This window comes from Haliotis rufescens, unplaced genomic scaffold (assembly GCF_023055435.1).
Source record: "Haliotis rufescens isolate VD_foot unplaced genomic scaffold, xgHalRufe1.0.p SCAF_5, whole genome shotgun sequence".
Classification (NCBI taxonomy): domain Eukaryota; kingdom Metazoa; phylum Mollusca; class Gastropoda; order Lepetellida; family Haliotidae; genus Haliotis; species Haliotis rufescens.
The window spans coordinates 11,684,276-11,746,917 of NW_025964223.1; the positions used below are offsets into that span (position 1 = coordinate 11,684,276).

Here is a 62,642-nt window from a genome sequence, read left to right on the forward strand (position 1 = left end):
GGGTTAAAATGAAAAGTCAGAATCTGGTATGTCAGCCATTGGCAGCAACACAGGCCATGCAACGTCTTCTCATTGATCAGCAAATAGTGTTCTGGGGGATAGCATCCCACTCTTGACGTAGTGTATCTTCAAGTTCTCTCAGGTTCTGTACTTGCGGATGACGTGAGAAGCGTTGACTAAGGTAATCCCATAGATGTTCAATTGGCGATAGATCGGGTGACAGGGCTGGCCATGGAAGCAGAGGCACATAATTGTTTGCTAGGTACTGTGTTGAAACACGTGCTGTGTGCGCTTTTGCATTATCTTGCTGGAAGGTGTGCATATCCTGGTGCTGATGAAAGAATGGGATGACGTGATTTGCTAATGTGTTATTCCTGTAGTAAAGGGCATTAACTCTTCCACGACAAACATGGAGCTCTGTTCGATGGTTATGACTGATGCCGCCCCACACCATGACACTCTCTCTCTCTCTCTCCCCCCCCCCCCCCCCCCCCCCCCCCCCCCATCTGTTTGTACAACGCAGTCATTGTGGTAACGTTCTCCACGTCGACGCGACACTCGCAGTCGACTGTCAGCATTCCGAAATGAAAACGGGACTCACCAGAGAACAGCACACCATGCCAATGCCACAATCTCCAATGACGATGCCTTTCGGCCCAACGCAGATGTTCATTTCGATGTCGAACAGTGAGTATGGGTCCAACATATGGACGTCGAGCACGTAGCCCAGCTGAGCGGAGACGTCAACGTATGGTGTCAGCGCTGATCAAATCCTGTCGGCCTTGTACGGTTGCTGTAGTCCTGGTTGCCGGAAGTGTACGATCACGAAGATGCCGACGAACAATATGGCGATCCTGACGTGGTGTAGTTACACGACGTTGACCCGGACGTGGTCGATCTCTGGTGGTTCCTGTCTACTGGTATCTGCTCAGTAGCCTGAGGACTGTTGAATGATGGCATTGAAACCGTTGTGCAACAACTCTATTTGACGTACCAACCTGAAGCATACCCAAGGCACGTTCACATTCCTCTGCTGTTAATCTTGGCATTTCTTGTGTCAGTACCCTTTACGTCTGCAGCAACAAGTGATGTGGCTTTTAAAGTCTGTCTTTTATAGCCCTATTCTGCATGCTTCCCGTGAAACAAAACACGTTTTCCATGATGTGCATGCAATTTGTTGCGTTTTGGCGATGTCGCTCAAAAAAAAATTAGGAATGTGTTTTGGCGAGCTGTTCTTCTTCATGCTTCGTCCAGAACGTCGTATATTACTCATTCACTTATATATTTTCATATGACTTTAGCCCGGATAAAAATACATCCATTTTCATGGTGGTGCGTTTTCAATGCTGTTCAGTATATTTGAAAAATACATGGTCACAGCAACTAGCGATAAAATAGTGCATGATCGGTTCAGCAATCCAATGCAATTTTGGCAAAACCAGTTAAACTTTGCCATATGGTGTGCCACAACAGGATGTGGTGTATCTCTTTTGCCCCCGGATTTGAACTAAATAAGTCTGTTTTATCATTTCACGTGTACTATCAGATTAGACATATAGTTAAAGAAATTAGCGCCCCATTACCGCAGGATAGAGCATGGAATTCCACAAATAATCCATACAATAGGTTCGCGTATGAGCGTATTTCTTGGGAATTTAATGTTTTTACGAGTAAAGATTGGCGTCTGAGTGGAGTTAACCATGGTCTAGGTGTTCTGTACGCTGGTGCATACTCTGTTAAAGAAGTCAGTGATGATTTACTGAAAAGAGGTTGGCTTCTTCCGAGCTTTGCTCTCTTGAGTAACGTGTGGAGAGACGATCGTATGAACTTTAAGGGTGGTGTTACTTTCACCGTCCAAAAGTTAATGCTTTGAATGAATTTCTTAATGATAAAACAGAAAATATATTTACTAACTCAGGATTTGAAAGAGTTAATGAATCAATAAGAACTTATGTTCGGGCAATTCTTGGTGCACAATCGCAAACACGAACGTGCTCGATGCACAAAATCAGTTTGTCGCAAACGTACAGGATGCTATTAATTCACCAGTTGACATACCATCTTCTATAAGACGTTATGAAGATGTATTACAGTACACTCAATCCAAAGTAGACTACGTTTATGGGGCAGGACTATACATGTCTCTGAGTAATATTGAACATAAGATCGGTCAAGTGATCGGTAATAATAATAAAATTGTTATTGCTACCGATCAACAAAAAACAGGTATAAATTCAGATATTAACACCGAATTCATAACGCAAACAAACACAGGGGAAACAGGAATAGTAACACCACAGTCACCACATGTTTCACAGTCATCTACTAACGCACAACCACAAGTGCCGCCACATATTGCCGCTGAAACATCGATGAAAAAACAGTGCTCATAGTAGGTAGAGTTGCGGCTGGTTTACTCATGATTTGGATAAATAGTCTTTAACGGATAAGTACAACAGCCTGACAATTGCTACGATCAGTGCCCACAAGTTTTGACTAAGCCAAGTAGCGGTCTTAGCTAATAGATTCAAGAGCCAGGAAACAATACTCCCTATTATACCTCGAAGTGCAGATGCGGCTTTCCCAGTGCTTCTCCTAATGCCTTTAAATGCTTTTTTATCCACTTTTTTAACACCATTTTTATCAGTGGGTGGTGTAGATGGTGTGGGTTAACGCAAGAGTCAAAGTCGATATGATAAATCCCAATGTGGTTAAAATACTGGCAGTGGTTATCCCCTGCTCTCTGAACAATGTTTTAATTTTATTGGCCAGTATAGTATCATCGTTGAGGACTTGATTGATGGTTTCTTGAATTCGACTGATTTGTGAACGAAGTGCCTTTAAAATTACTCGAAGCCACTTCAAGGCGGGCTGATCTTTCGTCTTCTTAGTTACGTAATCTTTCAGCAATGCGGTGTCTACTGAATTCATCGCCCGCCTATTCAACTGGCCGACTATCATTTACAATTAGTTTGACTTCTGCCGACACTGCCAGGGAGCTAGTTCAGAACATAGGTTGTGCGATTGTTAAGAAAATCGCGATTAAAATTAACGTAAATGAGGTTTTGAGTATTGATGAAAGCGATGTATACTTCTGTTACATGGATCTCTGGAGAACTGCTAAAGAACGGGAAAACTAACAGTACCAAGGTATTTGTAATCAGAACACATTGAGAATGCGTGTTGGTGCTTCTACTGGTGATAATACCATCGTAGAAGATGAGGCTGTTGCTGATGCATTAGCTAACTGATTCTATATTCCGCTGATCAAACAACTTGTAAACAAGAAACGTTTACGCTCTTTGAAATCTTCGAAGAATCGAGCATGCTCACGTGAGTGAGTTCGTGTGTGTACGTATGACGTGCGGGCGTGTTGAACTTGTTGAGTAACACTGTCCACAACGTGCTTGATCTCATTATCAGTAAACATTTACGAAATATGATCACGGAACCTACACGTCACCACGACGACCGTGATGGATCCTGCAAACATTTACGAAATATGATCACGGAACCTGCACGGAACACATGACGACCGTGATGGATCCTGTAAACATTTACGAAATATGATCACGGAACCTACACATCACACACGACGACCGTGATAGATCCAGTTAACATTTACGAAATATGATCGCAGAACCTACACGTCACACACGACGACCGTGATGGATCCTGTAAACATTTACGAAATATGATCACGGAACCTACACGTCACACAAGACGACCGTGATAGATCCAGTTAACATTTACGAAATATGATCACGGAACCTAAACCTCACACACGACGACCGTGATGGATCCTGTAAACATTTACGAAATTTGATCACGGAACCTGCACGGAACACATGACGACCGTGATAGATCCAGGAAATATTTACGAAATATGATCACGGAACCTACACCTCACACACGACGACCGTGATGGATCCTGTAAACATTTACGAAATATGATCACGGAACCTGCACGTAACACATGACGACCGTGATGGATCCTGTAAACATTTACGAAATATGATCACGGAACCTACACATCACACACGACGACCGTGATAGATCCAGGAAATATTTACGAAATGTGATCGCGGAACCTACACCTCACACAGGACGACCGTGATGGATCCTGTAAACATTTACGAAATATGATCACAGACCTGCACGTAACACATGACGACCGTGATGGATCCTGTAAACATTTACGAAATATGATCACGGAACCTACACGTCACACACGACGACCGTGATAGATCCTGTTAACATTTACGAAATATGATCACGGAATCTACACGTCGCACACGACGACCATGATAGATCCTGTAAACATTTATGAAATATGATCATGGAACCTACACGTCACACACGACGACCGTGATAGATCCTGTAAACATTTACGAAATATGATCACGGAACCTTCACGTTACACACGACGACCGTGATGGATCCTGTAAACATTTAGGAAATATGATCACGGAACCTTCACGTTACACACGACGACCGTGATGGATCCTGACTTAATTTGTCTTAATTGCAACTGTACACTTGCATGTTTTAACAATTTTGCACTTAATATTTCTGATCACAGAGTGTTCGCCACAATGAACATTTTTCAAAACACGAACAATTCATATAAAAGACAGTTTTGGCTTTGCAAACATGGTGATTTTAATAAAAGTAACTTTCTCATTTCGCAAATTAAGTGGAATAGTCAATTTGCTGTATGTAAAGATGTTAATTACATGTACATGTGTGGTGTGTTCATTCGAATATTTAATGACTAACCTAATACAACATGAAAAACTGTAAGCGTTCGACCGACTGACAATGCCTGGATTAATAATGAACTCCGACGTCAATATCGATCACGAGACATGCACGGCAGTATTGATGACATAACGAATAATTAAAAAACATAACAATAGCAATAGCATAGAAACTATTATTGAGATACTTATAATAGATGGAGAAATGACAACTTATTTTAACCCGCGTTACATCGATGCTAGTTCGAAAGACCTTTAAGCGTTTACTGATACTGACAAGGCTAAAGTTCTTAATGATTATTTTGTTCTTTAAATAATGTTGCAGCTATTGAGCATCCTTTACCACCCTTTGAACAGCGTTGTGAATCCTTCCTTACAAAAGCAAGAATTTAGTGATTTTATCAAATCGCTACCATCTAATAGTGGTCCTGATAACATTTACCCACGATTGTTAAAGACAACAGCAGATACAATTGCAATAGCATTTCCATTTGACTGGAAATTAGCTCATGTTATGTCGTTGTATAAGAAAGGAGAGAAAATCCTTTCCTTCGATTTATGGACCAATAAGCTTATTATCCATACTTGTGAAGTTATTTAAGGCTTGTTTCGAATTATTTACACAACTATTTTCAAAGAAATCCGCTTTTATATAAAGATCAAATCTGGATTTGTTCCAGGTCACGCTCCTGTCTCACAAGTACTTGAAATACATAATAACATTGTTTTATCTGTTGACAAGCACAAATTGTATCGTATGATATTCTGTCATACGATACAGCGTTTGATAGGGTTTGACATACAGGCTTCCTATATAAAATTGCAAAATTGGGTATTAATGGAAAATTCTTTACATGGTCACATTATTACATTTCTAGACAAAAAAAGTGTTTGTAAAAATTGTAACCTATTCTCATTGAAATACCCCAAGGTTCAGTTATTAGGTTCCTTTTTATTCCATGTATACACACATGATTTGTCTTAACAATTCAACTCGTTTATTTGCTGATGAGACGTCTGTTGGTGCATAGTCAGTTTGAATATATCTGAACATAATTGTCATGATTTTTTTCTGAATCATGTATTATAGTCACATGCACCAACACTTTGTAAGGATTACCCATGGCGACACACATTCACAGTACATGTGGGGCAGAGGCAATTCAAACGCAGAGTAAATGGTTGAAGTGTTTTAACTGTGACACAGGAACGATCAACCTCAATGTAATTGCCAATGTCAATGAGTCGCCGTTGTCATGCTTGTGTCACTGTTCATGGTGGTCATACCCGATACTGACTTGTGAACTGACATGGCGACACTGAGTATAACCAGAGACCTATAATATGGTCTCTGATATAACATACATTTAATCCCATCAGTAAGAAATCCGCCACACATTCACAGTACACGTGGGACAGAGGCAAGTTGAAGTGTTGTAACTGTGAAACAGGAACTATGTTGACGATCAACCTCATTAATGTAATTGCCAATGTCAATGAGTCGCCGTTGTCAGGCTTGTGTCACTGCTAATGGTTGTCATACCCGATACTGACTTGTGAACTGACAGCTGACCAACACGACTTTCAGCCTGACATAGCGTTTATAGAGGACATATGTTGACATTTTAATGATAAATTCATATTTCATGGCTGTCAATATATTGTTCTGCAGCAAAATCGTTCTTTGATTTCATTTAATTATTATTTCCCATGATCGTCAGTGATGCACGGGAACTTTTGTCCACAAGTATATAATGCAGGGCACTAATTCAAAAGGAAAATCATATATATCATATATCATACTATATTCTATGCATGTTTCTTATTCTTTGTGTAAAGTATAATAGCTACATTACAAAATACATAACATGTAACACAACACAAACTGAAACATGGTTATTTCATTGAAGTATACATTTAACCGAGAAACACCAGTGTTCTTTCAGTAAAGATGGATATCTTTACCTTGACAAATTTGCTCATGATGAAACTGTTGATGAATTAAGGAAGAGAATATATGGATGTCAACTTCTTTATTATGAGGAACACAACGTTTCGGAGTATATGCTTACTCCTTCATCAGGTTATGTTCTCTTCCTTATGCGTATCCCTTCTATATGCCTTCCAAGGACCTTGTTAATCAATTGTTCAGTTACTGATCTACTCTTCTGAGCTGGGTAAAATGTATTAAATGTTTGCACTCAAATGTTTTACATATTCAATGACAAGGAGAGGAGGGATCATGTCAAGATGTTAATGTATTGATTAAACTGGTGACCTATCGGAAACATGTCCATAGTGGTATTTGTCCTAACCAGGCCCGCAGCACTATAGTGAGTGTGTTGGTTCTGCAGTTTTCCAGTTATATTACGGCGTCCTAGCGCTATAAGATTAATGAGGTTACACAAGGATTCATATAAAAAGGTATGGGTTTGTATGAAAATAGACCAAAGTGGTCTATGGTGAAAAGCATCTTGCGCTTATAAACTATTTAAATGCATACGTCTGGTACTTAAATGTGTACATGTACATAACTTTTTGAGGCATATGAATATTTGTAAAGTTACAAATTTATAAATGTTTCACTGCCAAATGAAAACCGTTGTAAATGTTGAAATTTTGGACCCTGCAATGTAGGACAATCGAAAGAAGGCTAATATCAAGTATTTACTGGGCCATTTACTTTGGAATTGATGCTTAGAAATTTCTGAAAATCTGGTCAAAGCGTTCATGATAATGGTGCTTATACATATGATAATATACGATGTACGATGGTCATATGTTTCGAAGGGGTAGCTTCATATGAAATAAAGTCTGAAAGTCTGCTCTTGCATACCTATTCATGCTCGTCACTGTATTGTAATATCTCGAAAAAGGCAGGAGATGAGCACAAGACCGTAGAGAAGGCAAGCAAAGCAAAGACCATAGTGCCGATAAGGATTGTGCAGGAATGGTGTCTGATTAAAGTAGTTTTACAACAAGACATACTTCGCAAATATTCTGTTGGTTGTGTATGGCTTAACGTTTCTCCATACACGTAACATCAAAAAGTGCGCAAGGCAGTAAGAAGTGTCAAGACTCGAAAACTGAGTAGAGGATCAAGACATTAGAGATTCGTAATGCTTGTACACATTTTGTAGAATAAAGGATACGACGCTTAATAGGAACATTCATTCGAATTCAAACCAAGATTGTGTTCTTAATGTATCAATCTTTAAGTGGCCGAGAAGAAGACTGACTGGTTGAAGGTAAGAAACACTTGAAAGGGACATCCTTTTACGGTTAAAGGTAACAGAAACTAACATCTTTATGCTATATCTTAAAGAATGCGCCCTTTGTAGTCTCCGAAGAAGGATCCGGCTCCAGTGTACCTTATAATTAAACGTCGTGAAATGTAAACGCCTCGGGCTTGAACTGCGGGAATATTGCTCGATATTAAGGGAACTTTTTCTGTTGAGAAGATGAAGTCATCCGTCTTGTTATACAGCCGTGGGGATATTTTTTCACACTAAATCTTTATGCATAGACCTAAACATGAAACAGTTTAGGTGGTTTCACTGGTCTCTTTTAGTTCTAGCTCAAGTGTGTAAATCAGTGGAAGGGATTTGGATGTTTGACCGTTATTGGTCGATACCTGAAGCTTAAGTTAAACTTCTAAGTTGAAAAGTCAGAGTGTTTGATCAAATATTTTCTCGCTGCGATCCATCCAAAAGACGCAGAACCAAACTATCGACTCAATCCGTGCATAGACTGACAGTCAACAACATTCTACAGCAATCTATTTATTACTTCAGTATCAATTTAAAACATCTTTATTATCACCTTTGATTAGTTGGCCAATTGATCAATGATTACAAACACCTAATCGCCACAGGTTCAGAACAACTTCAGATTCCTCACCATCACGTTGGTTTGTTTAACATCCTGTGCTATACATTACTTTATATTGTATTAAGACATACTGTCACTGTCACTGGCCTATATTTAAGGGGATATAATTAATCTAATGATGATAGTTGTTGTAACCAAGCTTCTTATTCCTGATTTTGAAGGTTGATTGGCTCAATGACACACAGATTTGCCATATAATCAACAACATAACGTGTGCGTGCGTGCGTGCGTGCGTGCGTGCGTGCGTGCGTGCGTGTCTGTGTGTCTTATGTTATTTCTCAAGTTGTACTGTTTAGATTGTACTAAAACAAGTTGTACTGTTTAGATTGCTGTTACATGAAAGTGCACTGGAGCGGATATATTTGTCAATATATGACTAAATCACTATGGCCTGAAACAATTCCCTGGAGGTCAAGCCTGTTTCAAAGCAGTCCTAAAAACATATGTCTTCAGATGAAGCTCCTTATATTTTCTAATTATGTCCACTTCATTTATATTCTGTCTCACACACACACACACACACACACACACACACACACACACACACACACATATATATATATATATAAAACACCATGGCATTTATTGGGCCCACGTGAAGAGCAACATCCCCGTGGTGAGTGCTAGGTAACGCTAATAGCTCTTCCCCCGTGTCGACCTGGGGTAGAATGTGTCCTCAGCACCCCATTGCTTCTCGTATGAGGCAACAAAAATTGGGCAACCTGTTTGCCGTGGCTGAGCCCCTGTGTCGGTGGAGGAAGGGAGTCTGGTGGTTGAGGGCACTGGAGCCAGGAACCGGTGTTCCTTTTGCCCAACACACCACTTCGACCCTAACTTCACCCCCAGGTGGTAGACTTGGCCCGATTCTATCAGTCGGCTGGTCATGCCAAGCCCTGTGCATAAAATTGTGTACGCACACACGTGTTTTTTATAAATGTATTATTTAGACTTGGCCGTGTATAACATGCTTGACTTCTCAACCTATCACTGTAACAATTTGCCCAGGGTCTTATGCCAGAAGGTAGTGGCTCATGGGCCAATGTTATGTTGACCTCCAAATCAGTATCTATCCAATTTCTTGTCATGGGCCGAACCAGCCTGGCATTTTATTTGGTATACAAATATTGCTATTTGCGTCATATTTGCTGGAGTATAATACCCCTGTATCCTTCGTGTTTGCATCCTGGATATCCGGTGCACCAAAACACCGTTCTTTGTAACACTCCTTGGTGGGTGGGGAGCAGGGGTGCTGAATTACTTTCTTTCACCATGTCTCACCAATACCCTTGTTCAAATCGTTCGAAACGTCGACATGTTGATCAAGAAGAAGAATTATCTCGTGGATTGGATTCCTGGGCCCGATTTGTTGTGATCGAGGCAGCTGATAGACAACCTTTAAAGCTTAATCCATTCCCCATTTCCAAAGCTGTTTCTGGAATTTGTGGAGAAGTGGAAAATGTGACACGTCTCCGTAGCAGCTCTTTTCTTGTTGAGTGTTCACGGAGATAGCAATCTCTCAATCTTTTGTCATTAACCACATTTGCAAATATTAAGGTTGCTGTGTCCGCGCACAAAACCTTGAATTCTTGCCGAGGCATTGTTCGAGACAGAGCTCATTGCCTGTCCAACATGTCAGAGAAAGAAATTACAGACGAATTACAATCTCAAGGCGAAAGAGCAGTTACGCGTTTTACCATGAAATCTATGAGACGGAGACATAATCCTGTCCAACACTTATTTGCTAACTTTTACACTGTCAGCCCTTCCTAAGTCAATTAAAGCTGGTTATCTCAACATCGGAGTTGAGGTATATGTCCCCAGTCAACTCCGGTGTTTCAAGTGCCAAAAGTTTGGACATGGCTCTAGATCTTGTGATCACTCAGTAGTTTGTCAGCGCTGTGATGCCAGTCACGACAACACCGACTGCAAAGCAGAAATATAATGTTCGAACTGCAAAGAACAACATCTGGCTTCATCCAGGCTATGCCTAGAATGGCTAAAACAATCCAAAATCCTGAAGCTCAAGCATGAGCGAAATATCTCCTTTTACGATGCCAAAGAAGCTGATCGAAAATCAGAGTCCGCAAAGTCCACTTACCGGAACCTTTTCTGCTGCTGTCGCTACCTCCGCTCCTCCAACTCCTCCCAAGAGCATCCATTTCTGTTCAGACAGAATTGACATGGATCACATCAGATCAACCTGTCAGCATATCATCTGTGATTACTTCCAATTCGTCTTCAACTCAAACCTATGACTGATAAACCTAATACTGTTGAACCAGCTACTAAAACGCCAGAGGCTGTAGAACCTGCGCCTACTGAATTCAACGTTACTCTGACCAGAACAGAACGGGACAAAAACTGAATAGAAAACAAACAACCAGAAATTCCGCATCTTCAGAGGTACCTATCCATAACTCCTCTGATGCTCTTGACATGAATGTAACCCCATCGTCACAGAGCAGTAGTAGGAGTCCTTCCTCCTCATGTGTACGTGAGCGTTCACTGATTGAGCCACCATGACACAATCATCCAACATAATTCAATGGAATTGTAGAGGATTTAGGAATCATTTTAACACATATTTCCATCCTGCAACAGGAACTTATTCAGCATTAGATCTGTCACTCAAAGATTCTAATTTATTAAACGAATTTGACTGGTCTGTCAATGATGACCTATGTGGAAGTGATCATTTCCCCACAATACTAAAATCTATTCTCCCAACTGATGAGCCACCTTCAACAAGGTGGAATTTTAATAGAGCAAACTGGCCCTTGTTTCAAACTCGTTGTTTTGAAACACTGAAACCCGAAACGTACCAAAACATTCCAGACCCTATTCACATGTTCTCAGAAAAACTGAAACACATAGCTGATGAAACAATTCCTAAGTCCTCTGTGAACCCGCACATTCGCAAACCATGGTTTAGCGATGATTGTAAAAGCAGAAAAGTTTTTTTCCGCCGACACCCTACAGTCCATAATTTAAATATTGTAAAAATAAATAGTGCAAAGGCTTGACGAACTTTTAAACAAAATAAACGTCAGTCTTGGAGAAATAATTTATCCAGAATCAATTTACGCACACCTATATCAAAGGTGTGGAATATTATTCAAAGAATTAAAGTCAAGGGTTCTAAATCCAGCATTAAACATCTCAAAGATGGTAATGATACATTAACAGATAAATTTGACATTGCAAATAAATTAGGTGAAACTTTAGCAAAGCATTCTTCATCATCCAACTATGTCCCCTAAATTTTGGAAATTTCAGCAACAACAGGAAAAGAAAAAGGTTTATTTTAATTCTGATAATGGTGAAGACTATAATGAAGTATTTTCACTACATGAGCTCAATACCGCCCTTGGGCAAGCTCATGATACTGCAACTGGAGCTGATAAAGTTCAGCAGCAGCTTTTCAAACGCTTGCCTGAATCATGTCTCCAGACGCTTTTAACTATATATGATGACATTTGGACATCAGGGAGTTTTCCTCCTTCGTGGCACGATGCGATTGTAGTCCCTATACCAAAACCGGGACGGGATCATACAGATCCATCAAATTACCGTCCGATATCTCTCACTAACTGCGTTTGCAAAACTATGGAACGTATGGTGAATAATCGATTAGTTTGGTATTTGAAAACCAATCATCTCATTACATATATAACCCGTGAAGATCCGGGGTAGAATAGGTCTTCAGCAACCCATGCTTGCCGTAAAAGGTGACTATGATTGTCGTAAAAGGCGACTAACGGGATCGGTTGGTCAGGCTCGCTGACTTGGTTGATGCATGTCATCGATCCCAATTGCGTGGATCGATGCTCATGATATTAATCACTGGATTGTCTGGTCCAGATTCGATTATTTACAGACCGCCGTCATATAGCTGGAATATTACTGAGTGCGGCGTTAAACAACAAACCAAACCATAACAGATATACAATGTGGTTTCCGGAAAAATAAAAGTACCATTGATCATCTTGAGCGTTTGGAATCGTTCATAAAAAATTCCATTGTAAATAAACAACATGCTGTATCCATCTTGTTCGATTTAGACAAAGCTTATGATACAACTTGGAAGCATGTCATTTGAAAAGATCTTCATTATTTTGGATTGCGAGGTCGTTTGCCTCAGTTTATATCCAGTTTTTTAACCAACAGACAATTTGAAGTCCTTGTGAGTTCAACCCCGTCTGGCCATTACAATCAGGATGAGGGTGTTCCACAAGGCAGTATTTTGTCTGTCACATTATTCAGCATTAAAATTAACAGTCTCTCCAAGGTATTGAATGACTTAATTGATGGGTCACTCTTTGTAGATGACTTCAACATATCTTGTCGCGGCAAAAACATGCCCACAATAGAAAGGCAACTGCAGCTTTGCCTAAATAAAATCCAAAAGTGGTCGCTTGAAAATTGTTTTAGATTTTCTAAAGCAAAGACAAATTGTATCCATTTTTGTAGACGTTATAGACCGCATCAAGACCCGGAACTGTTGTTAAACGGTGCCCCCATCAAGGTTGTGGAGAAGACCAAGTTCTTGGGTCTTATTTTTGTTCGACACTTGATTTTAACTGTTTGGCTAATCCTTCTGATCATCGCCAGTGGCCGGAGGGATACTGTAAATCCCGCTGGGGTACCATGTAGGCAGCAGAAGTACCGTAAGTCTCCATTGTCCCTAGTATGGTGGCCTAACTTTGGTTGCTGGCGATCTACAGACCGTTTTTATATTGTGTCGTCTGTTATAATCTGATTATTTTATTGTTCTAAAACTAGTTTTACAATTATCATCTGTGATATATAGCTTGTCTCGATATGGCTGAAATAGTGCCGATGTGACTTTAAATATTAACTCACTCACTCACTCAGATCACATTGGTCGATCATCCTCAGTTTAGTTACATCAATTTCGAAGAGGAAAGAATATTGCCGGCATCAAATGCCAAACGGCTGTGTTAACCGAACCTGTCCAGTCACTGTAAGACTCCCTCAAAATGGTGAGATTGTTTGAGGCCAGGCAATGCCGCATAACGAGTGTTTGACTAATCGTAGGGGTATGACCAAATAGATCAAATAATTTCAAACACATCCCTCTTGTCTTTCTTGGTTGTTTGCGCCGTGAGAATACACCGCGAACCTGTTCTGTTGATTGTCATGTTACACCTAGCCCTTGATTTTTCTTATTCATCTATAACCATACATCTTTGTATTTCTGTAATCATCTGTTATTTTTAATATCTCTTTTTTTAGAGTAAATACGGGTTATCGCGAAAGCGAAACTTCATTCAAGATGGCGGCGCTAAGCGAGTGATCGCGTTCTATGTCGCCAGAGAAACGTGTTCACTGGTAAGTAATGTTCTGTTTAGTTGTATATGTGACGTGAGTGGTGTAGGTTCCTTGGGAAGGGACGTTACACGTAATTCTGATTGCGAGTGCTCCTGTTTAGACCCAGTGACCAGTCCCTGCTATCCTGTGTTATGCCCCTGCATAGACCAAGTGACTGAACCAGCCTCACTACTCGACATATGTGTGTAGACTCAGCAACGATTCCCCACACTCGCATTGTTTATTCATGACACTCTCAAGGGCCACGGGTGCATAGTTCAACATCTTAACAAGGCATGCGTGTTTCTTTGAACTAACAATCCATGATTATGTACAATGCAATATTTTGTAAAAAGGTAACATTTGATGTTGACATGACATGCAGAACAAACTCATATTTGGATACCATGTAAACTTCTTTACACTATATTTGTTTCTTAATTGAAGATAGAGTTTCCACACATACATAAACTAATACTCATTTTCTAAGCATTAAGAAGGTTACAAGATGTACAGGTATTGTTGGACGTTTGTAATGTGCCTTTTGATCAGAATAACCTCCTCTGAATTGAGCGACACTAGGATCATTATATTGTAACAAATATTAGATTTACTTCGAGTATAACTTGTTGTTTTAAGACAGAATAGGTATTTGTATATTTGCTATTTCTTTGTTTTTGCTGAAAACAACTTCACCTGTTTGGAGTAATTATGGCATATATATTAAGACAGTTCCAACACCCTGATACAGCCATGCATGTCCGAGGCCTAAATAGAAAAGAGTATTTGTTGCCCATTTTTTATATTGCTTGAGTGAATTGTATTTTGATCGAGATAGAAAAGGCTTTTACTGGGTAATGTGTTGATGGAAGAGTCGTTAGCTTTCTAAAATATAACTTATACAGCTCTTAAGCATCTGCCACATTTCCCAAGTACACTACCATTTGATATATAGGCTCAAACCCGAATTACGCGTTATATTCATAAAGATTTTTTTTATGATCCATAAAGTACAATTTTTGTTGTAAACAAAATATTCATTTAAAGGCAGATTTTTTGCAGCATGGATATCAAAACCTTTTTAACTTCAACAGATGTATTTCCAGTTATTTATTGCCACTCAAAGTCCTAGTGAACAATATTCCAAGGTAATAATTATAAGATAAAACTACCTTTCTATGTATGCATATACGGGATTTTATTTTAATAACAAGAACTTTGGTGAATACATAAGGCCATTTGGAAAGTGGTCAAATGTAACTGATGTTATATTTGGGATAACACTTTCTCCATAGAGTACAGATTCTCGTACTTTTTTGGGTTTAGTCCCGTCCGGGTCACAAGTGACCTCCAAGGGACCCATATTTCGCCAGTATTTCGTCCCTGTCATCCTACCCTAGCTACATGTGTGTGTGTGTGTGTGTGTGTGTGTGTGTGTGTGTGTGTGTGTGTGTGTGTGTGTGTGTGTGTGTGTGTGTGTGTGTGTGTGTGTGTGTGTGTGTGTGTGTGTGTGTGTGTGTGTGTGTGTGTGTGTGTGTGTGTGTGTGTGTGTGTGTGTGTGGAGCTATTAGCGTTACCTAGCACTCACCACGGGGAGGTTGGTCTTCACGAGGGCCCAATGTGAGATATTAAATAAATCCCATGGTGTGTGCGTGCGTGCGTGCGTGCAACCAGTAGCTCGTCCCTGTCATCCTACCCTACATGTGTAGGGTGGTTGAGGGTGACGGAGCCGGCAATAGTGCTCCTTAGTCCAACACACCACTTCGACCCTAACTTTGCCTAGACGGGCGGTAGAAAGGGCCCGTTTGGTACTTAAAAATATATTTATTCAAAATGTCTATTCTTAATGTATGAATCTATAAACTTGCTGAGAGCCCTTTGCCCAGAAGGCGGTGGCTCATGGGCCAATCTGGTGATGCTGACCTCCGAATTCTGCACGTCTCCAATTAATTGTCATTTGACGAACCAGCCTGATCCTTAATTCGGTAGATAGTTATAGCTTTTCGCGTCAAACTTGCTGGAGTATACCACCCCTTTATCCCCGGTCTGTGCAGCTTGGAGATCCGCTGCAGCATAACACTGTCCTTGTAGACTCCATGGTGGGTGGTGAAATGGGGTGCAGAATTATTTCCCTTTCGACATGGCTTCCCAACACACTGGTTAAAAAAGACGACACATAGAGACTGACGAAAATACTACGCCTACTCGATCCGACTATTGGCCACGTTTCTTGGTTATAGAAGATTTAGACAAAGAACCAAACAAACTCAATCCATTTGCAATCTCCAAAGGTATCATTGGTATCTGCGGAGAGGTTACAAATGTCACAAAGCTTCGTTTTGGGTCTCTCCTTGTAGAATGTCCGCGGAGACCTCAATCTGTCAATCTTCTCGAAGTAAAAGGGTTTGTCAATATCCAGGTTGTTGTCTCAGTGCACAAGACACTGAACTCGTGTAAGGGCATTGTCCGTGACAGAGCTCGCTGCCTGTCCGGCATGTCCGAAGACGATTTAGCCAAGGAACTTGAACAACAGTCGGTCACAGCTGTCAGACGGTTTACTTTCAAGAAGGATGGTGTGGTCCAACCAACCAACACCTACCTCTTCACTTTCGCCCGAACGTCTATCCCTCAATCTATCAAAGCTAATTACTGTAACATCGGAGTGGAGGTGTATATCCCCTTTCAACTCCGGTATTACACCTGCCAAGCGTTTGGACATGGATGCAAGTCCTGCCATGCCTCCGCTGTTTGTTACCGCTGCGGTGACAATCACGAGGCCACTGACTGCAGGAAGGATGTGAAGTGTTCAAACTGCGGTGGGAACCATATGGCTTCTTCAAAATCCTGCCCTGTGTGGAAACGCGAGTCCCAAATCATGAGGATTAAGACCGAACAAAATGTCTCGTACTACGAAGCCAAGAAGAGGGTTGAAGGGCTCACTACAAACACTTCCACCATCTCTCGTCCTCCTGTCACTACTGCCTCTATCGACTGTCAGACTGGTCTGACATGGGTCAAGTCTGTTCAGCCACTTTCAACTGCTTCAATCCAAAAACCAGCTCTGCCACCTTCATCTGTAACACCCCCAAAACCAAAAATCGTCAAACATGTTGAGTCTCAGACTCCAAAAATAACACCTGAACCAGAACCATTTAAACTAACAAACAGGGAAAAGAAATTATTGAAAAAGAAGCAGCTGAGAGAACACCAAAGGCCACCTCTCCTTTAGAGGTCCCAGTAGAGGTCCATAACTCCTTTGGTCCTCTGGACATGGAGGTTACTCCATCTCCACATGATACCGATAGGAGTACCACAAAGTCTTCCTCACGTTCGCGTGACATTTCTCCCGTGGAAGCACCACCTTGAATCCACAAAACATAATACAATGGAATTGCAGAGGTCTTGAGAAGAATTTTAATGAAATACATCTTTTAATCCAAGATTTTAAACCGTCAGCTTTTTGTCTCCGAGAAACATATCTAAAAAAACACAGATCTATTTGATATCCGTCAGTACAGTTCTTACCACTTGTTTTCCCCTCCTGGTGATAAAGCTACAGGAGGTTCTTCTATCCTGGTGAAGCAGGCCATTATCCATAGCCCTGTTCCACTCAATACTATTGAGTATCTCAAGGCAAAGTGCCTGAAGGCTCTCGAGTTGTTAATAGTCGTTTTAAATTCCGAGTGGGGAGGCCATCAGACCACCCTCCTTCACTTGTACAGATCGTTAATACGCTCCAAACTAGACTATGGTTCTATTGTCTATACTGGAGCCTTAACAAGCAATTTAGAAAAATTGGACACCGTACACCATCAAGGCCTAAGACTCTGTCTTGGAGCTTTTAGTGTCTCTCCCGTGGACAGTTTGTATGTGGAGGCAGTTGAACCTTCACTCGAACTGCGCCGCATTAAACTTTCACTGTAATATATCACTAAATTGCACTACTGTAAGTCCCGATGATTCCCAGCGAGGTGGCCTAGCTTTGGTTACTGGTGGCCTATAGCCCGTGTTTCAAAACTGTATATATAATATTGTTATGCTCAAATATGTTTTATGAATTGTTTCTAAATATAGTCTGCTCAAATATGTTTAACAACTTGTTTTTAAACAAACTTTGCATTAATGACTAAATTGTAAATATATTAACTTGGTCTCGTCGCTATATGGCTGAGATAATGCCGATGCCGACGTTAAATTTTCACTCACTCACTCACTCACTCACTCACTCACTATGTTGGTGTGTATACAACCAGTAGCTCGTCCCTTTCATCCTACCCTACGTGTGTCTGTGTGTCTGTCTGTCTGTCTGTCTGTCTGTCTGTCTGTCATCCTACGGTACATCTGGGAGCAGTCAATGTCATCCACTGGCTTCTCTCTGTCATAGACCCCAATGACTGACTGAGCTGTCTCTGCCATCCTACCCTGCACATGTGCGTAGATCCACTGGCTTGTGTCTGTCATGCTATTTTATATGCACCCTTCTCTGCATTTGTGTGTAGACCCTGTGTCTGACCCCTAACACCCTACTCTACATCTGTGAGTAAACCACTCATCATACTAAACATATTTGTATAGAATCAGTAACTGACTCTGTGTAGACATAGTAACTAGTACCAATCATCCTGCCCTACATCTCTGTGTAGACATAGTGACCAGTACGCATTATCCTGCTCTACATCTGTGTGTAGACATAGTAACCAGTACCTGTCATCCTGCTCTACATCTCTGTGTAGACATAGTGACCAGTACGCATTATCCTGCTCTACATCTGTGTGTAGACATAGAAACCAGTACCCGTCATCCTCCTCTACATCTCTGTGTAGACATAGTGACCAGTACGCATTATCCTGCTCTACATCTGTGTGTAGACATAGTAACTAGTACCAATCATCCTGCCCTACATCTCTGTGTAGACATAGTGACCAGTACCCGTCATCCTGCTCTGCATCTGTGTGTAGACATAGCAACTAGTACCAATCATCCTGCCCTACATCTCTGTGTAGACATCGTAACCAGTACGCGTCATCCTGCTCTACATCTGTGTGTAGACATAGTAACCGGTACCCGTCGTCCTCCTCTACACCAGTGTGTATTGACAGTAACCTGTAGGCGTCATCCTTCTCTACATCTGTGTGTAGACATAGTAACCAGTACCCGTCATCCTACCCTTCATCTGTCTGTAGCCATAGTGACCAGTACCCGTCATCCTACTCTACATCTGTGTGTAGACATAGTAACCAGTACCCGTCGTCCTCCTCTACCTCTGTGTGTAGACCAAGTTACCAGTACGCGTCATCCTTCTCTCCATCTGTGTGTAGACATAGTAACCAGTACCCCGCTATCCTACTCTACATCTGTGTGTAGACATAGTAACCAGTACCCGCTATCCTTCTCTACATCTGTGTGTAGACATAGTGACCAGTACGCGACATCCTTCTCTACATCTGTGTGTAGACATAGTAACCAGTACCCGCTATCCTACTCTACATCTGTGTGTAGACATAGTGACCAGTACCCGCAATCCTATTCTACATCTGTGTGTAGACATAGTAACCAGTACCCCGCTAACCTACTCTACATCTGTGTGTAGACATAGTAACCAGTACGCGACATCCTTCTCTACATCTGTGTGTAGACATAGTGACCAGTACCCGCTATCCTACTCTACATCTGTGTGTAGACATAGTGACCAGTACCCGCAATCCTACTCTACATCTGTGTGTAGACATAGTAACCAGTACCCGCAATCCTACTCTACATCTGCGTGTTGACACAGTTGCTGTCATCCTACTGTCACTGCGTATATGTGTAGGCCAAGTAGCTTCATATTCTGTGTGTAGACCCAGTGACTGGTCTCCTTCCATCCTACTCTACGTCACAGAATATGAGTATAACTTTGCTTTTCAATGGTGTGGTGTGTCGTTTGTTATGACGTGTTTAACCATTGTATGGACACACTGTTTTTTAATCGACAAACATCGGACAACATTTCAAATTCGTTGTTTATGGATTCTGTTTACGTTAATTATACGATATGGCTATAACCGCCCCCATTTTCCAGTGGGCTGAGTGTCTTACAAAGGTCGGTGGTTTGACGTTAAAAGATGGTAGTTCTGGTTACCCGGCATTAGGGGCATAAAAAAGTGTTGTTCATAAGGATATAGCTCGGACCTTGATGTGTATAAACTGTTATAAAGTGCAACAATGTATCTCAGTGGGCTAGCACTATAAAAGTTGCATTAACACACACACACACACACACACACACACACACACACACACACACACACACACACATGCATGGACATAAATGCATTAGTTTTGAAACGCGACCTTTAACTCTGTTTTATCGCAAATCACATGAACTCTTACATTCCAATCTGTATGTATGTCACAGGAAAACATTGTTCACAGTGGGTTTTTTCCATCTATATCCGCTTTACGCATAATGAATTATGCAGTGAAGCACAGGGGTATACAGACGTCATTAGTGTATTGTTAGGTACAGGGATGTTTTATTATTCACAACAGGTTTCATGCCAAATGAAGCTACTGTTTGCATGACTATCGTTCCCGTTTTAGCGCCAATTGATTCCCATCCTTACGAGGTCACTCTGTACTGAGTAAATATAAAACGTCAAGCCCACATAATAATCAGTATCTGCCGAATTAAGAGATGTATATCGCTCATGAAATTTCTTCCTTTTACCAAGAGCCTGTGGTGAGTAGCAAACTAAGTACTAGCTTTGGTTTCAAAGGATTGACAAGCTGTTTCAAGTGAAACGAACGTGTACAATTTAGACACAAATGAATTATATACCAAACTTGATATATTATATAAGACATTGAAGGTTTCATTTTCAAGGATGGTGAGACGAAATGGGGTTTAACGCCGCATTCAAGATTATTCCACTTATATTGTGACGTTGATGCACGTGCGCGTGTGGATGCTTATACTAGTCCGGATATACCATGCCGCAGTAGCCGACCAGTCCTTGTCTTAGCCCCTTTATGCCGCGCGTCAGGCAGGGTAACAACAAGTACCATCTTTTAACGTCTTTTGGTATGAACTCCCGACCTTCTGTTCTCCGGGCAGACGCTGTACCACTGGATCAGGAACGCGGTCCCCATGATCAAACAATACTCGCTAATTACCCCATTTAGTTTTTGATTGTTAATTAGTCTGATCCAGTTTCATCCATCATACCATCACCCGATCCAGTACCATCACCCGATCCAGTACCATCACCCAATCCAGTACCATCACCCAATCCAGGAGAGTCACCCGATCCAGTACCATCACCCAATCCAGTACCATCACCCAATCCAGTACCATCACCCAATCCAGGAGAGTCACCCTATCCAGTACCATCACCCGATCCAGTACCATCACCCAATCCAGTAGAGTCACCCAATCCAGGAAAGTCACCCAATCCAGTACCATCATCCGATCCAGTACCATCACTTGATCTAGTACCATCATCCGATCCACTACAACCACCCTATCTAGTACCATCACCCGATCTTGTACCATCACCCGATCCAGTAGAGTCACCCGATCCAGTACCAACACCCGATCCAGTACCTTCAGCCGATCCAGTACCATCACCCGATCCAGCGTCATCACTCTATCAAGTACCATCACCCGATCCAGTACCATCACTATATATAGTACCATCACCCGATCCACAACAACCCTCCGATCTAGTACCATCACCCCATCCAGTACCATCACCCAATCCAGTACCATCATCCGATCCAGTACTTATACCCAATCTAGTAGAATCTCCCGATCCAGTACCATCACCCGATCTAGTACCAACACCCGATCCAGTACCATTAGACGATCCAGAAGAGTCACCCGATCCAGTACCATCATCCGATCCAGTACTTCTACCCGATCTAGCAGAGTCTCCCAATCCAGTACCATCACTCGATCTAGTACCAACACCCGATCTCGTACCATTAGCCGATCCAGAAGAGTCACCCGATCCAGTACCATCATCCGATCCAGTACAATCACTTGATCTAGTACCATCACCCGATCCAGTACCATCACCCGATCCAGTAGTCACCCGATCCAGTAGAGTCACCCGATCCAGTACCATCACCTGATCTTGTACCATCACCCGATCGAGTAGAGTCAACCGATATAGTACCATCACCCAATCCAGTAGAGTCACCGGATCTAGTAGAATCACCCGATCCAGTACCTTCACACCATCTAGTACCATCACCCGATCCAGTAGAGTCACCCGATCAATTACCATCACCCGATCAAGAAGCATCACCCAATACCGTACAATCACCCGATCCAGTGTCATCACTCTATCCAGTACCATCACCCGATCCAGTACCATCACCCGATCTAGTAGAGTCACCCGATCTAGTACCATCACCCGATCCAGTACCATCACCCAATCCAGTACCATCACCCAATCCAGGAGAGTCACCCAATCCAGTACCATCATCTGATCCAGTACCATCACTTGTTCTAGTACCATCACCCGATCCAGTACCATCATCCGGTCTTGTACCATCACCCGATGTAGTAGTCACCTGATCTAGTACCATCACCCGATCCACTACAACCACCCTATCTAGTACCATCACCTAATCTAGTACCATCACCCGATCCAGTAGAGTCACCCGATCCAGTACCATCACCCGATCTAGTACCAACACCCGATCCAGTACCATAAGTTGATCCAGAAGAGTCACCCGATCCAGTACCATCATCCGATCCAGTACCATCACTTGATCTAGTACCATCACCCGATCCAGTAGTCACCCGATCCAGTACCATCACCTGATCCAGTAGAGTCACCCGATCCAGTACCATCACCTGATCTTGTACCATCACCCGATCGAGTAGAGTCAACCGATATAGTACCATCACCCAATCCAGTAGAGTCACCGGATCTAGTAGAATCACCCGATCCAGTACCTTCAAACCATCTAGTACCATAACCCGACCCAGTAGAGTCACCCGATCCAGTACCATAACCCGATCAAGTAGCATCACCCGATACCGTACCATCACCCGATCCAGTGTCATCACTCTATCCAGTACCATCATCCGATCCAGTACCATCGCTTGTTCTAGTACCATCACCCGATCCAGTACCATCATCCGGTCTTGTACCATCACCCGATCGAGTAGTCACCTGATCTAGTACCATCACCCGATCCACTACAACCACCCTATCTAGTACCATCACCCGACCCTGTACCATCACCCGATCCAGTAGAGTCACCCGATCCAGTACCAACACCCGATCCAGTACCTTCAGCCGATCCAGTTCCATCACCCGATCCAGCGTCATCACTCTATCAAGTACCATCACCCGATCCAGTACCATCACTATATCTAATACCATCACCCGATCCACAACAACCACCCGATCTAGTACCATCACCCGATCCAGTATCATCACCCAATCCAGTACTTATACCCGATCTAGTAGAGTATCCCGATCCAGTACCATCACCCGATCTAGGACCAACACCCGATCCAGTACCATTAGCCGATCCAGAAGAGTCACCCGATCCAGTACCATCATCCCATCCAGTACCATCAGTTGTTTTAGTATCGTCACCCGATCCAGTACCATCACCCGATCCAGTAGTCAACCAATCCAGTACAATTAGCCGATCCAGAAGAGTCATCCGATCCAGTACCATCATCCGATCCAGTACTTATACCCGATCTAGCAGAGTCTCCCGATCCAGTACCATCACTCGATCTAGTACCAACACCCGATCCAGTACCATTAGCCGATCCAGAAGAGTCACCCGATCCAGTACCATCACTTGATTTAGTATCATCACCCGATCCAGTACCATCACCCGATCCAGTAGTCACCCGATCCAGTACCATCACCTGATCCAGTACAATCACCTGATCCAGTAGAGTCATCCGATCCAGTACCATCGTCTGATCTTGTACCATCAGCCGATCGAGTAGAGTCAACCGATAAAGTACCATCACCCAATCCAGTAGAGTCACCGGATCTAGTAGAATCACCCGATCCAGTACCTTCACACTATCTAGTACCATCATCCGATCCAGTAGAGTCACCCGATCCAGTACCATCAACCGATCAAATAGCATCACCCGATACCGTACCATCACACGATCCAGTGTCATCACTCTATCCAGTACCATCACCCGATCCAGTACCATCACCCGATCTAGTAGAGTCACCCGATCTAGTACCATCACCCGATCTTGTACAATCACCCGATCCAGTACCATCACCCAATCCAGTACCATCACCCAATCCAGGAGAGTCACCCAATCCAGTAACATCATCCGATCCAGTACCATCACTTGATCTAGTACCATCACCCGATCCAGTACCATCATCCGGTCTTGTACCATCACCCGATCGAGTAGTCACCTGATATAGTACCATCAACAGATCCAGTACCTTCAGCCGATCCAGTACCATCACCCGATCCAGCGTCATCACTATATCTAGTACCATCACCCGATCCACAACAACCACCCGATCTAGTACCATCACCCGATCCAGTACCATCACCCGATCGAGTATCATCACCAGATCCAGTACTTATACCCGATCTAGTAGAGTCTCCCGATCCAGTACCATCACCCGATCCAGTACCAACACCCGATCCAGTACCATTAGCCGATCCAGAAGAGTCACCCGATCCAGTACTATCATCTGATCAAGTACTTATACCCGATCTAGTAGAGTCTCCCTATCCAGTACCATCACTCGATCTAGTACCAACACCCGATCCAGTACCGTTAGCCGATCCAGAAGAGTCACCCGATCCAGTACTATCATCCGATCCAGTACCATCACTTGATCTAGTACCATCACCCGATTAAGTACCATCACCCGATCCAGTACCATCACCTGATCCAGTAGAGTCACCCGATCCAGTACCATCACCTGATCTTGGACCATCACCCGATCCAGTATCATCACTTGATCTAGTACCATCACCCGATCCAGTACCTTCAGCCGATCCAGTACCATCACCCGATCCAGCGTCATCACTATATCTAGTACCATCACCCGATCCACAACAACCACCCGATCTAGTACCATCACCCGATCCAGTACCATCACCCGATCGAGTATCATCACCCAATCCAGTTCTTATACCCGATCTAGTAGAGTCTCCCGATCCAGTACCATCACCCGATCCAGTACCAACACCCGATCCAGTACCATTAGCCGATCCAGAAGAGTCACCCGATCCAGTACCATCATCTGATCAAGTACTTATACCCGATCTAGTAGAGTCTCCCTATCCAGTACCATCACTCGATCTAGTACCAACACCCGATCCAGTACCGTTAGCCGATCCAGAAGAGTCACCCGATCCAGTACCATCATCCGATCCAGTACCATCACTTGATCTAGTACCATCACCCGATCAAGTACCATCACCCGATCAAGTACTATCACCCGATCCAGTACCATCACCTGATCCAGTAGAGTGACCCGATCCAGCACCATCACCTGATCTTGGACCATCACCCGATCCAGTATCATTACTTGATCTAGTACCATCACCCGATCCAGTACCATCACCTGATCCAGTAGCCACCCGATCCAGTACCATCACCTGATCCAGTAGAGTCATCCGATCCAGTACAATCACCTGATCTTGTACCATCACCCGATCGAGTAGAGTCAACCGATATAGTACAATCACCCAATCCAGTAGAGTCACTGGATCTAGTAGAATCACCCGATCCAGTACCTTCACACTATCTAGTACCATCACACGATCCAGTAGAGTCAGCCGATCCAGTATCATCACCCGATCCAGTACCATCACCCGATCAAGTAGCATCACCCGATCCAGTGTCATCACTCTATCCAGTACCATCACCCGATCCAATACCATCACCCGATCTAGTAGAGTCAGCCGATCTAGTGCCATCATCCGATCTAGTACCATCACCCGATCTAGTACCATCACCCGATCCAGTACCATCACCCGATTCAGTGTCATCACTCTATCCAGTACCATCACCCGATCCAGTACCATCACCCGATCTAGTACCATCACCCGATCTAGTACCATCACCCGATCCAGTACCATCACCCGATTCAGTACCATCACCCGATACAGTACCATCACCCGATCCAGTGTCATCCCTCTATCCAGTACCATCACCAGATCCAGTGCCATCACTATATCTAGTGCCATCACCCGATCCACTACAACCACCCTATCTAGTACCATCACCGGATCCAATACCATCACCCCATCAAGTATCATCACCGGATCCAATTCCTTCATCCAATCTAGTAGAGTCTCCCGATCTTGTACCATCACCTAATCTAGTACCATCACCCGATCCAGTAGAGTCACCCGATCCAGTACCTTCACCCGATCCAGTACCATCACCCGATCTTGTACCATTACCCGATCGGGTAGAGTCACCCGATATAGTACAATCACCCAATCCAGTAGAGTCACCGGATCTAGTAGAATCACCCGATCCAGTACCTTCACACGATCTAGTACCATCACCCGATCCACTACAACCACCCTATCTAGTACCATCACCCGATCCAGTACCATCACCTGATCCAGTAGAGTCATCTGATCCAGTACCATCACCCAATCCAGTAGAGTCACCGGATCCAGTAGAATCACCCGATCCAGTACCTTCACACGATCTAGTACCAACCCTCCGATCCAGTAGAGTCACCCGATCCAGTACCATACCCGATCCAGTACCATCACTATATCTAGTACCATCATCCGATCCACAACAACCACCCGATCTAGTACCATCACCCGATCCAGTACCATCACCCGATCTAGTACCATTACCCGATCCAGTACTATTACCCGATCCAGAAGTGTCACCCGACACTATATCTAGTACCATCACCCGATCCAGTACCATCACTATATATAGTACCATCACCCGATCCAGTAGCATCACCCGGTCCAATACCATCACCTGATCCAGTAGAGTCATCCGATCCAGTACCATCACCCGATCTTGTACCATCACCCGATCGAGTAGAGTCAACCGATATAGTACCATCACCCAATCCAGTAGAGTCACCGGATCTAGTAGAATCACCCGATCCAGTACCTTCACACCATCTAGTACCATCACCCGATCCAGTAGAGTCACCCGATCAAGTACCATCACCCGATCAAGTAGCATCACCCAATACCGTACAATCACCCGATCCAGTGTCATCACTCTATCCAGTACCATCACCCGATCCAGTACCATCACCCGATCTAGTAGAGTCACCCGATCTAGTACCATCACCCGATCCAGTACCATCACCCAATCCAGTACCATCACCCAATCCAGGAGAGTCACCCAATCCAGTACCATCATCTGATCCAGTACCATCACTTGTTCTAGTACCATCACCCGATCCAGTACCATCATCCGGTCTTGTACCATCACCCGATGTAGTAGTCACCTGATCTAGTACCATCACCCGATCCACTACAACCACCCTATCTAGTACCATCACCTAATCTAGTACCATCACCCGATCCAGTAGAGTCACCCGATCCAGTACCAACACCCGATCCAGTACCTTCAGCCGATCCAGTTCCATCACCCGATCCAGCGTCATCACTCTACCAAGTACCATCACCTGATCCAGTACCATCACTATATCTAATACCATCACCCGATCCACAACAACCACCCGATTCGGTACTATCACCCGATCCAGGATCATCACCCAATCCAGTACTTATATCCGATCTAGCAGAGTCTCCCGATCCAGTACCATCACCCGATCTAGTACCAACACCCGATCCAGTACCATAAGTTGATCCAGAAGAGTCACCCGATCCAGTACCATCATCCGATCCAGTACCATCACTTGATCTAGTACCATCACCCGATCCAGTAGTCACCCGATCCAGTACCATCACCTGATCCAGTAGAGTCACCCGATCCAGTACCATCACCTGATCTTGTACCATCACCCGATCGAGTAGAGTCAACCGATATAGTACCATCACCCAATCCAGTAGAGTCACCGGATCTAGTAGAATCACCCGATCCAGTACCTTCAAACCATCTAGTACCATAACCCGACCCAGTAGAGTCACCCGATCCAGTACCATTACCCGATCAAGTAGCATCACCCGATACCGTACCATCACCCGATCCAGTGTCATCACTCTTTCCAGTACCATCATCCGATCCAGTACCATCGCTTCTTCTAGTACCATCACCCGATCCAGTACCATCATCCGGTCTTGTACCATCACCCGATCGAGTAGTCACCTGATCTAGTACCATCACCCGATCCACTACAACCACCCTATCTAGTACCATCACCCGACCCTGTACCATCACCCGATCCAGTAGAGTCACCCGATCCAGTACCAACACCCGATCCAGTACCTTCAGCCGATCCAGTTCCATCACCCGATCCAGCGTCATCACTCTATCAAGTACCATCACCCGATCCAGTACCATCACTATATCTAATACCATCACCCGATCCACAACAACCACCCGATCTAGTACCATCACCCGATCCAGTATCATCACCCAATCCAGTACTTATACCCGATCTAGTAGAGTATCCCGATCCAGTACCATCACCCGATCTAGGACCAACACCCGATCCAGTACCATTAGCCGATCCAGAAGAGTCACCCGATCCAGTACCATCATCCCATCCAGTACCATCAGTTGTTTTAGTATCGTCACCCGATCCAGTACCATCACCCGATCCAGTAGTCAACCAATCCAGTACAATTAGCCGATCCAGAAGAGTCATCCGATCCAGTACCATCATCCGATCCAGTACTTATACCCGATCTAGCAGAGTCTCCCGATCCAGTACCATCACTCGATCTAGTACCAACACCCGATCCAGTACCATTAGCCGATCCAGAAGAGTCACCCGATCCAGTACCATCACTTGATTTAGTATCATCACCCGATCCAGTACCATCACCCGATCCAGTAGTCACCCGATCCAGTACCATCACATGATCCAGTACCATCACCTGATCCAGTAGAGTCATCCGATCCAGTACCATCGTCTGATCTTGTACCATCAGCCGATCGAGTAGAGTCAACCGATAAAGTACCATCACCCAATCCAGTAGAGTCACCGGATCTAGTAGAATCACCCGATCCAGTACCTTCACACTATCTAGTACCATCACCTGATCCAGTAGAGTCATCCGATCCAGTACCATCACCCAATCCAGTAGAGTCACCGGATCCAGTAGAATCACCCGATCCAGTACCTTCACACGATCTAGTACCAACCCTCCGATCCAGTAGAGTCACCCGATCCAGTACCATACCCGATCCAGTACCATCACTATATCTAGTACCATCATCCGATCCACAACAACCACCCGATCTAGTACCATCACCCGATCCAGTACCATCACCCGATCTAGTACCATTACCCGATCCAGTACTATTACCCGATCCAGAAGTGTCACCCGACACTATATCTAGTACCATCACCCGATCCAGTACCATCAATATATATAGTACAATCACCCGATCCAGTAGCATCACCCGATCCAGTACCATCACCCGATCCAGTACCATCACCTGATCCAGTAGAGTCATCCGATCCAGTACCATCACCTGATCCAGTAGAGTCACCCGATCCAGTACCATCACTATATCTAGTACCATCATCCGATCCACAACAACCACCCGATCTAGTACCATCACCCGATCCAGTACCATCACCCGATCTAGTACCATTACCCGATCCAGTACTATTACCCGATCCAGAAGTGTCACCCGACACTATATCTAGTACCATCACCCGATCCAGTACCATCACTATATATAGTACAATCACCCGATCCAGTAGCATCACCCGATCCAGTAGCATCACCCGGTCCAATACCATCACCTGATCCAGTAGAGTCATCCGATCCAGTACCATCACCCGATCTTGTACCATCACCCGATATAGTACCATCACCCGATCCAGTACCATCACTATATATAGTACCATCACCCGATCCAGTAGCATCACCCGATCCAGTACCATCACCTGATCCAGCAGAGTCATCCGATCCAGTACCATCACCCGATCTTGTACCATCACCCGATCGAGTAGAGTCACCCGATATAGTACCATCACCCAATCCAGTAGAGTCACCGGATTCAGTAGAATCACCCGATCCAGTACCTTCACACGATCTAGTACTATCCCCCGATCCAGAAGTGTCACCCGACACTATATCTAGTACCATCACCCGATCCAGTACCATCACTATATATAGTACAACCACCCGATCTAGTATCTTCACCCGATCCAGTACCATCACCCGATCTAGTACCATTACCTGATCCAGTACTATTACCCGATCCAGAAGTGTCACCCGATCCAGTACCGTCACCCGATCCAGTACCATCACTATATATAGTACCATCACCCGATCCAGTAGCATCACCCGATCCAGTAGCATCACCGGTCCAGTACCTTCACCCGATCCAGTACCATCTCCCAATACAGTACTATCCCCCGATCCAGTACCAACATTATATATAGTACCATCACCCGATCCACAACAACCACCCGATCCAGTACCATCACCAAACTAAGTGCCATCACCCAATCCAGTACCTTCACCCGATGTAGTAGAGTCTCCCTATCCAGTACCATCACCCGATCTAGTACCATCACCCAATCCAATAGCATCACCCGATCCATTAGGATCGCCCGATCCAGTACCTTCACCCGATCAAGTACCATCACCCAATCCAGTAGCATTACCCGATCCAGTAGCATCACTTGATCTAGTGTTATCACTCTACCCAGTACCATCACCCGATCCAGTGTTATCACTATATCTAGTACCATCACCCGATCCACTAGAACCACCCGATCTTGAACCATCACTCCATCCAGTACCATCAAGCAATCCTGTAAAGTCTCCCGATCCAGTGCCATCACGCCACCCAGTACAATCAGCAAGCCATTCTTGCTGTAAAAGGCAACTCTGCTTGTCGTAAGAGGCGACTGACGACAATTGATGTACATAACACATTTAGTACAAATTAATACAAGATGATTAGCTGTCTTACTGACCGTCTGTCTGATTGCAATACCCTGTACTTATAGTGTTCAAGTGTTTGAATGTACAAGTTCTGCTGTTATATTACAATGACACTTAGCAAATGTTACACACAGAAAGATCCATATATTATAGTTGGTTTTGATTTAAATAACAGGGGAATTGAAGTATATGTGTGCAATGCAAATGCGTATGTAATAATCAGTTTTGTAGGAGTACATGTAATGCACATTCATGTTTTCAACGTTAACAGTGTGGCCACACCAATAAGGACGTCCCTCAATACATTGTATGTGTTTTTTAACCAAGTACATGACTGTACATACATCAACTGTAATATAGTGCCCGACGTTGAACGTCTATCATTGTCGGGGGCACGGGTGTGGCGTCGCAATTCGCAATTTCATAGTCTGGTGCATTTTAGACATTTCCCTATTTTTCATATCCAGGCATTCAGCCACTTACTGCGTCTTACGCGAATGTTATCTAACCTAAAACCAATTATAGAAGCAAGAAAAACTACAATCTTTCCCAGGAAAACCATCACACGGACAAATGATAGTTTTGCAAATTTCTAGGAAATATGAAGTAAGCAACGTAGCCTTCGGACTGTTGTTCCTGTCTTAAATTAGATTTAGAAATGCAAACTATATTGCGGTGCTATATGTGTAGGTTCAAATCGATAAAGTCCCTATCACATTACGTGTCGATATTGAAACAGCCCCTGTGTAATGTGTTTGCTACACATTTAGCAACGCCGTCACGACTGTCGTTTTTCCAAGGGCTTATGACAAATAATACAGATATATTTATTGTTTAACACCCCAACCCCTCTCAAATTATCTTATCGGTCCTCCCCTATAGTAACTAAGCAGTTCCTTGGGGTTAAAACAGAATATACACACGATAACCTGATTATACAATTTGATTTGATTAATCATACCATATATTTTTGGGTCTTCCTTATATGGCCAAGGTCAGTAGGTGGGAAAGAAAAGGTTCTAAAGTTGTGACTCATTAGACAACATTAGGGATCTAGCTGAATACTGATAGATATTAGTTAGGTTATCTATCACTTGAGTTGAAGGTCAGTACACTAGCTTCAGGAATGGAAAGTTTTGAGGCTTTCGGGAAATGTTTTGGGAAGAAGCTGCTCTCGGGTTTTTTCATGACAATGCAAACACCTTTCTGTTTGTGTATTGTTTTCATCATAATTGACACCTACCTGTGAGGAGATAACTACAAAATATAACAGTGATTGGGGATAGAGACACAATTTAAACTTTGTGAAAATGAAAGATTGTTCTGACGTGACCCGTAATGGTATGTAATCAGATCTTTGTTTAGCGATAGCGAGAACTAAGATCTGATTTTAATGAGATTGTACATGTATGTGAAGATAGTGTTAAAGAGGACTGTAAAGAGCTAAAAAGTTAACTTAACATATTTATCTTACATGCATGATGCAATCCATCCGTGTGTCCTACTACGAAGCAGAGCGTGTCGACCTTCCTGGTTCATATTTGGGCCGACAAAGCCATAAGTAGCCGGGAAGTGCAGTTAACAATGATACGCAGTATTAGGAATCCAAAACGAATGTATTTTGATTATTCCTTTCACAGAGACAAGCTAAATATAACATTTTTATCTTTATGCGTTTGATGCAATCACGTAATGTGACTTACTACGCATCAGATCATGTTTTTACTTCCTGCTCTTCAGTGAGAGACCGGTGTCGTGCCTGGTTAGCGAAAATCCAATTTTCCGTAGTATCAGTAAAGCGTAAACCCAAGTTGGGGTATTTGTCTTCGGAAAGCGAGAAATGAGTAATTGCTATAAAAACACCGGAATACCGTAGTTTAGATTAGCGCCCGTGCTGTTCAAACAGAGGAGAGGAGAGGAGATTTACTAGAGAGACGTTTCGTAAAAAATAATACAGACAGACAGACAGATAGTTTATTTATGTCTCGCCTCAATTTACATATAAAATGTTATAAAAATAACATAAAATAAAATAAAATGAGCTACTCCTGTTGGAGTTATGAGGGACAAACTACTAGAAGTAGAATAACCATAGTTTAAAAACATTATCGAAGATAAGATTCTGTACAACATATATGGAAATTAAAAAATATATTAGGCTTTATATAAAATATTACTACGCAACTGTAAAATTGCCTTGCAGGTTTTGGCAGTAAGCGTTACAACAGTGGGACTGGCCAGGATAAAACAAACTTTCACAAACTTTCACAATATCATCACATTCATCTTTAAAACCACACCACACTTCATTACATTTATCTAATAAAACCTGTCGAACGTCATTATAAGTTGGGCAGTGCAATAGAACATGGACTTCGTCTTCCACACACGTATCACACTCTCATAAAAGCACACTCTCTCGTTGATAAGTAGGTTTGTATATCGCCCAGTCTCGACTCGTATTGGGGCTACACCACATCTGAATACAGCTAGAGAGCGTCTGTTAGACTTTGACATAGGAATCTGATTAAAATAAGCAACATTATATTCGTTCTTCAGCTGATTATATAGTCGTAGCTTGTTGCCTCCGTTACCGCTTCGACTGTTCACTTGACTCAATGAGATTTTCCATTCCTCCTTGAAGCGTTGAAATACAGTATCTCTCACTTTACCTCCAATTTGACGACAGTGATACGTGTTATTTGTGGAGGTAAAAACAGATAGACCTAATTGTTTATACTTCGTGTGTACTCTGAAGTTCCAGTTCCTCTCGTTGTTTAGTGCGTGCTTATTGGCCCACACAAATACTTTTCTTGTTAATCTATGTTGTAGAAGGGAGCTGCAACGTTTGTAGAACTTTGAGATAGTTTCCGAATGTCTTACTATTAGGGTAATCCACCCCATGTCTCAAGATACAGCATTATTCGGAGCAAACTTTCTCAATCCCATGAAAAATCGCATAGCCTTGTTCTGGACTGCGTTGATACAGCTGAAATTGTATGTTCCCCAGATAGCTGATCCATACTGCATTGTCGCCCACACCATGGAGTCACAGAGTTTAGTGTATGTATTGTACTGCATCCCTCCGAGAACCTTGAATTTTGATATCAGCAGCCCTAACGCTCTGTTAGCCGAACTTGCTATAGCTTGTCCCATTCTCCTATAGTCCAACTGTTCAGAGAGGAGTAAACCCAGATAATTATAACTGTCGACAATTTCAATAACATTCGTCCCACACTCGAAACGCTGTATAGTTTGACATACCGATGGATTCCTGAAGTGGACTCTCCTGCATTTATGTTCATTTTATTTTCAACGCACCACTTATGGAGAACGTCCAACAACAGATTCATAATCTCCTCATTTTTTGTAATGAGTATGATGTCATCTGCATAGGCGAGGATACTGATGTTTTCGCCGTCGACTTCAACGCCTAGAGACATAGCATTTACCTTGTCAATCAAATCGTTCACTTAGAGGTTAAATAAAAGCGGTGATAAAAGACCTTGTTGAGGCCACATTTCACTTCGAATCATGGAGTGTATTGTCCATTTAGTCGTACACAGCATTTAACGTCTCATTACAGCGACACGAGAGCATTTAAAAATCGTCCCTGAATGCCCATATAACGTACTTTATTCCAGAGAATATTTCTGTCTATGCAATCATAAGCCTTCGTAAAATCAATAAAACTGACAAAAGTTGATTTCTTGAGACTTTTCCTCGTTTCAATTATAGATGTTAATGTTGACACATGTTCCACCGTTGATCGACCTTTTCTAAATCCATTTTGATTATCAGACAATAAATCTTTAAGTTCAGCATGCTTAGAAAGTCGATTATTCAGGAGTCCACAATAAATCTTGTATGTTGAATTTGCTGGAGTGATACCTCTGTAGGCGAGTGGATCTCGTGGGTCTGCTGTAGAACTCTTCCGATTAGGATTGATTATCCCCTTTGCCCATAGTGAGGGTACTTGACCAGCACGGAAACATAAGTTAAGCAGATTATATAAGAAATTTAAACAATTTTCATTTTTTAAAACTTCAGTTGGTATATCGTCACTTCCCGGTGATTTTCCATTTTTCGCCTGCATAATAGCCTGTTGTACCTCGTGTCTTGATATCACAGTGTCCAGAGCAGTCTCACTAAGTCCGTCTTCATCTGTATCACAGGGTTCTGTTGTACTAATGTTACAGTTTAACAAGCTTGAATATGCATTCTTCCAAGCTTCTAAAACTGTTCTTCGGTCACTGGATATTGTTCCATCTTCTAACTGGACTTCAAAAGGTATTCTCCTATTCCTGTTGTTACCGACACCGATCTTCTTCCAAAACTCCCCTTGTTCTGTATCACATAGTTTTTCAATATCTTCTACTGCCTTCCGTGTGTGTTGTCTTTTCGCTTTCGTCACACATCTGTCAAAGCACCTTTCTCCTCTTTTCTTCACATACACATCTTTATACAGCCGCTTCCTTGGACCCTTTTCCTTATTCCATTCTCTCTCTGCTCTGCACATGTCATTCCACAATGACGTGAGATTATCAGTCCACCATGGTTTTCTACACGTTCGCTTTCTTCTTTTACCACTGTCATATACACGCACTTGTCTTGTGGGTAACTTTGACATCATCTCAGTTCTGACACACTTCACGAACGAATCATAAGCATCGTTTATATCCTCTTCCTGTTGACCTACATGTTCCAACCTATCTTTAATATCCTTCAAATTAGATTCGATTTCAGTTGACATCATAAAATTCTCGGGTAACACTGACGTATCACACGCTACTGTTTGGGCTTGTACGTTACATTCCTTCTCCTGTTTTCTTTAATTCACGTCCATTCATTTTAAAAGCCCAAGTTAGCATAGAATGATCAACTTTAGCATCTAATGTCATTCTTTAAATCTGTGCTTTAAAATCTCTCACAAACATTACCGAAACATTGCGAGTTTTCCTGGAATGCTCGCATTAATATTTACTACGTCACAGGGTAAGTGATGTGTCAGTCGGACAGTGACAGTAGCCAAAATAGTTCCAAATGAAATCTGTTCTTATACAGTGGCGAAGCAACATATACGCAAAACAACAATTGTTTTTATTTGCATTTCGCGGCAATCCATCGGTCTGTCAGCTAGAGTAACTGCCCTTTGTGAAAGGGAAGCTACTCTAACCCTAGTATATGAGACGTAACGGCCACGTTCAGACGTTGTTGACACTCGGCCTGGGCTGTCATAACGTTAATTCCCAACGGTTAATTCTGATCGATCGCCGAATGACAAGGGCGACGGCATGTTTGTTTGTAAACAGTGAAAGTAGTCCCTACTTGACCTTTGATATTTGCATCTCTATCCGCATATGACCCCAACGGATATCGTTTTTATCCGTTGGCTTTATCCTGCCGAGAAACCAACCCATTATATGATAAATATTTATATTTGGTGGTTATATTGGATTTATGCAAATGATTGAGCATTGGACATGCATCCTTGGATCTGTTTACCCCGATGTAGAAGTTCAAATCACTCAAATGTGTCACCAGAGACCAACAGTGTATTGATATTGTGTGTCTAGCCATAGATTTCTTGGCAGCCATCTTGGACTTTTGTGCAACCCAGTGCGCTCTGGTGACGGAGTTTCTATCTAAAAGTGTTGACAATACTTCAGTGAGTTCGTGTGCCAAGTTATATGCATATAGGTCCTAGCACACTGTTTTAGAGTAAAACAAGATTCTAACAGTGTAAACACACATTTAGGAAACTTGTCCGCCATCTTGAAATTGGCTGCCATCTCTGAACCTCATCTGAAATATGGAAGATATATTGATAATTGGTGGCCATATTGGATTGCTTGGGACTTTATTTTGCTTAAATGTGCGACGAGCCTTGGCGTTCGAAATTTTAAATTGAATTAAGTTATGGACAGTGGGATGGTGATGAAATATTTTTTCTGCCTTCTTCCTAGCCTTTCTAGCTTGTTTGCAGTCAGTGTTAAACCATGGTTTACAGATATGTGGAACCGTAGAGGACTTTGGGATACATTCATCAGCAATTACATTTAATTCATCAGAAAAACCTTGAATGGGATCATTACCATTTAGAAATAATTCATCTTTCAGTGCATATTGTGTGAAATAAAGACCAATCGGCCTTTGTAAAATTCCATCTTGACGATGGTGCAGCATCAGTTGGATTTATGGTTGAAATTACACTGGGAAAATGGTCACTTCCACAAAGGTCATTGTGGACTGACCATTCGAATTCATTAAACAGACTAGCATCTGCAACAGATAAGTCCAGAGAGGAGTATGAGCCAGTCGCAGGATGTAGATATGTGTTAGAGCCATCATTAAAAATACATAAATCATTACTTGAGAAGAAATCCTCGAGTATCTTACCCTGTGTATTGGTGTTATTACTGCCCCAAAGTGGATTATGGCCATTGAAATCTCCCATTATAATGCAGGGTTGAGGGAGTCGGTCATAAAGGGCTTGGAGATCTGACTGAAGTAGAGAAGATGATGGCGGAATACAGACTGAACACAAAGTAAAGACAATATGCAGTGTAACACGCACTGCAACTGTCTGAAGAGGGGTTTTGAGCGGAACAGGGCTATGAATGTTGCTTTGACGCGCCACAATATAAGACCCCCCAGTAGCCTTCTCACCAGGAGGAGAGAAGCAATGGTAGGAATCATAATGTCTTAAATCAAATTTGTCTGTGGATTTAAGGTATGTCTCCTGCAAACATAATGGTGATGGATTGAAATCTTGAGTTAAAAGTTGTAAATCATTAATATTGTTCCTTAGTCCTCTGCAATTCCACTGTATGATAGGGTTAAAACTTGTCAATGGGGATCTTGTCCTGAAAGGAGGTCCCTGGACGGGTTTTTTAGTTTCTTTTTTCTGTTTTTGTTAGATGTGAGTATATGTTTATATGTTGATGATTCTGGTTCCAATATTCCATCAGCAAGAGGTGATGCTTGTAGATCCTCTGTCTGTAAGGCTGATAATGCTGTTATGGTATCATCAGGAGACGTTTGAGGTGTGATATTTACGGTTTTCTCACCCAAGAGATGTTTGTCTGGCATCCGATAGATGTTGTAGGAACTTTAACAATAGGAGTGGAAGTTACAGCTGCAGAGTAGGATTTTGTAGGAATAGATGGTGATTGAGACTGAACTAACTTTTTGGTATCACGAAAAGAGACATTATTAGTGTGTTTTACTTTTAGTATTTTGGATTGAAGAATAAAATTTGGACAACGTTTGGATGAGGCCAAGTGGTCCCCATCACAATTTGCACATTTAAGAGTATCTGTGCACTGAGTACTCTCATGTGAGCCACTACAGCTGACACAGGCTGTGTTACGGGTGCAGGTCTTGGCACTGTGTCCAAACTTCTGTAACATCGGAGTGGGTTTGGTACATAAACCTCCACTCCGATATTAAAATATCCGGCTTTGGTGGTATCAGGAATTTTCGAAAGTGAAAAAGTGAAGAGATAGATGTTGGACTTGATGATGTTGTTATCCTGTTTTCTCGTGAATCATTTAACAGCTGTAACTTTTGACAGTTCGGCAACATTCACATCTTCACTCATGTCAGAAAGACATCGCGCTCTGTCTCTTACGATGCCTTGACATGAGTTAAGCGTTCTATGTGCTGAGACAGCAACCTCAACATTTGCGGATTGGTTGAGTGATAGAGGTTGAGAGATTGCTGTCTCCGTACGCACTCCACAAGTATGGAGCCATTACGGAGGCGGGTGACATTTTTAACCTCACCACAACAGCCATTGATGGCCTTCGAAATGGCAAATGGGTTAATTTCATGGGTTCATGGTTTGATGCCTCACTCACAATGAATCCAGCCCAGGATCCAGTGGGCGATCAGTTTCATCATCAGATGAGCTAGCATCTAAATGTTTTCTTTTAGAACCAGAGTGTTTTCTAGACATAATGAGATAAAGTGGTTCTGCACCCCTGCTCCCCACCCACCATCGAGTGTCAGCAAGGATGGTGTCTTATTGCTTTACATATCCAAAATGCAAACCACCAGGGCTACGTGGATGTTACACTCCAGCATGACATGAATGACATAGCTATATTTGTCTACTAAATTTATTGCCAAGCTGGTTCTGCCAATAACGACAACTTGGAGACATACAGAATTCAGCGGTCAACATTACCAGATTGGCCCATGAGCCACCGCCTTCTGGCATAGGCCTCTAGGCAATATGTATTCATTTCAATAAATGTGATTTCAAAAAACCAAGCAATACATTTGTGTTACATATAATAAATACACGTGCCTTTGATAGAACCGGGCCTATTCTACCACCCATCTAGGTGAAGTTAAGGTCAAAGTAGTGTGTTGGGCAAAGGAACGCAGTTCCAGGAACCAGTGCCCTCAACTACCAGACTCCCCTCCTCCACCGACACAAGGGCGCACCCTTCGGCAAACGGGTTGCCCAATTTGGCCGCCATTTACGACCAGCAATGGGATGCTGAGGACATATTCTACCCGGGTCCACACGAGGGGAGAGCGATTAGCGTTACTCAGCACTCACCACGGGGAGGTTGCTCTTCACGAGTGGCTCATTTAACACTATGCTATCCGACCGCCGCCGCCCTCTCTGAGTCAATTAACATTTATGGATAGCACAAATAAGCATGAGACCTTTGAGACAATGAACCAGTATACTGAGGAATCAACTCGACATTTGTTGCTGGCGAAAAGTATATATCCCTATAAATACATGGATAGTTGGTTTAGGGTTCTGTAAACTAATTTTATTTCACGACCCCCGGCCCTACATGTACCTCACTATAGAATTATCCAGTTATTCATCAAGTTATAAAGATTCGTCTCAAAATGACTCCTAGCCTTCTTTCTTATTCAGTCTGATTGAAGGTTCAAACCAAGGACTAATTATACGAAAGTACTCTATGTAATGTCTTTAGCTTCATTCCTAATAATATGATACTTGGCAAAACAATTAAGAATCCCAGGAAAGTGTGTTGATGTTTATCTTGTAAGACCTCTCCATGAAGAAAGGCTTAGAAAAGTAATGGCCAGTCCAGCCTACTCAGAAGTAATATAGTCGATAACGACTTCGCAGCAGATTATTGTGCTGGAACGCCTATTTCTGAATAGGTGTGATTAAGACGGAAGGTGTACATGTATTCTATAAAGACGACTGATCTTGGTGATATCAGAACAGCCAAAGGAGTTCAGAAATAGGTCGTAAAATATTAAATACAACACAAGCAACATACAAGCAAGATATATGGATTAAACAACAAACAACTCCTCACGGACAAACCATATGGCTGATCCATATTGAAGATTATATAACATATTACCTTCTTTCTTAGCTAATCGATTGATTTTGTATATCTTCAGAGATCATACTGGGTCGATTTCATGGTGTAGACCTTTGAGTTCGCCGGGTTGATGTAGACATTGTACACTCACATTTGAGCAAGTTTTTGTTCTGATAGTCATGACACCCATTCAGTTAATTAATATGATTTTCTTTACCATTGATATATTGATATACAAACAAGCGCTCTGTAACAATGCGACTAAATCGTTCCATAGTGCCTTGGCTGCAGTGAGCTTGCCTTTCATCGTGCCGGACTCTACAATTATGCTCTGTTAAAAATTTAGTTACTGACTCCATGAATTCATGCCCAGGATCAATTTGAAACAACTTGATAGGACATTAGCCACCTCTGTAGAATCGTTTAAGTGGAGGGGTCAGCCTCTTTGTACCGACTTCCTATATCCGCCACAGTCCATGCATATTTCAATGTTCTGCATCATTCTGCATCATGTTGAAGTCGGCTTGATGTAAAATTGGAATTTATCATATACTTCCGTAATAATTCAGTGATAAGTGATATTTTCATTGTAGTGAACACAACACTTGATATTTCACTGCAGTGAACATATCACTTGATATTTCACTGCAGTGAACATATCACTTGATATTTCATTGCAGTGAACATAACACTTGATATTTCATTGCAGTTGCACATAACACTTTTACATAATCATTGTCTTGCAAGAAATGTCTCCACTTACATTGTCTCCCTTTAGCCTAAATGTCCGGCCCGTTCGCAAACTGTTGACGTATTTTTTTTCTCATTGACAAAGTAAAATAATGACAGATGGTCATTAGTTAATATCACTTCTTGCCGTTTGTTATTCTCTCAAAAAATGTTTCATTATAAGCTGTAAATTTCTCATTTAACTGGTCAATCGAGAATGTTTCGCAAACCGCCATGTTTGTTATTTGAACAGCTTATATTCTTTCGCTTCCAACTTGCGGTCTCAAAGTTTTCAAGAATATTTTTTGTTAAGTTGATTTGTAAATAATCATCTAATTGTATGATAAAGTTTAGTTTGGTTTGTTTGTTGTTTAACGCCGCACTCCGGTAGTTTTGATGTCCCAGCCAGAACATTTCTTTTTGTAGATGACAGAGCATAGATAAATGTTATTGTGTTAATGGGGGGGGGGGCACGGGTGGCCCAGTCGTCTAAGGCGCCGCGATTCGCTGTGCAGAGTTGCGTCCCCTGGCCACGCCAGTAACCTATGATTGTGGGTTCGAATCCCGGTTCGCCCCAATTATGTTTCTAGGTTTGTCAGCACCATACCCGTGCTCGTGGGTTTCACCGAAGTGGTAAACGTCCGAGACCTGCATCACTTCGGGCTTTCCTCCCACATTAAGCTGACACGCCGCGATATAACTGGAATACTGTTAAAAGCGGCGTTAAACCCAACTCAATCACTCACTCACTATTGTGTTAATGATGATACTTGGCGCTTCAGTCCTCCAGTAGAAACATCGACTCTGTTCCAAGAAAATACAAAAAGTCGATGCAAGAGAATAACCACTCTTGATTATCCGCCTTTGTTTTCTTCGTTCTACCCTCCGTGTTAGAATTAGTCTTCAGCAACCTTTACCAGCATACCGTGCGCGCACACCCAAACACACACGTGCATGCACGTCGATATACGACGGCTGGTCAAAAAGGTCAATAGCCTAACAAACAAGTGTGAAATTGTTATAAATTTTATTTTCCAACATAATCTCCCTGTTTTTCAATACACTTCTCATATCGATAGTGAAGCTTTTCCAGGCAGGAAGAAGTTTTCGGAAGCCACCCTGAAAAACCCATTCACGGCAGAATTTAGGTCATCGTTGTCGTCATAGCACTTTCCTCGAAGGTGTTCTTTCAGTTTAAGAAACAGTTGGAAATCACTTAGTGCCAGGTCGGACGAGTATGAAGGGTGTGGAAGCCCTTCGAACCCACATTGTCGCCCCGCAGCCTTTGCAAGTCGAGAGGTGTGAGAAGAGGCATTGTCATGTAGTAGTAGTAGCATCCAGCAGTCAGCATTCCTTGCCGCTTTTCTTTGATAGAATTTCTCAGGCGATGAAGCAAATCAGCACAGTAGGCACTGGTAATCGTCTTTGGACTTTCTGAGAAATCACAAGAATCACACCCTTTGCAATCACAAGAACGCGTTGTTGGTCAATCCAAAAAAGAAAAATACCACAATATGTCTGTTCACAACAATATTGCGTTGTTCATACGAATATAAGACATTTCTTTTTCTAATATAATTTCAATACACTGTCTACATTAGCATGTTTAAACTGCTGTTGTTGTGGTCATTAATAAGTCAAGTCATTTATTCTTATATCTTCCCACCTTGGTACAAGAGCATATTTTAAAGAATATTTACATATGCAGCAATGTACATAATTACAGTGAGTGAGTGAGTTGTGTTTAACGCCGCTTTTAACAGTATTCCAGCTATATCGCGGCGTGTCAGCTTAATGTGGGAGGAAAGCCCGAAGTGATGCAGGTCTCAGACGTTTATCACTTCGGTGAAACCCACGAGCACGAAAGGCAGACGCATTGTATTGGAATGATACACAATACTATTTTATGTTATGAGTGGGGCGGTGGAGCCGCCTAGTGGTAAAAGCTTTCGCTCGTCACGCTGAAGACCCGGTTTCGATCGCCCACATGGACACAATATGTGAAGCCCATTTCTGGGATACCCCGCTGCCTTATTGCTGGAATATTGCTAAAGCGGCGTTAAACAATACCCACTCTCTCTTATGTTATGAGTAGAAGATGTTTTTAGTTCTTTTAATCTTGTAGGACATAACACACGATTATACTTAAACGCGCTTGGCCAAATAAAATTTTATATAAATAGTGACATTTAAATAGATAGTGAAATTCATCTGCAGTAGTCGAACTGATGTTCTGTCGGTCGTCTCCGGAGGAAAAGTGTAGGCATTGATATATTGTGGGGAAGTAATAAATAAATAATTTTATATAAATATTTCATAGTGTCTCTCGCCGTGATATTGCTGGAATATTGCTAAAAGCGGCGAAAAAAACATACTAATTCTTGAGAAATCCGATTAAGTTTCATTAAGAGATAACATTGCTTGGGATAGCTATTTGTGGTCATTATCAACAATTTAAGCCAGTACTTGATACGGCTTGTTTGATAATAAACAGTAAACCATATCTACCACACTCACCAAGTACTGCTACATTAGTTACATGATTTCCAATGATTCCAGTTACAAATTTACAGAATTTAACATGAAACCGTTCTATACATTCTGCTTTCGAGTGACCTTCTATTTCTGATGAATATCTGTGAGTCAAATATCTTAAACAGTTCAGATATTGTTTTATTGGCTTTATACACAAGTGAATTAATACCATTCGACCAGCACAGTCTGTTTGCAATCCTAGGTAGTTATAATATATATAACTCCCAACTTCCATTTGTCATTACTTTTGAGTAAACGACCATTTCTGAATGCACAACAAAAAAATGTTCTCAATAGTTGAGAATCCCTTCCGGATGTCAATCTGAGCAGATGTATCATACTGTTACCGTTACCAATTTACGTAAGTCTTGAGTTTAATCCACTTGAGAAGAGGCTCCCAACACTCCTAAGAATGGTAATAAGGCTGCCCGTGACAGATGAGTCTGATGCAACACCTAAGTTTGGTATTTGGATAAATAGGATTACATAAATATAATATGAAATGAACCTTTCAGATGTTCATCAGCTTTTATTCCAGTGGAGAGGGTTTGTAAGACCAAGTTATTCAAATTATACTTATTACTGCCACGGTATTAATCATCGAATATGTGTTCTTTTAAATAGGCTAAATTTTTCAATAATTGCCAACACCTGAAGGGATAATGTAAATCCTGCTGGGATCCATGCAGGTACCAAAGGTGCTGTTCGTCCCCACGTTCCATAGTATGGTAATCTTTCGTTCGTTGCTGGCGATCTGGAGCCCGTTTTCATCATGTATTGTCATGTTCAGATATGTTTGTATGATGAAATACTAGTTTTGAATACTATCTGTGAGAGTCTAGTTATTTGCTGGGTTTTTTATGTTGACAGGTCTGTATGAAGCCGAAATGTATTGATTATTTATGTGTATTTATTTACAGTCACGATTCGGATCAAATACTGCCGATGTGACTTTAAATGTTAATTCACTCATTAGATATTAAATCTATTCCAGGAAACCCATTACGTTTCAACGATTGTATGGCGACTTTAATCTCCAAATTGGATATTTTTGCATTATATGCATCATCATCCTACACATTTGATACTGTTATTTCGATAACAGTGAATTTTACCATTCAGTCTTTTACACAATTCATTTGGGCATTGTCTTCTTTAGATTTCATATCAGATTTGGGCTAAAGTGAGTTCAAAGGTCTTTAAGTGATTTCATTTTACATCTTGATTCTTTATTCTTAAATTCAAATATAGTTTATAAGTCCTTGGCTTTTGGGGAAAATAAGGTTTACAAATTGCATCATTCCTTTAATAAAAAAAAGTTTAGCTTTGTAATAGTCATCATATGTTTTTACAATCATTGTATACTAACATTTTCCTTTTGGTACAATAAAAACGTTTTTTATGCTATGTATCAAAATGGCTAGTCTAATAAAGTGCAGCGTGTGATCAGTGTGTGACGTCATTAGGGGGGGTTATTTATAAATCCGTCAATATCTGCCTGAACTTCTACGGATTCAGCTGAATTGGTCAAATGTTTAATTTTCCCTAGATGGATGATACTACAGAACTCTGAGTGGCATTGTTTTGGCTTATAGTCCAGTGTCTCGAGGCAATGCGGGGAAAATCCAGACCAACACAAGTACACACCCACACCCACACCCACACCCACACCCACACATACACACACATCAATGCACCTCGCTATACAAGTGCCATGATCTTGAACGCAATGTTGAACCCAATTTTACCTCAGCTTATCAAAGCTCAAGTCAGACCTTTGTTCTTATTGTCAGCATTTACCTCTTCTGCACTGTGTCTGCTGTCCACTCACAACCTGTGAAACGGGTATCGTCAGTTCTATGCGTGTTTTAGTCATGCTGGTACCTCTTCTAACCTTATCCCATTTTCATCTTTTTCTAGATGTAACAGCGTATGCGCAGCTACCAGGATGTGCTCCTTCAATAAATGTTTTGAGGGTGTGTCCGCCTTCTTCCAGAGAATATTTGAAAAAATCGGTATTTTCATTGGCACCTACCCAGTTGTACTGGTAGTTGCCTCACTTTCAGTAACCCTTGGTCTCAGCTGTGGTATGATAACATTGTCCAACGAGACTGACACAGAGACCCTTTACACGCCCATTAACAGCAGAGCATCACAAGACCGAGTTCAGTACCAGGCCACGTTCCCAGACGCCACAGGAAGCAACTACCGCGGATATGCACTTGCGGCTCTTGACATGTATGGCCGATTGTTGATAAGCAGCATGACATATGGGAACATCCTGTCCAATGCATCCATGCAAGAAATACGTCACCATATTAGCACAATAAAAGATATCAGTACTACATATGAGGGGTTGGTGATCAAGTATGTTGATGTCTGTGCTCGACAAAATGGAAGTTGTTACGCTTCAGGAGAGTTTCTCACAACAGATGCTGTACATAATGCTTATCTGTCTGGTGGAATCACCTACCCAAACTGGAATAACATAGACATATCAGCATTTCTTGGACAGGCTGCTTCGACAGGTGGAAAACTGGTGTCTGCAAAGTACCTAAGTATTTCATTTAATTTACGAATGGATTCAGCGGTTAACAAGGCAAAAGCGAGAGCTTGGGAAGAGGAGTTCCTGAAAAAAGCAGCAACTTTAGGCACAATGTCTACAAGGATAAACTATGCCGCCTCCCATTCGCTAGACGCAGAGTTGAACAAAAACACAAATGGAGACATCGTGTTCTTCTCTGTAACGTTCACGTTGATGATCACTTATGCCACTTTTGTTGCTGGCGGGGATGTTGTGTCATCGAGGACGTTGGCATCATGGGCTGGCGTTATGGCAGCTGGATTTGGCATCCTGTCATCGTTTGGACTTGTCAGCCTTTGTGGTGTAAAGTTTGTCAATATCGTCGGTGTAACACCATTTCTTATCATAGGTACGTTGAAATAGTTTGATAATAGAGTTACAGAGAAAAGGTATGTGGTTAAAGGTCAGATATATTATATTTAAGTTTCCTTGCCACACCAGTGACATTCTCGAAACTTTGGATCTCCTGTACTGTGAAACAAATCATTACTCACATCCTCTTATTCTTGAAGGTATCGGTGTGGACGACATGTTCCTGTTGATGTCCAGCTGGGCGGAGACCTACCCTCATCGAGACAAGACCGTGGCCAGTAGGATGGGGATGACCTTTGCCTCAGCTGGCATCGGTATCACCATCACGTCCCTCACTGATCTCCTGGCTTTCTTAACTGGCGTGTCTTCTGTGTTTCTCAGTGTGAGGAATTTCTGTCTCTATACAGGTTAGTGGTTTCAACTGTATAGCAGGTTAGCTGTCTCACTAAAAGCCCAGTCTCCCTTCTCCCCATGTCGTCCATTTGTGCCAGCCTGATAACTAACATGATATGTTATATATGTATATACTGTATATATTCTTCTCATTCACAGGAGTGGCCGTCATCTTCTGCTACCTGTACCAATGCCTCTTCTTCTCCCCCTGCCTTGCCATCCATGGCCGTCGGGTTGACAGTAACAGACACTGCATGACCTGCCTCAAAACTAAATCCAGAAACCAACTCAGGAACGATGATGCCTCTACCTGTAGAGTGTTCTGCTGTGGAGGCTCACCGCCAACAGAGAGGGGACAGGATGAACGATTCTTTGAGACACTGCCACGAAAGTACCTGCCACAAATGTTACTGTGTGTGGGGGGGAAGGTAATTGTGATTGTGCTATTCTTGGCCTACCTTGGTGTGTCAATATGGGGAACATTGAACTTCAAACAAGGTTTGATTTTGAAGAATCTGGTCTCAACAGATTCATACTATCATTCCTATAGTGAGACAAATGATGCATACTTCTCCAGTACTTTTCCTTTCCCCTTTGTGTTTGGCCCAACTACAAATTACACAGACAAGGATACTGTTGATAATATCGAGTCTCTGATCAATAGTGCAAAAGCGGACCCTGGAGTAAATGAAAATTCGCTCGTTTGCTGGTTCGATTCTTACAGAGAAACAACTGCTTATGACAACAGCAGCACCACAGCTTTTGTATCGGGATTGAAAACATTTCTCTCAATGACCACAAACTTTGATAAGGATGTTGTCTTTGACTCAACCAGTACTAATATCAAAGCTTCCCGATGTTATCTTTTATCAATCAATATCAAAGGCTCTAATGCTCAAGCTGATGTCATGGTTCGAATGCGAGCTCTGGCTGACAACTCACCTCTCTCTGTCTACACCTTCCACCCAGCCTATATCTTCTTTGAGCAGTATGTTGCTATCCTTCCCAGTACACTACAAACTGTGGGCGTGGCACTAGTCGTCATGACTGTGGTCACCTGCATCTTCCTTCCTCATCCTCTTCTGGTTTTCCTTGTCGTCCTTAACGTCGTTTCTATCCTCGTTGGCATCTTTGGGTTCCTTTATATCTGGGGACTGAGTCTCAGTTCAGTGACAATGATCCATCTCATCATGTCTGTCGGCTTCTCGGTGGACTTCAGTGTGCATGTGTGCTCTGCCTATATGATTGGAAAAGGAAGAAACAGGAGTGAGAAAACAGAGTCTGCCATTGTTCATGCAGCTGGTCCCATATTAAACGGTGGAATGTCATCCTTACTGGGTATTCTTGTGCTGGTGTTCTCAAAGTCCTACATCTTCAACTCCTTCTTCAAGATCATGTTTACAGTGATCATGTTCGGCATGCTGCATGCCGTGTTTCTCCTTCCTGTGATATTGTCCATCATTGGTCCTTTAACCAATACTTTCATAAGTCCTGCAAGCTCACGCAGCAACAGCCGCCCGCCATCACCTCCCATAGACTACATGTAACAAAGACCGCTGTTGTCAACATTTCTCAACATTTTTAGCTGTAAACCAATGTGTACCCCAATGTCCCAATATTCTTATTCATTTGCACAGAATCGAATAATGTAAGTCTCTTTGTGTGCCCGTTCTGTTTATCTATGTATCTCTATCTGTCAATGTACATACACCATGTTGCTACCATGAAATCAGTTCACTGAATGGTCACATGTCTAACAGCAAAAGTGTTCTTGTTCCTGGTTATCTACCAGAGATGGACATTGTAAAAGGATACCTGCCAATATGACAGATACACACGCACTACAACAAATTACGGATGTGGTTTCTGTATAAAATAAAATAAACTTAATTGATCACTTAATGCCAGTTGCATGTCTTTGTGATTTATTGCATGCACTACTATGAATATTTGAATAAACCAGTCAGTTATTAAATTTGCTTGTATTCTTGGTACTTTACCAATTCATGCAAACACCCGTAAATAAAAGCGAGAAAACCCTTTCCGTTCGATTCCGACTAATTCATCAACATATGTTTGTGAATCACAATCAAACAGTGATGATACCAGGTGTAAGTGTAAAGATGGGCACGTCGTACCCTACCAAACGCAAAAGAAAGTCGATTGCTATCTTCATAGAAAGAGCATGCTCGATTGTACCTCACAAAATGAAACATGAAATGTAGACCGAAAGACTTGAGTTGCTTGAATATTGCTGGACATGAAGCGAAACAAATCTAACAGTACCATGTGGATTAATACAAGTCATACCTTTTAGAGTGCAGTTGCGTTTGTAGTGGAGTTAGAACATGACATTTACCACTAAGTTCGATGCAATTTGAAGCCTGATTTCAGTGCAGTTCAAAAACACCCTTGTGGATTGGAATGTCAACTGAAATGCGTAGGACATGTAATTATCCACCTGCACTCAGCCAGATGGTATTGACTCTAAAACAAAGTACAAGAAATTGTCCAAAGTGACGATTTGTTTTGTTGATCCATGCTAAAAACATGAATAGTTCCTCAATGAGAAGCATACTGCATGGAATTTATGCAATAAAGGTATTATCTGAACATTCATAATATTTTATGCATGCTTTACAAGTTTGTCAAAGGCAAAAGATAATTAGAAAGAGTACTTTTCTTTAAAGGAGGCATAATGTTTCCTCTATGTCGAGCAATGTCCTCCAGCTCCAGCCCTTGGTGTCTACATTTTACAATTGTGAATCACAATCGAGCAGTCTCTTTCTACCAAGACTTCAAAGAGCGCTATAGGACTCTTGCTCAGAAGCTGTCCCACCAAGGTAACAACATTCCAGGCCTCTGTAAAAAAATGTTTTATGGTGGACATGTGGAGAACAAATTTGATGCATCAAGGATGATGTCCGATGCAATTCCGTATTGTGACTTGTATTATATATTCCCTGGGTTTTTTTAGGGGGGGGTGGGGGGGTGGGGGGTGGGGGGCAGTTGACTTGCCTTTGCATGTGTTTGTGACAGATGGCACAGGATACACTCACCTTTTCTTGAACAACTGGCTTCATCACTATTTGATAGTAATTCACAAACTTATGGTCATGATATTGTCTGAATCGTGTAATCGACAGATTTCTTATGAACATGGAAGGGGTTTTGTCGATTTTATGTACATCATGGAGGTGGTCAAATAATATATTGAATAGGAAGATATGTGTAAAGTTTGTAATAATGATTTAGCACTACGGGCCCTTGAAACCCCATACCACGGGGTTTGGATTTATTCTGTTTCACACACTCCCAAATGTTCAGTCATTTCAAATGGAAGTTGACCACATTGACAACAATTCATAGTTATTCCAATAGTGGGGTGATTAACTTGTTTATTTAAGTCACCTTTTCGCGAGCACCTGGTATCATCACTATTTGATGGTGATTCATAAACACATGATCATGATATTGTCGGAATTGTACAATCGACTCTGCTTTTGGCAGAGATTTCTTATGAATATGGAAAGGGATTTGTCACCCTTTTGACTCTGCAAACAGGGAAGCATTAACCAGCTGTGGACTTTTGCTTGTTTTGCATCAGATTTTCGGGACCTGTGATTGAGAGCAGTACATATGCTGTTGAGGGTTCCTGTTGGTAGAAATGTAAAAGATTCGACGGAACTCCTATACGTTGCACAAACAAAGCACTTTTCTATCAGTCTATGTTTTGGATCATTTGGAATTGCATCAGTCCGAGGCGGAAGCTGCAGATGACAAAGAATGAAACAACTGATCTTGTGAAGATGGATGCAAAATATAGATTTGGGCATGAAATATGGATTGGAATACAAAATACAGATTTTGGACATAAAATGCGGAATTGGATATAAAATATGGATTTGGATATGAAAAAGCAGAAAAATCCTCTTACAAAATAAAAGGGAGTGTTCTATTAAAATGAATGGGCAAATGAAATGAAATTTACTTCTCAGTATATCCATCTTGTGATCAAAGATGAACTGTTTCAAACTTAAATAGAAGTTTAGCTTAATCATAGATCAGCTCTGTCCAATGTACTGGTAGCAAGTATAAGTAGCAGCAAATATAGGACAAAATATGAATCAATGTAATGTGTGGAACAAATAAACACTATTTAATTTGATAACACACTATGTCAATGTTCATTCATTAATTATTATCATCTTACATTCTTTTAAAAATATTTAGAAAACAAATGTTCAGAACATAACAAATATATGCCAAAATAAAATTACTGAAAGTGTCTTAACCTTCCCCTCGATCAGTCAATAACCGGAATAATTCATAGCCACTTGCAGACTATCCATGATTCCTTTCTTAAAATTAACCATCCAATCAAATGACTGCCTTGGGAAGGGATGACAATTCGGACCAATAACATTTCAGCGTTAGATGCAGTTATTCAAAGATTTCCAAATTTCACCTAGAAGCTGGTGAACAGGGCTTCCATGTTTTCCGAGCGATATTCCTTGTTAGTAGTTATGCAACTATTTACAATATATGTTTGTTCAGAGCAAAGAACATGTCACTTCAAACCACCATCTGATTACATAAGAATCGTGTTTACTCAGGTAATGGAAACAAAACTGTCCGAATATTGTGAAAGGGTACATCTTTCCCTGCTTGATGGAAGATGTTAGTAGTTTTACGGGTCTCACAAATCATATAAAAAGACACTAAGATGTGAAATTAACTGTTAAATCAGCAAATGTTTCATATATATTTTTCACACAGTCATGACTTTTTTTAATATTTTGTCAAAATTATCTCAAGTCTGCAAAAGACTCCACTGAAATCCTCAGCATGAAATTTGAACCTAATTCTCTTAATAATGCATAGGTACAGCCCATAGTCTACTATCAACAAGGGGCAGTCTGGTAGCCTAGTGGTTAAAGCGTTCGCTCGTCACGTCGAAGACTCGGGTTCGAATCCCGACATGGTTACAATGTGTGAAGCCCATTTCTTGTGTCCCCCACAGTGATATTGCTGGAATATTTCTAAAAGTGGCGTAAAACCATACTCACTCACTCACTTATATCTACAAACATATGCTGATGAAGTTACCAAAACCTATGCAACCTGTTAGTTATCATAGTTTAAACTGTTATATGTATTTCACAGTTACATCAATAGACATTGTAACATATTTGACTAACACGATGATTGTCGTGTGGTATCAAGGACGTTTATTCAGGGGAGATCATTATCCAGGACACCAATGCGTTGTCGTTGACATATATATTACATCCCTCTTTGTTGAGACATATCAACCCATCACAATCACAGGTCAACATGGCATTGAGCCCAGCTGACCCGACCATTTCGCGTGACAATTGGACGGCATATGGTACATATATCTTTATCAGATTCCAAGTTAGGCTGACTAGCTTCACTATAAGATTGATTATTGTCCAATGTTGTCTTTGGTGTCAATGGAGAATTCTCAAGGAGTTGAGGAGCCTCATGATTGCCTGCAGCTGTTTTGCTGATTTGTGGTGGATTTCTCAGGTCTTCGCAGATTATGTGCGGATCTAACTTTCGTCTGTCAACTGATTTCTCATGTGCATCATGAGTGGATAGACGAAGATGACTGCGGATGCGCCTGTAATTCCGGTTGTTTCACTCAACTATCTATGAGCGTAGACTTCGCGGTTGCCAAGTGTTTGAGCCTTGAAATGGGGCAATTCCCACTGGGTCTGCCGATAGCAGTGCGTGACAGTCACTGCCAAACTTTGGTCGTAATACTTTTGCTGTCTCTTTTTATCTCCATCAAGGCGTTTCTTAACGTCATTGTTGTCATATGATACTGGCTTCAGTACCTCTCGTGCTATAGGAACCTTGTTCCCATCAAAAGTTGAGCTGGTGAGAGACAACAGGCTTTTTAATGGTGTTGTGCGATAGTCCAACAAGCACAGATGTTTATCATCACATTTTGTCCATACATTTTTCACAGTCTGCACAGCCCTTTCAACTTCACCATTCGACTGTGGATAGTTTCTCCTGAAAGAAATATTGGAATTTACTGGAGGAATACTGCAGCTTTTCTGGAAAACTATGCCGACAGAATTGCCTTTTCAAAGCCTCTTTGGTTGACATACTGCTCATATCTTGTAGTATGTGCACTTCCATGTACTTGGAATAGCAGTCAACACTAAGTATGTAGTGACTACCTTTAAATTCAAAGATATCTGAGCCAGCCTCACACCACGGATAATCTGGAGTTTTGCTTGATTTCTGTTTGTTCGTGTGTGTACTCACCAAATCATCAATCTGGGATGACACCAAATCATCAATCTGGGATGACATCCCTGTCCAGTGAAGGGTTTCACAAGCTCGCCGTTTGCAGTTGATGATTCCAAGGTGAGAAACATGGATCTGCTTCATAATTTTTGGTTTTATGCTCGGAAGAACCACAATGCGAATATTTTTGTATATGATTCCATCGGATATAGTCAGTTCCAGATTCCAATACTTTCGAATGAAATGTGGAGTGCTTTCCTTCTTGTTGAGCCAACCCTTCTGGATAATGGAGTGAAGCTCATTCAGGTCTTCTGCTGTGCACCGCTGGAACTGTTGATATCTAACAGGCGTCACTGCAATGAATTCAATCATATTGACCAATATTGGTTCAATGGCTGCTTCTGTCACCTTTGGGAATATCCTTGTCCGGCTTATGGGTTACAGTTAGGTCATATGGTTGTAGCCTTAACATCATTATCTGCAATATCATGGGTGCTAAAAGGAGTGGCTTGCTAAATGTGCTCTGTAGCGGTTGTGATCTGAATCAATTGTCACTGAGTGCCCAAAAATGTAATTGTGAAACTTCTTGAAGCTGTGCACTATTGCAAGCATTTCCTTTTCAATTTGGGCATAGGGTTTCTCTGTCTCACTCAGCGCCCTTGATGAGAAATCAACAGGATGTCCTACTTGCAAAGGTACTGCTCCCAAACCATAACTGCTTGTATAACTGGCGGTTTTCTGACATCAAACCTAGTCAACACTGGAGCTGATCTACACAATTCTTGTAATTTTTCAAAGGACTTTTGTTGTTGTTTCTCCCAGAAGAATTCCACATACGTCTCACTCAGGTTAGGCAGGAATTTGGCAGGATATTAGATCATCCCATTGAAGAGTCGAACTTCAACTTTGCTTTTAGGGACTTCCATTTCTGGCAGTTGCTTGGATCTGCTTCCAGATCATTCTCACATACTATGTGACCAGCATATTTTACTTGCACTTGGCTAATGTGGCACTTCTCAAAGGTCAGTCTAAGATTGTACTGAGCTGCATCCTTCATATTACGATCATGATCAGCAGCATCCTGACCGCCGATTAGAATGTCATCCATTAAAGCTCTCGCTCTGACTACTCCCTCTAGCATTGTGTCAATTATGCGCTGAAAGATTTCTGGAGCTGACTTGACAGAAAAAGGTAGCCTCAATCTTCAACCTGTATGTTCCTGGAAGGGTACCTGTAGCCACCTTTAACTCAGGATACTTGTCTCACTCTTCTGTAATGCATATTTTTCTCTGAAGCAAGCCTAGCTCTTCACATGCATCACCTGACAGGAGAGGCTTCTGATCTACACAAACCATATACAACTCTACATTAACAGTTCCATCTACATTTGTCACTGGTAACATGATCATGCCAACTGCATCAAGTGGATTAAGTGTAACTTCTGAATTTCTTATCTGACTTCGCTATGGGAGGTTTGAGTCCCATTTCTGTGAATACTCTGTAAAGAGGTAAGGATCGGTCTGCCCTTTCATAGTCAGTTAACTCCCTTGCCTCGGGAAGATGCATAGTAATATACACTGTAATAGTCTCCAGCACTGTCATCAGAGCCACAATCAACTCTGTTGATCGGATAAGTTCTTGAGTCACAAACATTTTGAAAGTGACCTTGTCTATTGCACTTTGTGCAACGAATGTATTTTTCAGGCCATTCCTTGTGCGATTTGTCATAGCAACATCTGCTACACATTTCTAGTGTTTGTCTGGTCTTCTAGGATTAGGTTCCTTTGGAGGAGGATTATAGGCTTTTACCGATTGATTCTTCTGCCAAATGCTTTCATACCCGCGACTCACTTTTAGGTCCTCCTCCCAAATAATTGCCATACTCTGGAGGGCTGTTTCATGATTTTGACCTTTAGTTATTGTCATTTCTAGTGTAAGTTCATCACCCTTGTCGAGGCATTTTTCTCTGACTGCATCACGATGAGCATGAAACACTACAGTGTCCCTGAGCATTCTATTAGGCAGTTTATGGATGGTGTATTACTTTCTGACATAGCCTTCACACTGCCTCAGATAATACAGATAGAAAGATCAGTTATTTTATATACCTTATGTGATATAAACCCTATTTTGTATATTTCAAGTCATATTGACACTTGATCATGTATCGCACTATAGGTGCTGTGTAGGCACTTGCAATCATAGAACTTCACAGTTTTTGCCCATATCCCGTGACTTTCACTTCACAATTAAGCGTTCACAGATTTCGTGCACCACATGGTTCACTCTTTTCGGCATTTGCGTCTCAACAATACATGGACTTATCATGAAAAGTCACACAAGGATATATAGAATCCTGTTAGGGAAGGTTATTTCTGGACAAAGTCTTAATTTATTCGCGAAAATCCAACTTATCTGACAAAATGTAACATATGTGACAAACATGATGTTTGCTGTGGTCTCAAGGACGTTTATTTAATTGAGTTCACTCTCCAGGACACCAATGTCGTTAACATAATGAATATGGTAGATGTCGTTGACATATATATTACAGACATGATGCTCAATGACATACGAGAAATAGTCCCGTTCTAGCAATTCCAAAAACACATTCAACATGTTGTGTAAATATCATTGAATTGGTTGTACATTATGACATTCAACAATATAGCAAAGAAGCGTAAGAGAGCACTTTTACAATAATACATTAAAGTAGAAGACATGACACACAACAAAATGACATGGAACCAAAGTCGAATTACTCAACAAATGGATAAGTAATGATTATTTTACTTAACGTTTTTATACAAACAACAAAATCAAAATAAATTACTTCAATGTTTACCCTTGTCTGTTATAATATAATGCATAGTGACAATCACTATCTGGAACAGTCCCCATTTATTTACATTTATTGTACTATATTTTCAAAGGATTCTATTCATGAAGCAAACGCTATGTTTCTAATGCTCAAGATCACCTTGCTTTCATTATCTTCGAGAGTTATGTTGGCATTTTACTACGCACACTAAACATATCTGTTACATGTTCCTTCCTCATAATCACTGGTCCTTCAGAATATCTTGTCAAAACTGTCAGGTTTCTTTGGACTTATACAAGTTCTGTGACTATGACTTATCTCCGTTGATATCTCAGTAGACTCCAGAATCAAGTTAGGGAGGAAACTTAGGGACCATGGGAAGATAAACAAGAATGTGTCCTCAGCACCCCATTGCTAGTCGTAAAAAGTGACCGAATTGGGCAGTCTGTTTGCCGTGGGCTGCGACTCTGTGTCGGCAGAGGAAGGGAGTCTGGTGGTTGAGTGCTCCTTAGTCCAACACGCCACTTCGACCCTAACTTTGCCTAGACGGGCGGTAGAATAGGCCCGATTCTATCGATCGGCTGGTCATGCCATGCCCTGTTCATACACTTTTTCGTAAAGACATTTGTTATTTATAAACAAATCTGTTCAAAATGTCTAATATATATGTATGAATCTATGAAACTTGCTTAGAGCCCAATGCCCAGAAGGCGGTGGCTCATGGGCCAATCTGGTAATGCTGACCTCCGAATTCTGTACGTCTCCAATAAATTTTCAAGGGCCGAACCAGCTTGACCCTTAATTTGGTAGATAATTATAGCTTTTCGCGTCAAATTTGATGGATTAAACGACCCCTTTATCCTCGGTCTTTGCAGCTTGGAAATCTGCTGCAGTATAATACTGACCTTGTAGACACTCAATAGTGGATGGGGAAAAGGGGTGCTGAATCTTTTTTCTTTCAGCATGGCTCCCCAACATCCTGGTTCAAAATGAAGACACATAGATTCTGACAATACCTCGTCTAACAAGAATACATCCATTCGATCAGACTATTGTCAACGTTTTTTGGTAATTGAAGCATGTGACAAAGAAACAATCAAGTTTAATCCTTTTGCAATATCCAAAGGTATCGCTGGTATCTCCAGAGAGGTTTCAGATGTCACTAAACTTCGTTCCGGTTTTCCCCTTGTAGAGAGCAACTGTAGCAGGGCAGCGAATGAGTGATAGGCAAACACACGCTATGGGTGAGAGATTTTTATTCCGCCAATGGATTTGTCATATATTTATCTATCTAGTATCTACACCCTGAAACATATTAAAGGCATGATAAGTAATACAACTATTTACATATACCGTTAAAATATTTTTCCGGATCCTGTATAGTACAGACTGTAAATTTTACAGAACTGATCACAAAAACATTTAAAACATAGCCCATTCCGTAAAACAACACATACACTCTTCCTCATACATACAAGAATAAAGAGAATGAAAAGTGATATATTAGTAATTACTAAAGCTTACAATTTATAAGTCTTGTTTACCACATTTACTTAAATAGATTGTAACCACGTTTAGTTAAGTTTAGTATTATAGGTTTAATATACTGCAACATTTAACTGCAATAACATACAATACAAATATGCACAAACATATTAAACTCACCTGATTTTAGATGATTTCGCGTGTCAACAATGTGTGCAGACTGAAAACATGCAGTGAGACAACGGGTCAACTTTGAGGGTTAGCTTGGCCAAACAGTTGAGCACGTCATGGCTTGGGTTTGTTAAGGCTTACAACATGAAGGACACATTAACTACATTTAATCGATCTTAACAAGTGATTAAACATAAAAGTTGAACACTTAAAAGCAGATACTGAAGGTGAATAAAATAAATATGTACAATGTTGTGTCTGTCACACACTTCCCCCCTCGGTGAAATGACGTCCTCATCATGTATTCTTTCCTGTGACCAGATCCAGTAGGGCATCAGAGAGACGTTTTGGCTGGCCCTCAAGCAATTCTTCCTCTATGATAGAACTTAGATAGTTTGCTCGAGATAACCAGTTGAGTAACTGCTGAAAGAGCAAACTCACCACTGGTCATCCATTTCGGGGGCCTCCGCACTCGAACAGACCTCCTTGGTTGCGGATTCGGTGGTACCATTGGAAACGGTCTGGTGGGACATCCACAGGTGGAACTGGAGGTTCTTCTGTTGGCTGTTCCTGTTGTTCATCTACAGTCTCATCCCTTCCATCAACTTCAGTGTTCTGGTCCTCACACTCAGCATCTTCGTTCAGCTTGTCTTCAGGTGGCCTGTCAGCTGGATAAAGAGCTGACCCTGAAGAGTCTGAATGGTGAGTGGTGACTAACACCATATCTTCTCCTTCTTCCAGTTCACTTTCATCCTGTGAGATGCCTGTGGCGTCTTCTCTGTTTGTCCGGCTCATGATTTGGATAAATAGTCTTTAAAGGATACGTACAACAGTTGGCAATTGCTACGATCAGTGCCCACAAGTTTTGACTAAGCCAAGAGGCGGTCTTTGCTAATAAATTCAAGAGCCAGGAAACAATACTCCCTATTATACCAGGAAGTGCAGATGCGGCTTTCCCAGTGCTTCTCCTGATGCTTTTAATTGCTTTTTATCCACTCTTTTACACCATTTTTATCACTTGGTGGTGTGGATAGTGTGGGTGGTCTGCTGCCACCGCTTAACACGAGAGTCGATATAATAAATCCCAATGCCGTTAAATTACTGGCAATGGTTATTCCCTGTTCTCTGAACAATGTTTTAATTTTATCGGCAAGTGTAGTATCATCGTTGAGGACTTGATCGATAGTTCCTCGAAATTCGACTTATTTGTGAACGAAGTGCCTTTCTATTACTTGAAACAGCTTCGAGCCAGGACATCTTTCGTCTTCTACGTTACACAATCTTTCAGCAACGCGGCGTCTACTGAATTCATCACCCGCCTGTTCAAGTTTTGTTTTCTCATAAGCTATATGCTTGTCGAGTTCAGATGGCTTGGCTATAGTATTGGTGAGTTCTCCCCGCATTGTTTGCATTGCCTTGTCAAGGCCTCGTAATTCCCTAATACTGAGCTTCAAGGATGGTGATACTTGTGACGGAGGATCATCAATGGTGGTCAAGATGTCTTCGAGTCCATCTGAGACCTGCTTAGCGCATTCTTCCAAATTATCTTTATCTATGTCAATCCCACCAAGTTCAGTACGCACAGTCTTAAGAACCTTAGTAGTCTTCACAGAAAGCTTTGCTCGTGAGTGGTCTACAAAACCTTATTCATTACGAACAATGTTGATGCCATGTTTACTGGCTATCGTAGACGAGGCCAGGGGCTTACGAGTATGATAATTCATCAGATCAATTTCGGGAGAGCCACGCAGTCACAATATTCCTTTACTATCTATCTTAAACTTTGAATTGTCATGACCAATAATAATCATTCACGGCTGGTTTCAAAAGTTCATCATTAAGATTCATATAGCTGGTTTCATCAGTACCCTCTTCGATTGTACTCGGGTTATCAAAGTTATCTAGATTAAATGAATTCGAATGGTCAGTCCATTAAGACCTTTGTGGAAGTGACAATTTTCCAACAATACTTACAACTTTTAATCCGTCTGACGAACAACCTTCAACAAGATGGAACTTTACAAAGGCCAATTGGTCTTTATTTCAAACACTATGTACTGAAAAACTAAAACCTGACAGTTTCAGGAATGTTGCTGATCCTGTACAATGTTTTTCCTCTGCAAACCCTCATACGGAAAGCATGGTTTGATAAGCAAGAAGAAATAGGAAGAAAGCCGAGAAACATTTCCACCGACATGCCACTGTCTGCAACTTGAATAACGTTAAAATTATGGGCGCCAAAGCGAGGCGTACCCACAATAACCGTCAATCCTGGAGGAACTATGTATTCAAAATCAAATCCTGCACACCCATGTTCAAGGTGAGGAACATGATTCAAAAGATCAAGGGCAAAGGATCCACATCTGGAGTTCACCATCTCACCGATGGTAATACTAAATTTGAAATTACCAACAAACTTGGTGACACTTTGGCAAACCATTTCTCATCATCAAACAATAATCCTCAATTTCAGAGGTTTCAATAACAGCATGAAAAGAAAAAAAGTGAATAATAATAGTGAAGACTATAACGAAACATTTTCAATCCATGAATTACATAATGCCCAAGGGCAAGCTCATGACACTGCAGCAGGAGCCGACAACATCCACTATCAGCTCCTGAACACTTGCCGGATTTATGTTTGGAAACGCTACTTAATATATTTGATGAAATATGGACAACCAGAATTTGCCCTCCTGGCAGAATGCTATTATTATTCCAAAGCCTGGACAGATCCATCAAATTACCGTCCAATATCATTAACAAGCTTTGTTTGTAAAACCACGGAGCGCATGGTCTGAGTGGCATCCAGTGTGGTTTCCGAAATAAACAGAAGTACTATTGAACATTTGGTGCGTTTAGAATCATTTATTGCAAATTCCATTATCAACAAACAATATACTGTGTCAATCTTTTTCGATCTAGAGAAGGCATATGATACAACGTGGAAACATGGTATTTTAAAAGATTTGCATGAATTTGGATTGAGGGGCAGATTATCTCAGTTCATATCTCAATTTTTAAACAACAGACAATTCCAAGTACGAATGGGCTCTACCCTGTCTGATTATTTCGATCACGATCAGGGCGTCCCTCTAGGCAGCATAGTATCAGTCACGCTTTTCAGCATCAAAATTAATAGTCTCACTAAATATAAGGTATTCAACAATAGTGTTGATGGTTCACTTTTTGTGTGATTACAATAGAAAGACAGCAACAGCTCTGTCTTAATACAATTCAAAAACGGGCCAAACTGTATTCACTGTGTTGTAAATATACTGAACCGCAACAGAAACGTCACCCCAAGTAACATTGCATGAAAAGTTATCATTTAAACATCTGGATATTTTTTGTCAAAGTTTCTAAAATTTAACATTACCATGTCCGGAAAAATGAAATTTGTTGATAAAAAAACAAAGCAGATGACAATAAAATGCATCACGGCCAAACGCATCACGGCAATGGCCATGGTAACCCGATGTACGTGAGTTCCGTGCAAATTGAAATCCACATGCGTTCTCCCATTTCTTGTCCTATAAAAATCCACCAAGATCGGATAATATTCACTCGTTACTGAATTGCTACCACATGCCAAGATTGACAACAAATCAGTAACACCAAGCCCTTGGACGATTGCAAGCTGGACAAACCGTCAGGCAAGTAGACAATGAATTTCAAGTCCACGTAAGGACCATATACAGGCTCCAGCAACGGTACCAGACCACCAACACTATGACCAAGGGTCACCACCCGACGTCAGGATTGTCAGAATGTGCGACAGCATCTTCAAGATCGCTTTGTTACTGATGCGGAAACTGCTCGACAGACCATGGGGAAACACCAGCAACACATTAGTGCGGACACTGTGCGTCAACGATTGACGAGCAGACACCTCCACTGTCACAGGCCACACCGAGGACCCATTCTGACACCATGTCATCGCCAGGACCATCTTCAGTGGGCAACACAGCACCAGCATTGGCGCCACCAGCAGTGGAGAAGAAGAGTCCTCTTCTCAGACGAGAGCCGTTACTATATCTCAACAGATGGCAGAGAGAGAGAGTCTGTCGACACCGTGGGGAACGTTATTCGGATGCTTGTGTTGTTGAGAGAGACTCGTGGGGTCGTCCAAGCATCATGGTGTGGGGTGGAATTGGTCTTGCACAGAGGGTTGGCCCTGTGCACAACCACGAGTTTCAGCATGATAACGCCCGTGCCAACACTGCGAGAGCAACAAGAGACTTCCTCCAGCAGAATGGCATCAGAACCATGCAGTGGCCTGCCCTCAGTCCCGATTTAATCCCATTGAGCACCTGTGGGACGAGATTCAAAGACGGCTGAATGACGTCCGAGCAAGGCTTACAGCTGCAGCTGAACTGCCTCAGGTGTTCCTCAGAGTGTGGGCTCAAGTGCCTATGGCCTTCATCAACCGCCTCATCAATTCCATGTATCAACGTTGCACGGCAGTCATCAATGCACATGGCGGACACACGGGAGGCTGACTTGTGATGCCATTTTCTCTCGTGTTGTGTTTCACTTTAAGATCATTTGACACTTTTATTTTAACCTTGATAATCAGTTTTTCCAAGTTTTATCTTTTTAATATGTCTCAAAGTATGTTTACAATGTTTGGACAAAATGGTTTCTCATGTATCTATTCATAGAAACCTAACAAGGATCCAGATTTACTTTTAGAAGGTATGAGAGGCCACGCCACTCATGAAAATGTCTCCTTTCTCCTTGTCACTGGATGAGATTTCACTTGAAACAAATAACCTCTATTTAATACACCTCAAAATGTTGCTCCTTAACTTGACAAAGACCGAGGTCGTGAGAACTCAAAATTTCGTGTTTAACCAGATGAAACCAGATGTCTGTTTATGTACCTGTTTTGACTGTAGTAACTGATATTTTCCTTCCTCATAATTTGTTAGTATCACTGGTCCTCCCGAATATGTTGTCAATCCTGGAAGGTATCT

The 62,642-nt window shown here is 41.8% G+C and overlaps 2 protein-coding genes across 3 annotated transcripts; both read left to right on the forward strand.

Moving 5' to 3' along the window:
* The first annotated feature begins 13,911 nt into the window (after nucleotides 1–13,911).
* LOC124111004 (patched domain-containing protein 3-like) lies at nucleotides 13,912–48,808 on the forward strand. 2 transcript variants are annotated; one of them, XM_048384485.1, is made up of 4 exons: nucleotides 13,912–14,003; nucleotides 45,533–46,545; nucleotides 46,709–46,915; nucleotides 47,061–48,808. In XM_048384485.1, exons 2-4 carry the CDS (start codon nucleotides 45,561–45,563, stop codon nucleotides 48,446–48,448), a joined length of 2,580 nt encoding a protein of 859 aa, XP_048240442.1. In that variant the 5' UTR covers nucleotides 13,912–14,003; nucleotides 45,533–45,560; the 3' UTR covers nucleotides 48,449–48,808. The 2 variants fall into 2 exon arrangements, with proteins under 2 accessions (XP_048240442.1, XP_048240441.1); XM_048384484.1 differs by lacking the exon at nucleotides 13,912–14,003 and adding an exon at nucleotides 20,657–20,703.
* On the forward strand, nucleotides 16,477–17,211 carry LOC125373030. The gene has a single exon (XM_048383837.1). The coding sequence runs from the start codon at nucleotides 16,477–16,479 to the stop codon at nucleotides 17,209–17,211; it is 735 nt and encodes a 244-aa protein (XP_048239794.1).
* Nucleotides 48,809–62,642: the final 13,834 nt, after the last annotated feature.

Coding starts and splice junctions, on each gene's coding strand:
- LOC125373030 (XM_048383837.1), top strand. CDS start 16,477: ATGTCCGAAGACGATTTAGCCAAGGAACTTGAACAACAGTCGGTCACA.
- LOC124111004 (XM_048384485.1), top strand. CDS start 45,561: ATGTGCTCCTTCAATAAATGTTTTGAGGGTGTGTCCGCCTTCTTCCAG. Junction 46,546..46,708: donor AACACCATTTCTTATCATAG/GTACGTTGAAAT, acceptor TTATTCTTGAAG/GTATCGGTGTGGACGACATG. Junction 46,916..47,060: donor GAATTTCTGTCTCTATACAG/GTTAGTGGTTTC, acceptor TCTCATTCACAG/GAGTGGCCGTCATCTTCTGC.